Raw genomic sequence first — 72,089 nt, forward strand, 5'->3', positions numbered from 1 at the left:
GAAGTGTCACCAAAGAGAGAATTAGCGATGGGCCTTTAACGACCCTCACCAAAAGTGCAATTGAAAATGGTTTTGGTGACAAACCTTAAAGGATCATCACTATACACAGTTACAATAACCTTTTTTAAGGACCATCACCATATGTGACATTACTGATGAAGCTTAAAGGTCCGTCACAGGCATGACCCTCACCAATGACCTTTTTTGTTGTAGTGACACTTGTGTATCCTTCTTTAAAAAATTTAGATATACCTTCTTCTTGCATTGTTTATCTTGACCAATATCCTTCATTTAATCCATATGATATCCATGACCAATCTTATGAGCCTCATGTGATCAAGCTTGATAGTACACCTCTTGTATCTAATTTTACACTAGTACAAAATGGCCAATTAGTTAATAAAAAAATGACTAAAATTTGCATATAAACGACTATTTTTCGGTCGGTGACCAATAGTAGCTAATTTACAGTATCTTATAACGCGACCAACTTTTAGTCATTTTTAACTTAGTCATTAATTGGTTGTCTCAATTTTGTTGTCTAGTAGTATATTTGGTCATTAATTTAGTCATTGAGTTGGTCACTAATGTGGTGATTAATTTAGTTATTTATTTGGTCATTAATTGCCACAATTAATGACCAAATATACAACAAAATATATTACTAAATGATCACCCGATAAAACCAATTAATGACCAAAAAAATATGACCAAGATGTTGGTCATGTTATAAGATACTGTAAATTAGCTACTAATAGTCATATATATGCAAATTTTATTCATTGTTCGAAACCAATTAATGACCAAAAAAATATGGCTAAATTTAGGTTATGTTATAAGAGATTGTAAATTAGCTACTAATAGTCGTATATATGCAAAATTTAGTCATAATTTGTAATCACAAATTTATCATTTGCAGTAGTTTTTTTTTTTTTTGGTAGTTTCATACTCATTATATAAATGACTACTTTAGTAGTTTATATTCATTTCATTTACTTTCATTAACAATCGTTATAAGCAACTAATTTAGTCATATATCCATTTTATTTGTGTTCATCATTAATAAACATAAATTACCAATTTAGTACTTTTAGATTCATTTTATGTGTTTATTATTAATCAACATAAATTAATTAGTATGATTTTGCAACTAAATTAAAAAAAATGTCATACAATTTACATGTTCATCTAATATGAAAACGCAAAGTTACATATGTTAATTACAATACTAAGTAATATCAAATGCAACTATAAATAATTTCAACCACATAAATTATATTATATAAAATGTCAAGTATTACAATATGAGTTTCCAACTTAATATTGGTTGGAGTACAATTTACACATGAATATTGTTTCATCGCTTCAAAACATTATCATTATGTTGCCAAGGCATTGTAGGTGAGTTCACCAACTCTAAAGATTTGACCATCAGTCTCTACGTGTGTGTCTTATGTGAGATATTGTCTTTACAGGTACCACTAGACCAGCTCTCTTCTATGTCTATTTAATTTTCATTTTGTCGCTATAGTGTTATTGTTCTCCTCTTTCTTCAATCCCTGCTTCTTACCATTAATACTGAGTTCTTTTTCTGAAAGAAAAAAAGAAGATACAATTCAGAGTATAAGACATGAAAGTCGATGAACACTAGAATATAAACTAAAGTAGACTATAAAAGATTTATACGATATATACCTCAACATCAGTAATATTGTTAATGTCATTTCCTCCCATAAAATCAAGAAACTCAAACAAGTTTTTTTTAGTTGGGCAATAGTCGTCGCTATGTGGCCAGACGACTTGTATAAACAAAGCAAATAAAATGTCACCATAGAATAAATTTTGTACTTACTATGTTTTCAGTGTAGAACATTTGTTGATGAAATGTTATCTTCAACTAAAATAATAAATGAAAATAGACGAATGCATTTCTATCCCAATATTTCGAATTCCCATGCTTATGGTACACTGCATTTTTTATTTTATCCAACATAATCAAACATAGCAGAGCTAGCAATTTATACTAAGAATTTCTCATGCTCCACTTTTGTAGTTGTATTTTTTTCTATAGTTATCTTTAAGAAGTAGTAACACTCCAACCATAAAATTAGTCAACAGAAATCTAATGGGTGGAGCAAAGTATTGCTAGCACAAGATTACAATAAGAAACTAAAAAAAAATAAGACAAGACTTTGAAAATTGTGATACTAACCGGGAATATAGCTTCAATAGAGTAACTTTCAATTGTCAGCATACTATTCCAAGGTAAAAAGAATCCAATTTCCAAAAGCCAGCAAATTATGTATCCCCCTTGTTTTCCCTGTAAATAATTGAGCAAGATTACCACATGCAATTTCCATTTAGAATACCTGAAATGATTCTATAAATATTCAAAGCAAACTTAACCTGTATTTGGGTTGGAGAGTTATGTAATTCATCATGTCCAAAATCATTGCTTTTGTCATCACTCCTTTTTTTAATGATCAAACAACATGGCTATATTTGATCATAAAATTTTATAATTTAAAGCTAAATTCCTTCCACTTTATGACATTCAAACAAATTGAAATCTATTTCTTTTAACAAGTCATTGTTGTAATATACTACTAAAAAGAAAGCTATGCAATGAAGTTATTAGTGGTGGAATACTAATAAATCACAAATAAAGGCAAGAAATAACACCAATATGTCTTAGGCATGACAATTCTTTATCCTCTTGGTTGGAAATATTACTTCATGAAAACAACATATTTGACAAAGAGAACTTTTCTAAAACTAACCAATGCCTGTGTATCCAACAACATTGACATTTCTATTAGCATGCCCTCAAAACGTGTGGAAGTATCAAACAAGTGTAGTGCGCTTCCCTCTACACACTCCTATTTCTTCATGTGTCTTCATAGGAAGCCCTCAAATTCAATACTCCTACAAGTATTGCTACAAAGTTCTATCTCTAAAGGCACTCAGATTTCAAATAGATGAATGTATTGTATCTTGGTTCTAAATGATAGACACGGTGATGGAAGCATCAGCTAATCCTAAACTCAATTATATGTCTCTATGAAATAGCATTATGGAAATTGTTTCTATAAAGCTTTAGGTCCAACTCAACAAGGACAAAGAAACAAGGTTTGACTTAAAATCAAGCAAGACTTAAGAGTTAATTCAAGAAATTTGGTCGAAATAAAATAACTTGGACAAAACTTTTGTTTTTTAACTGTCAAGTTTTACCTGATTCTTGCCCAAGCCCAAGTCAAATCCTGAGAGAGTTCTACTCAAGTCTGAGTTAGACCTTGAATTATGTCCAAGTTAAGCTTGGACTCCATCTGATCTGCTCAGATTTAGATCCTAGATGATTCATACTAGCCAAGTTAACTCAACTGAATTTGGTAACTATGGCTACAAGTATCTTAACTAGCATTTGCACCAAATGTTGCAAAGGAAACGCCATAAGGCGTAAATTGAGGAACAATCACGACATGGGAATGGGAAAATCTAAATGAAATGTAGAGATGTAGCAGAAATGAAATTGATTTAGGGTGCCTCACGCAATTTTTTTATTAATTATTGAATTAATATTGCATATAAATCGCATAAAATTCAACCAACTTATAATTCAGGGCTCTGATATCTAAGTTTGACTTTGGGTCATTCTATATGTTGAAATCTGGATAAAATGATTATTGAAGCAAACTAATGACATTGACTGTGGAGGATCTTATTCATAATCCAGTTCGTCCTCTACCCGTAAGGGGCTTTTCCTTCATGGCATCATCTCTGTGTCAACTGTCATCAAGAAGAAGGGAATTGGGAGATGATGAGATTGAACTGCAGCATCAGAAGGATGAATTAGAGACCATTTATGTGTCCCAAACATGCTTGACATGGGAGGCACTGCATTGGAAATTCCATAAAATTCACTAACTGGCAGCCTCTAATTTAGAACCTTCTCCATGCTATGATAGCTCAGCAGAGCAATTTTTACTGTAGAGATTTATAGAGAACGGGCCCTATGGTCAGGAACTCAAAAGCCAAGTCTATGCCAGATGCCAGTACCAATTGCCTAAGTTGTTTTAAGTTCCTACTGTCAAGGGTAATTAGCATCAATCAAATATTTTATCCTATTATATTCTCAATACTTTGGGCACCCATATTCTTTCTTGCTATATCAGATCAAATCCTAATGTATAATATATGTTTAAGACAAAAAAATTCTAAAAAGGTTAAAAACTTAAACATTGTTAAATTCAATCTCTCAGAATTCTCTCTAGAATTGTAGGATGCCATTGATACATGTAAAAGAAAGAAAACTTTAAGATTCAAAACAGAACCCAAGAAGGTCCTTCAGAATTGAAAGAAACAATAGAATAGTATGATGAGTCACCAAAGGTAATTTTTTCCCTCTATAAACCGAACAATCATAAAATACATTTAAGATTATATGCCTAAGCCTGTCCCACTCAAATACAATATTTCACCCAGTCCTATTCAAATCAAATTGAAGTTTGATCAGGACACATTTACCAGTTCTTAACAGGAAATCTTTCCTATCAGCTCACTGCTTACTATAGGAATATCACCTACAATTTCAAGCTTGATAGTCTTTCCATCCTGCTCCACTGTTTAAATTTTCTGAAGAAAACATGAATTCATGAATGATACTTCATTCATGCCCACTCCACACTTAAAATGTTACCTTTAAGTAGATAGCCTACCAAATAAAGACTTTTTAAAACCAGGACTAACCACCTTGTACTGAATATTGTGACCAGAATTTTAAAACAAAAAATTCAAAATATTTGATACAACGGACAAGCCATCAAGATCACTTACAAAATCAACTCCTATCGTACTAATGTAGCTCTCCAGATATGAATTATCCTACGAGACAAAAAGAAAATTAATTATCATTTCCATATCAAGAGATATACCACTTCTCCTTAAAAAAGTGATCTTTAAGTAAATAGCTTCTGCCAAGAAAGTAAAATTTTAATGACCAGCTAGAAGAAGGCCCCCACATCGAGTCAAAAATATATAAGATAGTGTAATAAAACAATGTAATGGACAGCCATACAGTAGAGCTCATAAAACCAAATTCATTGTATTTGAAAAGAAAAATACTAAAACATATTTCAGTCCTAATAAATAAGAAGTAGTAACTTTATAAACACACAATTGGCTAAACCCAGAGCATTTGCATTATACCCAAGACTTTGCTCACATGGAAATAATATTTCAGAACTATATTCCAGGCAAAACCCATGAGACTTGGTTGGTCACTGACACCACTAAGCACGAGTTCTGAGAATAAACATGGAATGAACAACATACCTGTGTTGTGATTACTATGATCAATGCTGCAACAAAGCTTATATTTTTCTTATAGACAACTTTGATGACATTGATGGCCCCAACAGAGAATGCATCTCCACCACCAAAAGACACACCAGCATTGGCAGAGACTGTTATAAGAACGTGCTCTTTCATATTGAAAGGACCAGGGTTTAGAGAAGCAGCCCTATGATCAGGGACTCAGAAGCCAAGTCTATGCTAGATGTCGGTACCAATTGCCTAAGCTGCTTCAAGTTCCTATTGTCAAGGGAGTTCCTGTTATCAAGGATAATTAGCATCAATCAAGTATTTTATCCTATTATATTCTCAATACTTTTGGCTTATGCCCATATTCTTTCTTGCTATATCAGATCAAATCCTAAGAGCAGAAGAAGTTGCTATGGCCTAGATCAGCCGATTGTCCGGCGACAAGTCTGGCAACACTAACTAGTTGTCTTGCAGGCTTTGGGGTTCCTCAAAACCCTTGTCTCTTTAGAGAGCATGATCGGTTCCAGGAACTCAAACACACTTGCTTCATGGTTGAGCAATTGTAATTCCTTCATAATTACAAAAAGGGAAATGTTCTATCCCTATAAATAAAATATCCAAACTTTCCACCAGGAGAAACCTGAGAAGGGTGGCGAAGATCTGTTGTTGTCTTGTGTCTCTAGGCCAAACCAGGCCATATTCTACACAATCATGGAGGTTTACAAAGTAGAAGGATTGACGAAAATGCTTTTGGCTTAGTCATTTTTATGAGGAGTCCCTAGTCAAGAGCAGCATTCGACTAGGAATCTTCTTGGCGACATATTTTTTTTGCATATTAACAAATTTCGATGGCTAGTGTATTGTTGATACCATTTGAAGGAAACAAAATTATCATAATGCTTTTCCCTTACAAGCTCAATATTTTAACCTACAAAATTATAACAAAAATGGTAAATTTATTCGATCTGATCACTTCTTGAAACTCATAGGCACATACATGTCAAAGATGCGTCCATCTTACCTAAACAGAGAAATCTGTACTAGATTGGAAGTCCACCACATATATGTTGGTTGTACTAGATATTTGTGCAGCAGACCTGCCTAGCCATAACCTAAAACTTGCATGAATACTCTACCATCACTACCTTCAATTGACCCAAACTTAAGTCTGAAAACACTTGAAAACAAAAGAAGAAAGTATGATTAAAGTTTGTTGGTTGAAAGAATTGGATTGGTTATAACTACCTTACATGAGCTACACAAAAATAAGAACATTCATGACATGAGGATAAGGTCAAGAAACACTTTTCTATGTAGTTGTACCCACTTAACTGATAAGAAATTAGCTTCTGGAATATCAACTCCAGGCTAGTTAGAAGGATTGGATGTGAAAGGTCTTACTTTACTAAGGGCTTAGATAAGTTGTTCAAAGGTCTTTCTTGAGCTCAAATAAAGACTTAGGTGTAGTTACTTGAGCTCATGTAAAGTACAGTTTCAGGTTATATTGTTTTGAAAAGAAGCAGTACTCCAATCTTGCAAATAATGAGGTCATATTCAAAGGATCTTTCACACTCAAGGAAAAACTATGCCCAAATAATTGACTACAAATGATATCCACATTTTTTCTTTGTGTAAGTGAAATTCAAATCATTCTAGGCAAAACCCACGGGACTTGGTTGGTCATTGACACCACTGAGCACAAGCTCTGAGAATAAACAAGGAATGAACAACATACCTGTGTTGTGATTACTATGATCAATGTTGCAACAAAGTTGATATTTTTCTTATAGAAAGCTTTGATGAAATTGATGGCCCCAATAGAGAAGGCATCTCCACCACTAAAAGACACGCCAACGTTGGCGAAGACTGTTATGAGAACATGCTCTTTCATATTGAAAGGACCAGGGTTCAGAGAACGAGCCATATGATCAGGGCCTCAGAAGCCAAGTCTATGCCAGATGCCGGTACCAATTACCTAAGTTGCTTCATGTTCCTGCTGCCAAGGGAGTTCCTACTGAAAAAGACTAAAACATATTTTAGTCCTAATCTCACACTGATGTCATATTTGGTCAAGATTATGGTACCATAGACTATATGAATCTCACATTGATGTCATATTGAGAGAAGGTAAAACCAAACAATGTGTGTGCAATTTACTAAGTTGTAAAGATATCTATGCTAGGTTAGTGGAATGGGCAAAGGGAAAAAAAATGGGAAGTAGGAATGGAACAATAAATTGGCCTAGAGGGTTTGAGGGAATCAAAATGAAACCCCTTCTTGTCTCTCATCATATATTATACATATAAATTTGATTGGTAATGTACAATTTTGGTGTAGCAAGAAATGGGCTACCTTTTAGGTGATAAGAAAACTCTTTCAAAATATATTGTAGATACAAATCGATTACTAATCTACTAATAAAATGTCTAAAAGGAAATAGAACTAAGAACAAGAGCTAAACAAGAAGCAACTCTCCTGGTTAGGCTTCTGGTATCTAAACTACATAAATTTTACATTGATGTCATAGGAATACGTTATTGATGTCATAGGAATACGTTTATAAAGAGGGCCTCTACATATTCAAATGAAGTGCAATAAACATTTTCAAGTTAAGAAAGACAATATAGATTTTACTAGATTATTACCTCTGAGATGGGGCATTTCTCATATTTAACTAATATAATCCATGTCTCTAATAAATCCAAAAAAAACAATGAAAATCTAACTTACTGTATTGAGAAGTTGAATCATAGATGGTCTCCATTTTACGGTCACTCCTCATTCTGCCTAATGACATGAATTTTCCAGTTCAATATTTTAACCTACAAAACTATAACAAAAATGGTAAATTTATTCGATCTGATCACTTCTTGAAACTCATAGGCACATACATGTCAAAGATGAATCCATCTTACCTAAACAGAGAAACCTGTACTAGATTGGATGTCCACCACATATATGCTAGTTGTACTAGATATTTGCGCAATAGACCTACCCACCCATAACCTAAAACCTACATGAATACTCTACCATCACTGTCGTTAATTTACCCAAACTTAAGTTTGAAAACACTTGAAAACAAAGGAAGAAAGTATGATTAAAGTTTTGCTAGTTGAAAGAATTGGGTTGGTTATAACTACCTTACATGAGCTACGCACAAATAAGACCTTTCATGACCTGAGGATAAGGTCAAGAAACGCTTTTCTATATAGTTGTACCCACCTAACTACTCAGAAATTAGGTTCTGGAAGATCAACTCTGGGCTAGTTAGAAGGATTGGACGTGAAAGGTATTACTTTACTAACAAGTGCTTAGATAAGTTGTTCAAAGGTCTTTCTTGAGCTCAGATAAAGACTTAGGTGTAGTTACTTGAGCTCATGTAAAGTACAGTTTCAGGTTCTATTGTTTTGAAAAGAAGCAGTACTCCAATCTTGCAAATAATGAGGTCATATTCATAGGATCTTTCACACTGAAGGAAAAATTGTGCCCAAATAATTGACTGCATATGATATCCACATTTTTTCTTTGTGCAAGTGAAATTAAAATCATTCCAGGAAAAACCCACGAGACTTGGTTGGTCATTGACACCACTGAGAACAAGCTCTGAGAATAAACAGAGAATGAACAACATACCTGTGTTGTGATTACTATGATCAATAATGCAACAAAGCTGATAATTTTCTTATAGAAAGCTTTGATGAAATTTATGGCCCCGAAAGAGAAGGCATCTCCACCACCAAAAGGCACACCAACATTGGCGAAGACTGTTATGAGAACGTGCTCTTTCATATTGAAAGGACCAGGGTTCAGAGAATGAGCCCTATGATCAGGGACTCAGAAGCCAAGTCTATGCCAGATGCCAGTACCAATTTCCTAAGCTGCTTCAAGTTCTTGATGTCAAGGGAGTTCTTGCTGAAAAAAGACTAAAACATATTTCAGTCCTAATCTCACATTGATGTCATATTTGGTCAGGATTATGGTAGCATAGACTATATGAATCTCACATTGATGTCATATTGAGAGAAGGTAAAACAAAACAATGTGTGTGCAATTTACTAAGTTGTGAAGATATCTATGCTAGGTTAGTGGAATGGGAAAAGGGAAACAAAATGGGAAGTAGGAATGGAACAATAAATTGGCCTAGAGGGTTTGAGGGAATCAAAATGAAACCCCTTTTTGTCTCTCAGCATATATTATACATATAAATTTTATTGGTAATGTACAATTTTGGTGTAGCAAGAAATGGGCTACCTTTTAGGTGATAAGAAAACTCTTTCAAAATATATTATAGATACAAATCGATTACTAATCTACTAATAAAATGTCTAAAAGGAAATAGAACTGAGAACAAGAGCTAAACTAGAAGCAACTCTCCTGGTCAGGCTTTTGGTATCTAAACTACATAAATTTTACATTGATGTCACAGGAATATGTTATTGATGTCATAGGAATACGTTTATAAAGAAGGCCTCTGCATATTCAAATGAAGTGCAATAAACATTTTCAGGTTAAGAAAAACAATCTAGATTTTACTAGATTATTACCTCTGAGATGGGGCATTTCTCATATTTAACTAATATAATCCATGTCTCTAATAAATCCAAAAAAAATAATGAAAATCTAACTTACTGTATTGAGAAGTTGAATCATAGATGGTCTCCATTTTACGATCACTCCTCATACTGCCTAATGACATGAATTTTCCAGTTCAATATTTTAACCTACAGAACTATAACAAAAATGGTAAATTTATTCGATCTAATCACTTCTTGAAACTCATAGGCACATACATGTCAAAGATGTGTCCATCTTACCTAAACAGAGAAACTTGTACTAGATTGGATGTCCACCACATATATGCTGGTTGTACTAGATATTTGCGCAGTAGACCTACCCATCCATAACCTAAAACCTGCATGAATACTCTACCATCACTGTTGTCAATTGACCCAGACTTAAGTCTGAAAACACTTGAAAACAAAAGAAGAAAGTATGATTAAAGTTTGTTGGTTGAAAGAATTGGGTTGGTTATAACTACCTTACATGAGGTACACACAAATAAGACCTTTCATGACCTGAGGATAAGGTCAAGAAATGCTTTTCTATATAGCTGTACCCACCTAACTGCTCAGAAATTAGGTTCTGGAAGATCAACTCCGGGCTAGTTGGAAGGATTAGACGTGAAAGGTCTTACTTTACTAAGAAGGGCTTAGATAAGTTGTTCAAAGGTCTTTCTTGAGCTCAAATAAAGACTGAGGTGTAGTTACTTGAGCTCATGTAAAGTACAGTTTCAGGTTCTACTGTTTTGAAAAGAAGCAGTACACCAATCTTGCAAATAATGAGGTCATATTCAAAGGATCTTTCACACTAAAGGAAAAACTGTGCCCAAATAATTGACTGCAGATGATATCCACAATTTTTCTTTTTGCAAGTGCAATTCAAATCATTCCAAGCAAAACCCATGGGACTTGGTTGGCCACTGACACCATTGAGTGCAAGCTCTGAGAATAAACTGGGAATGAACAACATACCTGTGTTGTGATTGCTATGATGAATGTTGCAACAAATCTGATATTTTTCTTATAGAAAGCTTTGATGAAGTTGATGGCCCCGAAAGAGAAGGCATCTCCACCACCAAAAGACACACCAGCGTTGGCAAAGACTGTTATGAGAATGTGCTCTTTCATATTGAAAGGACTAGGGTTCAGAGAACGAGCCCTATGATCAAGGACTCAGAAGCCAAGTCTATGCCAGATGCGAGTACCAATTGCCCAAGCTACTTCAAGTTCCTACTGTCAAGGGAATTCCTGTTGAAAAAGGACTAAAACATATTTCAGTCCTAATAAACAAGAAAACCCAAAGCATTTGCATTATACCCAAAACTTTGCTCACATGCAAATAATATTTCAGAACTATATTCAAAGCTTGGATAATAAAATTAAACCTCACCACAAATCGCAGGAGGAGACATGATTTGCCAACTCTAGAATCTCCAAACAAGGGAATCTTGAACAAATAATCACTGGAGAAGAAGATTATGACAGCACTTGTCCAGACAAATAATATAAACAAAGTAAAGATTATAAACTTATATAACTCAACAATCTCACCATCGACAACGGCAAAGACAAATTAATTGAATAGTATTCAACTGTAAAAAGTGCAGCCTACACTTACAGTTCCCTTGTCCACAATCTGTACAGGCTACCACGGAGACGAATCCATTTTGGCCCACAGGAATCTCTCTTAGGCTAGGAAATTTTGATTCTGGAACTTGCATGACCCTGCATTAATACTCTGTTCCTCTTTGAATCGTTACCTTTTGGTTCTCCATTTACTGAAATAACCATATTATCAAATGGTCTAAATGCTCAAAAAGAAAGAAGAGCAGAAGAAGTTGTTATGGTCTGGATCAGCAGGCTGTCCAGCAACAAGTTTGACAACACTAACTGGTCTATCTTGTAGGCTTTGGGTTCCTCAAAACCCTTGTCTCTTCAGAGAGCATGATCGGTTCCAGGCACTCAAACATCTGTTGTTGTCTTGTGTCTTTGGGCCAAACCAGGGCATATTCTACAAAATCATGGAGGTTTACAAATTAGAAATATCGAAGCTCATTGGGTGGCCGCCTTAGATTCTTTTCTTCATATAGAAGCCAACCAGTTCCTCTTCCATTGGATGAAATCTGAAGCCCGGAAGATCCATTAACAAATCTCCCTACACAGTCCCGAATAGGGATAAAAGCTCATCAAGCTCCTACAGTGGGATGCTGAGAGACGCGATTTGCTTAGCAACATTTAACAGCAAGATTTGAAGCAAGAGGAAAAAATGTGCGGAAAGAACATAAGAAACTAACCTAAACTAATTATTATATCCAACGATCTTGAACTTTTCAATCGTCTAACATCTGATTGAATGGTTCAAACAAGTACACGTGGAAATTATGGGAGTTGATTTTAGAGGGGAACACCTTACGACGTAATTACCAGTTAATGTAACAATGGCCCAAATGTGATATGAAAAATAAATACAATGTGATGAATCGTTTCTTATGATTTTGGAATGATACGTTTCAGATGATGGAAATGATATGTTGTCATGTATGGATAGGGTTGACAAGGATATGGTGAAATGTTCAAAGGCTCCAGTCTGTCACAAATAATGGTACTGTAATTCAAGACCATAACATAACCATATCTTAAGTAAATAAGAACATAACAATATCACAAGTAATTATCAACATAAGAAAATATTTCTGCCTTTCCGATTTTCTAACAAAAAGAACAAGTTTTTATATCATGTCAAGCCCACTGGAATTGTCTTCATAAAAAGATCATTATGGTTGTGGTGAACATTTGTTTTATGGATCCCAGAATGATTGGGCACAAGATGGATCATAAACATCCCATCCCACCAATGGTATTTCTAGCCACAAGGCACTGTTCGTTGTTTGGTGGCAGACATTAGCTATTTGAAAAATATTGGGCCTCTACAAAGAGCTTCATTATCAAGAATCAGATTCGTATTAGACAGAAAAATGATAATTCCACCAATAAAGGGAATTTAAACAGATACACGTAGTACAAATTAAAAAAAAAAAAAAAAATTATATTAGCGTAGTTGTGTAATTTAATTGGTTTGGAGTCTAATAAAGTTATTTTCCCAAGGACAATCATAGTCGAGTGAACATACACTGACTAGCAAACCTTGAAGTGACTAAGAACAAAGACACCCTTCACAAGCCCATGGTGTTGCACAAGAATGGAAAATGCAATATGCTAAAATATTTTCTGAAGGTGTGCGTTGTAATAGTAAGATATTGAATGACATCAAATAAGATTTGATGTGTCGTGTAATAGTAATATATTGAATGACATCCAACAAGATTCTACAATGTTATTGTTGATGTCATTGATCTACAAAAGTTATCCATGTAGCCATAATGCATTTCTTAAGCGTTTGGCTAGTATGGAAGGCATACATACTTGTGTTTAAGCAAACAAAGTCAACATTCATTTGTAATTTCATGCTTATCAGGCACCCACATTCTCACCATGGCTTCGGAGATCCACCCATAAATATATCCTAATGGCAGCTAAAACTCAATGAAAAGTAACTATAGTGGTCAACAGGGTCTTGGTATGATGATAAAGAGGGTGTGTTTCATACCCTAACTGAGGTACGGAATCTCATAACCCTTTGCCTCATGGTCCATCTCGCCCATCCAAGAAAGTCATCATGCCTGTGTATGCAAGTCTGGGACTAGGTGCAAGCCCATGCAGTCTCGATCCACTATGATTCTCCCTATTTAAAACAAAAAGTAAGAATGGAACACTAAAATCTCACCATGGAGATTGTTGAAAGGACTGTGAAGAATGACCTTGGGAATAAAGAGAAGGAAGTTGAACTTTTGATTGACTAGGCTTCATGAAATTAGTCTAATGTTTATGGTTTAGTGTTTGAAACTATCGATGTTGAAGGAGTGTTGCAGATGGAGGTAGAGGTGGGCGAGTTTTCATAGAAGGTCATACATATTGTGTCATAGGAGACAGAGAAGAAAGTCTTTGTGGATTCATGCTTTGGCACTCATATTGGAGGTTATCCCCTTTGAAGTGGTTGTGAGAGCTTGCCCTCACTTGATTAGTGTGGATAATGGAAATCCGTTGATGTCCAATTGTGTGTTTCTTCTATCATTCTTATTATTATGCACTATCGATCTTAACAAGTAGTATCAAAGCAACAATTTGAGTCATGTTAAATCATTTTGTTTTGTTTTTTGTAGATTATCTTGCAGTAGAATTTATCCTTGCTTGGAAGCCATATTGTAGTCGCACCAAATGCCATCAGAAGTGTAGTTGTGTCACCATTTCCGAAATGGGTTATACTTGCAATTCTGAGCCATACTAAGGAAGTTACGACCATTTTAAGTTGCGGCCTCAAAACCATAGCCAACAAAATGAGATCAGTTGATTATTATATTGCGGCATGACTTTAGTCTTTCTTTTTGTTTAGGAGCCTGATTGCAATCACACCAATGTTATCCAAAGAAAAGTTTTGATGTCATTTTCATATTGGGGTCATAATAGCAATTTTAAGTAATATTGAGGAAGATATACCCTTAAAAAGTCAACTTTCCAGCTCTACAAGTTTTGGCTGTGAAAACTGGAAACTTTTCTCATGGGTTGATTTTCTCTCTACTTGTGAACCAAATTGAGGTAATTCCAATGCCACTTGAAGCAAGGCATTAATGTCATTTCTAATTTTGGTTCATCGTAGTTATTCTAAGCAATATTAAAAGAGTTCCAACCACTTTATGTTTTTCCATTCAACCACAAAATCCTAGTGGAAAAAGGAGATCCATTGAATATCAATATATTATTCCCCCTCATTGATGAATATTTGGATTTATGGGAAACCTACATGGAAGGAGTCCCTGAACAAAGCTTCTACAACCTATGAAGAGTGTAATCAAAAGTGCTTAATAGAACTTGAAGAAATGTTGAAGGAGAACCATGATCACTCAAGCATTGAAGTCATTCAAAATGAAAAACTACTTGTCATTCACCCCATTACACAAAGTACATAAAGCATGTATTCTAAATTTTAGTGATTGTGAGACAACAAATTTGAACTTTTTAAGTTAAGTTCAATAAAGGAATGGCATGAGAAAACACTACTTCCAATTCCACCTGTTATCATTTGAAGCTTTTGAAAAACAAAATTAGAGAACATCCTTGTTGACATGAGCCTGAAAACCACTTAACATGGTCAAAACCCACTTCACCAGCATTACGGTTACAATGGAAGCAATAAATGACCTTTATCAAGGAGCTCTCAAGCTAGGAGGCTAAATGCACTTTGAAAAATAAAGTTGTGTTTTACTTAGTGACTAAGTAATAGGACGCCTGCAAATAGGTCTCATATCTTGTATCCTAGTGCCGGACACCAACACGTGAGGATACATGTCTAACATGTTTGGCACATGTCCTCTTCATAGGACACCAACCAAACACATGTCTGACACATGCCCTAAACAAAAAGGAACAGAATGAAAAATATAATATAGACAGTCATGGGAAAGAAGGAAATCACTTCATATTCTTCGGTGAGATTCCTTATATTCCCAAGCAAGAAGCTCAGAGAGGTAGGAAGGTCAATAAAAACATACTCAAATATTATCAGCCTCAAGACTATCTTGGAGTCTCCCAAGTACCCTAGAATGACCAACCACTAGCTCAATTGATCAGCTAAAGACATAGAAGTAGGGTTGGTGCAATCTAACATCCCATAATGCAAATGAAAGCTTGGAAAATTGGAGGAAACTAATACAATGTTATCCAAGTCAATGGGGTACTTGAAGGAGAAGGCAAGGGAAGTAGAAATCGTGCAGAACATCAACCTCCATTCACAAGCTGAGTAGCAGAAAAATTGGATCACTGCAACAAAGGAGAAATTGAGCTATTGAGGAGTTGAACCAACCCCTGATATACCATATTAGCGAGATCAAAGAGGGTCATTATAAGCCCCCACATAATATAGAGAGCAGAGTGAGTAGCATATGGAAAAGCCGCCAACCAAGAAATCATGATTGCTAATCATCATACAAAGAAATGAACCAGTCATTTCTGACATCTAAGTTGTTTTCTATCTTAGCAAATGTTGGGATTTTGTATAAGGCTCTTCCTACAATTTGTCTATATCTTCATCTACAGGAATTATAGTCAAGTAGAAATGGGTTATGATTCCCATATTGTAGTTCACAGTAAGACCCACAGTAAGTTGCAGGCATGAGGAATATTTATTACAAAGCGAGATAGAAAACGGATTCATTTGGGAATTCAAGAAGGGGTTTTTCTATATAGAATTACCTTGGTATAATGAGAGTAGAACTCATAAATTGATGGTGTTGGTATCGCAGAGAAAAAGTTAATGAAAGGGATTAGGTGAGTATCATAACCATTTTGAATCAGTTGAAATCTTCATGTATATGAAATGGGCACAAGATCCTGAAGTGAAGACTTAATGTGGAGAAGAGCATGATTTCAAAGCTAGGAATTATGAGATGAAATACTAGCATACAAAAAGAGAAACCTCTATTTTAGAAGGATGAGAGGAAAAACTTTAAAGGATGCCTAGTGTTCCAATTAGGCATATGTGCCTTGGAAATGCGAGATGGACTCAGAGAGGATAGTCAATTTGTGATCTCTGAAATAAATTTTTAAGTATAGAACTTGAATGTCATGAATTATAATGTCCCTATGAGCTATGTTGGAGAAGTTGTGGTTCGAGACTTGATTAGCTTTTGCTTCTGATTTTTGTTGATCATAGCAATGTTTATGAAAAAACGATCATCCAATAGATGTGCGTTGGAGGGAAAATCGCCTTGTATATAATTTAATGCCACGAAGGAGATTGATGTTGAAAATGCATTGAATGGGTTGAAATCCATTGCAAAAATGTATAGGAATACATTGGAATTTTACAATTCCATTATTAAATTGATTTTTTGGTAAGTGTGGCATCTTGTGTTCTCGTTGGACATTTCACCTGATGATTTTGATAACTCCAATTGTTGTTTGAATTCTGAAATAAAAAATGTGTGCAAATACTTAGAACCTCATTATTTGTAAATTGTGCAAGGGTTGCGCTGAATTCCAAAGGAGAGGGCATAATTGCTTTTTGGAAATGGGTATGGTATGGGAATTACCTCTGGATATAAATATTTTTGAGGTAAGATGAATTAATATTTTATTGCCTTGGTTCAAACTAGAATACGTTTGTTTGTATGAAGACATGGACTTCACGATGTGCCCATAAGGTGGTCTTCTAGATAAAGACACCGCAGAAAAGGAACAAAATTGCGGCAGCATGGTTGCATTGGGAATGCATGAAAGAGAATATCTGTGTGAGATGTGAAAACACCCATTTTGAGTGTATTGGAGGGAACAAAGTGCAAAGTGGAATATCAAGGAAGGTAAATATGTATAAATGATTGAATGCTAGCAGTTTGAAAAGCTTGCCAGCATTTTGGGTGGCATCATGATGGCATCACTTCCTCTTATATTTGAGTTGCAAGCTCTCACGTTGGTGCCAAAACAAGTACTGTGTCCCATCTGAATGTTGTACAATGGCGTCGAAGATGAATAAATGCTGGTAAAAGATAACCTAATGTTTTCCCATAACGTATTTTTGGCAATGGCTACTATGTTCTGATTTTGCATAGCAATAGGCCTTGATTGTGCCTGTATTGGAGTGGGGGAGGAGAATCCTGCATTTTGTAACTCAAAAACCAAACATTTGAAACTATAATAGAAAGTTTGTATCACAAATTAGCCTGTATACTCTAAATGCAATCCCATCAATCATTCTACCCAAAAATCACAAAATTGAGCATATCAGTAACAAAGAAGAAGCATTTCCAATGCGCATGGTTTCTTGTTGAAGCAATTGTGACAAAAGCATTGGGATTATTCACAAAATATATGGATGGCCCAAAAACATTGGCAGTCATGAACCCGTCTTTTGACGTGAAATTCACCCTAAGACAATGATCCCCCCAACAAACTCGACCCAACTACATGAAGGCCAAGTAGGAGAGCAAGGAGCAATGATTCTGTTGTATAGCAGTGAAACCTACAACATATGCTCCTCTCTGGAGAAAATATCATACCTGCAACAAGTACAAGGGATAACAAACAAGTGATTTTGGCACTAAACACATCGTGGATTGTAACTTGTTATCCTAGTTAACAAGTAACTGGGATGTCAATCACATAAAAACATGGTTGCTAATAATAATTTCAGAAAGCAAGATAAATGATACTCAGCTATAGGAGAGAAGAGACACAAATAACCTACAAATTTCTCAAATACAATCAAAAGCATGAGAAAGTAGACAATCTTACCTCTCGAAGAATCTCTGATGGAAATCCAGTCTGGTTAATCTGTGATGGGACTTTGTATTGGGTTATACACAATCCACTATACCCAAAAAATATTCTAGACAGGGGAACACGATCCTAATTTCGATACGGATGAATGATTCGGGTATAAATTACTGTGAATCATGTGTATCATCCTCAAGAACCAAGTTCAGTCACCTCGCTCCTAAACAAGCGTTGGACAATATTATGTGCACGATCTTCACCATATGAAAGCAGAATACTGGCCACATAAAGAAGGTAAACAGAGAAATATGATCATACAAGTTGATCAAGGCCTCAGCATACAAACGTGTAGAAAAGACATTAGCCTTTCAGCTGTACATAATACTACAAAATTTTCGACTCTAAAAAGAAAGTCACACCATAAAATTTCTCAAGAATGACATTTCACAATGGTGATCCCTATCTTGTGTCAAAGTTAGCAAAATATGAACAGAAAATTTGTACAAACCCTTCTACTTTACAAAACTTCTAATGTTAGACAAACCCACTTTTGTTTCAATTTCATTTCTAATTCTGAAAACATGTATGAGCATTTGAAGTGATGCATTCTAAAGCTTCCTATGGAAGGAAATCCTATACTCATGAGTGAGGGATCTAAGGGATCTCTGGTCTTTAAGGTCAGCTTGGTCTGCAAGTCACATGTTGTTTCTTTTGTTGTTTTAGCTTTTGTTTCCATTTCCATTGTTGTCGTTCTTTTCGGTATTGCTGTTGTTGCTGCCACTGCTATTGCTATTTCTTGTTTACATAGGTCCTTCATCTCATTTTCTTCCATGGGGAATTGTGAGATAGGTTTTGATAATGTTGGCATGGGTAATTGTTTGAAGTTTTGTTCATTTTGAGATGGATTTGAATTTGTCTTCACTATTATCGTTTATAGACCCCCTATACATAACTTCCTTTCTCAACATCAGTTCTATTTTCTCAACAGTAGGAGTATATGAAATATCTTTTTTCGGTGTTTTATTGGGTGATGTTTGGAAAGAAATCACCCTTTTACAGTGTGGAATTGATGAACGCACTTGTCTGCTCTCGGGTGTATTGCACTCCGACAAGAACCGGTACTTGGCAATGGTGAACTCCTCAGAATATGCACCAATCACCTCATGTTCGGGCAATCCAATATCTTTAGGAGTATTACACTCTAAAAGGCATTGGGATTTATCAATAGTATACTGCTTATAATATTTTTCATTGGCCTTCTTGTCATTGCCCATGTGTGTCTTACCCTGAAAAGAGCATTGAGATTCATAAATGGTACTCTGCTTGGAATAAATTCCAGTCCTAATCTTATTTTTGGAGATTCCACCAACCTTGGGTGAATTTCTCTCTGAAAAGCATAGGAATTCATCAATACCACACCTCTTAGAATAAATTCTATTCATTTTCTTTTTGTTGGGCAGTGAGGAATGCGTAAGAACACTGTCATTAGATACATAGCTTTCTGAACCACAAGTTGATTGATCTATCTTGGGAAAAATCACAGTTTTGGCATTCCCTGATAATGGTTTTTTCCTTTCATTACTCAATTGCATTCTCTTTTTCATTATGCTTGGAGTTTTGAATTTTGCATCCACTGACTTACCTCAGATGCGACTACAGGCTGTGGCATTAATATATCTGGGCAAGCCCACGGACCCTTGTGCTACATTCCCTAATTCAATATTGTATGGCATCTATGTTTCTTGACTAGCTTGACTATCTGATGTTTCCTGGTACCCTAAGGATGGATCACTCTTTGCAAGATGTTTCTTCTTTTCTCTCAAAAGAAACTGAACGTTTTGAATATTGTTTCTTGCACTTTGGCAGTCATCTTCAAGGCATCTCATCTGCTGCATCAGTTCAACCATGTTTGCTTCTGTCTGAACTTTGACTTTCTGCATGGCACAATAAGAATAAGCATGGTAATCGTTCCCTCAAAAATTGGTATCAGTTCTATGATAAATTTCTATTACCAGGCATTCTATGACCACTAGACAAAGACAAAGAAAAGTGTTCATTGCATGTATGTAGGACACCCAAGACAAGGAAGAGCGAAATAGACAAAGACAAAGAAGAGTGCACATTGAATATATGTAACACACCCAAGACAAGAAAGAGATAACTTGACAAATGATTTTTATTCTAAAAGCAACATAAAGTTGTCTGCTGTATCACAAGTTCACTGATTGTACCTCACAAGAGTCAGATATAAACTAACACCACTCAAGAAAATATGCATGCAGCAATATCAAAGACAAGAAAGAGAGAACTAGACAAATACCAGTGTGAATTGCATATATGTAGCATAACCAAAGGCCAAGACAAGGAAGAGAGAACTAGACAACTGGATTTTATTTTAAAAGCTACATAAATATGGCCGCTATATTGTTGGCATTATGTTTCTGGTATGGCTATATGTTACAGATGTTGTACTTGATGGCAACTCCCGTGGCAAGGCTCTCAATATGTTGAAAATTAAGAAGTACGCAGGAAATCAGTTCAGAAGGTGCGTACCCGCAGGTACACCATGCAGGGACCGCGTCCAGATACGCAGGCCAGCCGTTCAGGAGGTGCGTACCCCCAGTGCACACATTTCAAGGCAGAGAAAAGCACACGTGGGGTTTCTTATGTTTTACTCTTGGTATTTAGCCGTCGGTATTTGTGTTATTACGGTTTTGGCTCGTGGTATTGTTCCATGATTTTAGGAGGAGATTGCCTATATAAAGAAAAGGAGATCACTTGGCTAAGCATCTTTTGCAATTGAATATCTTTAGATCTGAAATATTGGGTTATGGTCTTAAAAGCTTGATCTATATGAAAGGGAAGTTGAAGGCGAATCTGTGAAGGGTGATCTCTCGAGCGCATGATCAGATCTGAGCAACTGTGCCACTCTGGTGGACTGCCTATTCGGCCCTAATCAGAAGTACGCAGGTGTTTAACAGAAGAGCTGCGTGGGTACGCAGAGCAGAAACAGGAGATCTGCGTGGGTACGCAGAGCAGAAACAGGAGAGCTGCGTGGGTACGCAGAGCAGAAGAAGGAGAGCTGCGTGGGTACGCAGAGCGACTAAGGTTCAGGTGCGTACGCATAGTAAAAGTACACGACGCGATAGTATTTCTGGGTGCGTACCTGCAGTAACAGTACGCGGCGCGATAATGTCTCTGGGTGCGTACCTGCAGTAATAGTACACAGTGCGGTTGAAGGAACAGTGCGTGGGCACGCAGTGCGGCAGAAGGATCTCTGCGGGTATACGCAGGAAAGCAGAAGGTGAATTGCGTAGCGACGCAGGCCATAGAAGGGAAAACTGCGTATCTGTCTTAAGATGTTCTGTTGATTGAATTTTTCTGTTGATAAGGTGTTCTGGGTTAGTTCTGTTATTACTGATCTGATAACTGTAGTATATACTTGATGATCATTTGATGCTTTATGAAAAGAAGTAGGGGGTTTTAGCTCCCTTCCAGGAGAGACTGGAAAACAAGAAAGAGAGAGTTGTAGCTCTCTGCAGGTTGCAGCCTGCGTACTGGTAAAGGACTGCACCAGTACAAAACCATTGTAAAAGAAGTTTCTAATTTGAAAGAAGATAGAGACATATTGCAGCAGGTGGTTTTCACCCACATTGGGTTTCCACCTTACATCTTGTGTTCTTTGGTGTGACTATCTGTTTTTCTTTGTTCATGCTCATTATTTTATGGTACTGACATGCAAAAATAATTCAAAGAACAAATAAGGAAGATTTATTAAAAGAATTAGATAATACTGATTCACCCCCCCTCTCAGTATTATTTTCAACAATTGGTATCGGAGCAGGTCCTTCAGAGAAGCTTGATCGCTTGAAGGTAGATCGTTCATCATGAGCAACTACGAGAGAGAAGCATCAATCAGGCCACCGGTTTTTGATGGGACAAACTTCAATTATTGGAAGGTAAGAGTTACTGCCTATCTTCAATCTCTTGGTACAGAAGTTTGGGACATCGTAGAGACAGGCTATGCTTTTCCTTCAGCTACTCCTACAGATGCAGCCGAGAAAAAGAAGTATGAAACAAATGTGAAAGCAGTCAGTACTCTATTAGGATGTATATCTCAATCAGAATTCATGAAGGTAATGCACTATAAATCCGCAAAAGAGATATGGGACAAAATTGTCACGAGCTATGAAGGAGACGAACAGGTAAAGCGTGCTAAACTTCAAACTCTCAGAATTCAGTATGAGACTCTCAAAATGTATAATGATGAAAGTGTGGCTAACTATTTTCTTCGGGTAGATGAGGTTGTTAATTGTATGAAGAATTTGGGTGAAGAAATAAAAGAGGCTATTGTGGTTGAAAAGTTCCTAAGATCATTGTCCCCCAAGTTTGAATCTAAAGTATCTGCAATAGAAGAAAAGGAAAATCTTCGAATTCTTACTATGTCTCAGCTACATGGAATTCTAACTGCTTATGAAATGAGAAAGGGAGGTCCATCAGACAGAAGAGAAGCTGCTTTCAAAGCATCAGGCAAAGGAGATTATTATGAAGCAAGCCACGTCCCGGAAGAAGAGGAAGAAGAATCTAATTTTGTCAGAATTCTTCAAAGGGGTTCTGGAAGGTTTAGAGGTAAGTTACCTTTTAAATGCTTTGCTTGTGGAAGAGTAGGTCATTATGCTGCAAAATGTCCTTATAAGGATAAAGGAAAGGAACCTGCTAGATGGAACAAGAAACAGAACGCAAATAAGAAAAGCTACTACAATCATGAAGATAGTGATGGTCTATCAAACAGTGACGAAGATGAACAAGGTAATGAATATAAGTTGTTAATGGCATTTGAAGATGATGATTATATGGATGCTATAGATGTGGATAAACTTTATGATGAAATTACTAGACTCAAGAGATGTATAGAAGAAAAGAACATGATCATTGATACTCTACAATTTCAAATTGATGAAAAGGAAAAACATCTTGAAAAATTAGAAGGTGAAATTGTTGGTCTTAGAAAAGAGATTGAGAAAACAAAAGCTATTAATCTCAAGTTTGTCAAAGGATCTGAAACTTTGGATGAGATTATCAATGTGCAGCGGTCTCCACTAAACAAGACAGGTCTGGGCTATAATGGAGAAACTTCTCAAGCATCCACCTCAAAAAGTTATCTTGATGCAGTAAGAAGAAATGAGCAAAAGAACAATGAAGATCATCAGGTAAAGCAGGGACGAATTACAAACAGAAACTATCAGGGGCAATCCATCTTAAGGGTGAACAAAAGCTACAACCAACCACAGGTAAAATCTTCTCAATTTGGTTCAAGAATAGATGAAAATAGAAATTACAATCAGTTGGCTGGTAGATTCGATAACCGCAGAAGTTTCTTCAATGGACAATGCTTTTCTTGCCATAACTTTGGTCACAAAGCAGCTCAATGTGTTGCATATAAAACGATCATGACTAGGGAAGCTCAAAAACAAAGAAGTATGACAGGGATTACAAAAAGGACCTATAACAAATTTTCGGTTCTTGAAAATGAAGCTGAATGTTCTATTTGCAATAACTTTGGTCATGAAGACTCGGAATGCAGGAGCAGGTTTCAGCAGAAAAGGGAACAAGTCTCAAGCACCAAAACATGGAGAATAAAGGAACCTCAAACAAAAAGATGTGGGATAGCATTTTATGCAGAAGGACAGGAAAATGTATGGTACATTAATAGTGGATGTTCGAAGCATATGACAGGTGATAAAGAAAAACTTGAGTCTTATTCTGCTCTAGAAAAGGGAAAGAAAGTCTCTTTTGGAAATGATACTCCTGCAACTATAAAAGGAAAGGGCATTGCTCAGTTAAAAGAAAAGGTCAAGGCTGGAAATGTTTTGTATGTCGATGGATTGAAGCATAATCTTCTAAGTGTCAGCCAAATGTGTGATCAAAGAACCGAGGTTATATTAAGATCAAATGGATGTCTTGTTCGTGATCTTGATACAGGTAAAACAGTGATCAAAGGCAAAAGAACTCCAAATAATTTGTACATATTTGAAGAAGGACAACAACAATGCTATCTGAGCAAGGATGATGAGCACTGGCTATGGCATCGGAGGTTGGGGCATCTAAGCTTTTCACAAATAAGGAAAGCATGCAAATATTAGGCAGTTCGCGATCTTCCAGATATCAAAATTCCTGACAACACCATATGCAAATCATGTCAGTTTGGAAAACAAACCAGAACTAACTTTCCAGAGAAGGAAGGATCAGCTAGCATGCCTCTTGAGCTAGTACATACAGATACATGCGGTCCATTCAGGAAAAGAACACCTAGAGGAGAAGAATACTTGATATTATTCATTGACGATTTCTCCAGGTTTGTCTGGCTAGGACTTATGAAGCACAAAGATGAAGCATTCGAAAAAATCAAATCCTTCAAAGCTTTGGTTGAAAATGAATCAGGTCACAAAATTAAGTGCCTCAGATCCGACAGAGGTGGGGAGTTTACCTCAAATGAATTTTTCGATTTCTGTGAAGAACATGGGATAAGAAGAGAATTCTCTACAGCTAGAACTCCTTAGCAAAATGGAGTTGTGGAAAGAATGAACAGAACAGTCCAACAAATGGCTCGTGCTATGCTTGATGAATCAGGAACTCCCGCAACTTTCTGGGGTGAAGCTGCACATGCTACGGTTGTTATTCTCAACAAAACAAATGTCAGGGTGAACAACACTCAAACTCCTCATGAGCTCTGGAGTGGTAAGACTCCTTCGGTAAAGCACTTCAAAATCTTTGGGAGCAAATGCTATATCAAGAATACTGATGAGCAGCTTGGCAAACTTGAACCTAGAGCAGATGAAGGCATTCTTCTTGGTTACTCTCCACATAGCAAAGCATACAAATGCTACAATAAAAGACTTGGCAGAATTGTTGACAGCATTGATGTAGTGGTTGATGAGAAGGGATACATTCCTAGGCAAGTTCATCATGAAGACATCGGAGAAGATGAAGGCTACCCTCAAAGACAGAATGATGAAGAAGAAGAACCTCAAGAAGAACCAGAGGAGCAGACAAGAATAGAAGAGAAAACCCCATCCAGATATGTCCAGAAGAATCATCCAGAATCTCAGATTGTGGGGCAGAAAGAAGCAGGTGTACAAACAAGAAGAACAGTTGCAGAAGCCTCAATCTATTTGGCATTACTCTCCTCCACTGAACCACAAAATGTGAAAGAGGCATGCAAAGATGAATGTTGGGTGAAAGCAATGGATGAAGAACTTGAGCAAATCGAAAAGAACAACACTTGGGAGCTGGTTCCTAGACCAAATGATAAGAATGTTATCGGAACAAAATGGGTCTTCAAAAACAAATTGAATGAAAATGGAGAAGTAATTAGAAACAAGGCCAGACTTGTTTGTAAAGGGTATGCGCAGCAAGAAGGAATAGACTTTGAAGAAACCTTTGCTCCTGTTGCAAGACTTGAGGCCATCCGAATGTTCCTTGCTCTCTCAAGTTTTCAAAACTTCAAAGTATTTCAAATGGACGTGAAATCAGCTTTTCTAAATGGAGACTTGGAAGAAGAAGTATACATTGAACAGCCAGATGGGTTCATTCTTGGAAATGATCCAAATCTTGTATGCAGATTGAAAAAGGCTCTCTATGGTCTCAAACAAGCTCCAAGGGCTTGGTACTACCGTTTGGACAAATATCTTCATCAACAAGGTTTTTCAAAAGGATCAGCAGATAGCAATCTTTATATAAAAGTTGAAAATGACAAATTGCTAATACTTGTTGTGTATGTAGATGACATTATTTTTGGGAGCAATGAAGAAGCTATGAGTCAAAGCTTTGCCTTGGTCATGCAGAAAGAATTTGAAATGTCCTTGCTAGGAGAACTGACATATTTCCTTGGTTTGCAAATCCAACAAAAAGAAGGAGGAATCTTTTTATCTCAAACCAAGTATCTCAAACAGATTTTGAAGAAATATGGTATGGAAGATGCAAAACCAGTATGTACACCCATGGTCACAGGATGTAGCCTCAGTGCAAATGATGAATCTGCAGCAGTACATGAACCAACCTACAGATCTATGATTGGAAGTTTACTTTATTTGATAGGTACCCGACCGGACATCATGCATGCAGTTGGAATAGTTGGAAGATTTCAGGCAAATCCGAAGGAGACTCATCTTCAGGCAGTGAAGAGAATTTTCAAATATCTTCAAGGGACTCAAAATTATGGCTTATGGTATCCTAGAGATACAGATCTTACACTTCATGCTTATACAGATGCAGATTGGGCCGAAAGCGTGGATGACAGGAAAAGCACAAGTGGTGGTGCGTTCTTTATGGGTTCCAGACTGGTATCTTGGTTCAGCAAGAAACAGAGTTCAATTGCCTTGTCTACAGCTGAAGCGGAATATGTTGCTGCTGCATCTTGTTGCACCCAACTCCTTTGGATGATGCAGACTTTGCAGGATTTTCAAATCACTTGTACACCACCAATCCCCATCTTATGTGATAACACAAGTGCAATCAGCATCTCAAAGAATCCTGTTATGCATTCAAAAACCAAGCACATACCAATCAAGTATCATTTTCTCCGGGAACAAGTACTTGAACAGAAGGTCAAGTTGGAGTATGTTCCTTCTAAGGAACAAGTTGCTGATATTCTCACCAAACCATTGCCCAGGGACACTTTTGAATACCTCAGGCAAAAGCTAGGGGTTGTTGATGTATCATCTTATTGTTGAACCTTTTCTGATTGATGGTACAGGTTCAGGGGGAGCATATAATGCATTGTTGGCATTATGGAGGATGGTCAGAAGGAGATCTTGGAAATAGCTGCAATATGTCTCTATCTCTTTCATGGTGGATTATGGTTCTTTGTTGCAGATCTGGTTCATATTCGGGGGGAGCATGTTCTTAGGGGGAGCATACCCCTTTGCCCTTGATGTCAAAGGGGGAGAATGAAGTTGAAGATTGTGAGGTTGCCATCAAGTCCAAAGGGGGAGATTGTTGGCATTATGTTTCTGGTATGGCTATATGTTACAGATGTTGTACTTGATGGCAACTCCCGTGGCAAGGCTCTCAATATGTTGAAAATTAAGAAGTACGCAGGAAATCAGTTCAGAAGGTGCGTACCCGCAGGTACACCATGCAGGGACCGCGTCCAGATATGCAGGCCAGTCGTTCAGGAGGTGCGTACCCCCAGTGCACACATTTCAAGGCAGAGAAAAGCACACGTGGGGTTTCTTATGTTTTACTCTTGGTATTTAGCCGTCGGTATTTGTGTTATTACGGTTTTGGCTCGTGGTATTGTTCCATGATTTTAGGAGGAGCTTGCCTATATAAAGAAAAGGAGATCACTTGGCTAAGAATCTTTTGCAATTGAATATCTTTAGATCTGAAATATTGGGTTATGGTCTTAAAAGCTTGATCTAAATGAAAGGGAAGTTGAAGGCGAATCTGTGAAGGGTGATCTCTCGAGCGCATGATCAGATCTGAGCAACTGTGCCACTCTGGTGGACTGCCTATTCGGCCCTAATCAGAAGTACGCAGGTGTTTAACAGAAGAGCTGCGTGGGTACGCAGAGCAGAAACAGGAGATCTGCGTGGGTACGCAGAGCAGAAACAGGAGAGCTGCGTGGGTACGCAGAGCAGAAGAAGGAGAGCTGCGTGGGTACGCAGAGCAACTAAGGTTCAGGTGCGTACGCATAGTAAAAGTACGCGGCGCGATAGTATTTCTGGGTGCGTACCTGCAGTAAAAGTACGCGGCGCGATAATGTCTCTGGGTGCGTACCTGCAGTAATAGTACACAGTGCGGTTGAAGGAACAGTGCGTGGGCACGCAGTGCGGCAGAAGGATCTCTGCGGGTATACGCAAGAAAGCAGAAGGTGAACTGCGTAGCGACGCAGGCCATAGAAGGGAAAATTGCGTATCTGTCTTAAGATGTTCTGTTGATTGAATTTTTCTGTTGATAAGGTGTTCTGGGTTAGTTCTGTTATTACTGATCTGATAACTGTAGTATGTACTTGATGATCATTTGATGCTTTATGAAAAGAAGTAGGGGGTTGTAGCTCCCTTCCAGGAGAGACTGGAAAACGAGAAAGAGAGAGTTGTAGCTCTTTGCAGGTTGCAGCCTGCGTACTGGTAAAGGACTGCACCAGTACAAAACCATTGTAAAAGAAGTTTCTAATTTGAAAGAAGATAGAGACATATTGCAGCAGGTGGTTTTCACCCACATTGGGTTTCCACCTTACATCTTGTGTTCTTTGGTGTGACTATCTGTTTTTCTTTGTTCATGCTCATTATTTTATGGTACTGACATGCAAAAATAATTCAAAGAACAACTAAGGAAGATTTATTAAAAGAATTAGATAATACTGATTCACCCCCCCTCTCAGTATTATTTTCAACATATCACAGGTCCATTGATTGTACCTCACAAGATTCATATATAAACTAGCACCACTCAAGAAAATATGCATGAGAGAGCAGAGTGAGTAGCATATGGAAAAGCCGCCAACCAAGAAATCATGATTGCTAATCATCATACAAAGAAATAAGCCAATCATTTCTGACATCTAAGTTGTTTTCTATCTTAGCAAATGTTGGGATTTTGTATAAGGCTCTTCCTTCAATTTGTCTATATCTTCATCTATAGGAATGATAGTCAAGTAGAAATGGGTTATGATTCCCATATTGTAGTTCACAGTAAGAACCATAGTAAGTTGCAGGCATGAGGAATATTTATTACAAACCGAGATAGAAGACGGATTCATTTGGGAATTCAAGAAGGGGTTTTTCTATATAGAATTACCTTGGTATAATGAGAGTAGAACTCATAAATTGATGGTGTTGGTATCGCAGAGAAAAAGGTAATGAAAGGGATTAGGTGAGTATCATAACCATTTTGAATCAGTTGAAATCTTCATGTATATGAAATGGGCACAAGAGCCTGAAGCGAAGACTTAATGTGGAGAAGAGCATGATTTCAAAGCTAGGAATTATGAGATGAAATACTAGCATACAAAAAGAGAAACCTCTATTTTAGAAGGATGAGAGGAAAAACTTTAAAGGATGCCGAGTTTTCCAATTAGGCATATGTGCCTTGGAAATGTGAGATGGACTCAGAGAGGATAGTCGATTTGTGATCTCTGAAATAAATTTTTAAGTATAGAACTTGAATGTCATGAATTATAATGTCCCTATGAGCTATGTTGGAGAAGTTGTGGTTCGAGACTTGATTAGCTTTTACTTCTGATGTTTGTTGATCATAGCAATGTTTATGAAAAAACGATCATCCAATAGATGTGTGTTGGAGGGAAAATCGCCTTGTATATAATTTAATGCCACGAAGGAGATTGATGTTGAAAATGCATTGAATGGGTTGAAATCCATTGCAAAATATGTATAGGAATACATTGGCATTTTACAATTCCATTATTAAATTGATTTTTTGGAAAGTGTGGCATCTTGTGCTCTTGCTGGACATTTCACCTGATGATTTTGATAACTCCAATTGTTGTTGGAATTCTGAAATAAAAAATTTGTGCAAATACTTAGAACCTCATTATTTGTAAATTGTGCAAGGGTTGCGCTGAATTCCAAAGGAGAGGGCATAATTGCTTTTTGGAAATGGGTATGGTATGGTCTGGATATAAAGATTTCTGAGGTAAGATGAATTAATATTTTATTGCCTTGGTTCAAACTGGAATACGTTTGTTTGTATGAAGACATGGACTTCACGATGTGCCCATAAGGTGGTCTTCTAGATAAAGACACCGCAGTTGCATTGGGAATGCATGAAAGAGAATATCTGTGTGAGATGTGAAAACACCCATTTTGAGTGTATTGGAGGGAACAAAGTGCAAAGTGGAATATCAAGGAAGGTAAATATGTATAAATGATTGAATGCCAGCAGTTTGAAAGCTTGCCGGCATTTTGGGTGGCATCATGATGGCATCACTTCCTCTTATATTTGGGTTGCAAGCTCTCACGTTGGTGCCAAAACAAGTACTGTGTCCCATCTGAGTGTTGTACAATGGCGTCGAAGATGAATAAATGCTGGTAAAAGATAACCTAATGTTTTCCCATAACGTATTTTGACAATGGCTACTATGTTCTGATTTTGAATAGCAATAGGCCTTGATTGTGCCTGTATTGGAGTGGGGGAGGAGAATCCTGCATTTTGTAATTCAAAAACCCAACATTTGAAACAATAATAGAAAGTTTGTATCACAAATTAGCATGTATACTCTAAATGGAATCCCATCAATCATTCTATCCAAAAACATCACAAAATTGAACATATCAGTAACAAAGAAGAAGCATTTCCAATGCGCATGGTTTCTTGTTGAAGCAACTGTGACAAAAGCATTGGGATTATTTACAAAATATATGGATGGCCCAAAAACGTTGGGAGTCATGAACCCGTCTTGTGACGTGAAATCCACCCTAAGACAATGATCCCCCAACAAACACGACCCAACTACATGAAGGCCAAGTAGGAGAGAAAGGAGCAATGCTTCTGTTGTATAGCAGTGAAACCTACAACATATGCTCCTCTCTGGAGAAAATATCATACCTGCAACAAGTACAAGGGATAACAAACAAGTGATTTTGGCACTAAACACATCATGGATTGTAACTTGTTATCCTAGTTAACAAGTCACTGGGATGTCAATCACATAAAAACAGAGTTGCTAATAATAATTTAGAAAGAAAGATAAATGATACTCAACTATAGGAGAGAAGAGACACAAATAACCTACAAATTTCTCAAATACAATCAAAAGCATGAGAAAGTAGACGATCTTACCTCTCGAAGAATCTCTGATGGAAATCCAGTCTGGTTAATCTGTGATGGGACTCTGTATTGGGTTATACACAATCCACTATACCCAAAAAATATTCTAGACAGGGGAACACGATCCTAATTTCGATACGGATGAATGATCCGGGTATAAAATACTGTGAATCATGTGTATCAGCTTCTTCAGAGCAGCAGTCCAAAGAAAAAGTCATTCTCAAGAACCAAGTTCAGTCACCCCGCTCCTAAACAAGCGCCGAACAATATTATGTGCGTGATCTTCACCATATGAACGCAGAATCCTGGCCACATAAAGAAGGTAAACAAAGAAATATGATCATACAAGTTGATCAGGGCCTCAACATACAAACGTGTAGAAAAGACATTAGCCTTTTAGCTGTACATAATACTACAAAATTTTCGACCCTAAAAAGAAAGTCACACCATAAAATTTCTCAAGAATGACATTTCACAATGGCGATCCCTATCTTGTGTCAGAGTTAGCAAAATATGAACAGAAAATTTGTACAAACCCTTCTACTTACAACACTTCTAATGTTAGACAAACCCACTTTTGTTTCAATTTCATTTCTAATTCTGAAAACATGTATGAGCATTTGAAATGATGCATTCTAAAGCTTCCTATGGAAGGAAATCCTATACTCATGAGTGACGGATCTGAGGGATCTCTGGTCTTTAAGGTCAGCTTGGTCTGCAAGTCACCTGTTGTTTCTTTTGTTTTTGTTTTAGCTTTTGTTTCCATTTCCATTGTTGTCGTTCTTTTCGATATTGCTGTTGTTGTTGCCACTGCAATTGCTATTTCTTGTTTACATAGGTCCTTCATCTCATTTTCTTCCATGGGGGATTGTGAGATAGGTTTTGATAATGTTGGCATGGGTAATTGTTTGTAGTTTTGTTCATTTTGAGATGGATTTGAATCGTCTTCATTGTTATCGTTTATAGGCCCCCTATACATAACTTTCTCAACATCAGTTCTGTTTTCTCAACAGCAGGAGTATATGAAATATCTTTGTTCAGTGTTTTATTGGGTGATGTTTAGAAATAAATCACCCTTTTACAGTGTGGAATTGATGAACACACTTGTCTTCTCTCGGGTGTATTGCACTCCGACAAGAACCGGTACTCGGCAATGGTGAACTCCTCAGAATATGCACCAATTACCTCATGTTCGGGCAAGCCAGTATCTTTAGGAGTATTACACTCTAAAAGGCATTGGGATTGATCAATAGTATACTGCTTATAATATTTTTCATTGGCCTTCTTGTCATTGCCCATGGGTGTCTTACCCTCAAAAGAGAATTGAGATTCATAAATGGTACTTTGCTTGGAATAAATTCCAGTCCTAATCTTATTTTTGGAGATTCCACCAACCTTCAGTGAATTTCTCTCGGAAAAGCATAGGAATTCATTAATACCACACGTCTTAGAATAAATGTTATTCATTTTCTTTCCATGGCCTTTTTTCACCAATACCAATAGGAAGCACAATTACTGGATTACTGGGCGGAGTAAGCAACAACCCTCTTGCTGGGCAGTCAGGAATGCGTAAGAACACTTTCATTAGATACATAGCTTTCTGAACCACAAGTTGATTGATCTATCTCGGGAAAAATCACAGTTTTGGCATTCCCTGATAATGGTTTTTTCCTTTCATTACTCAATTGCATTCTCTTTTTCGTTATGCTTGGAGTTTTGAATTCTACATCCACTAACTTACCTCAGATGCAACTACAGGCTGTGGCATTAATATATCTGGGCAAGCCCACAGACCCTTGTGCTACATTCCCTAATTCAATATTGTATGGCATCTATGTTTCCTGACTAGCTTGACTATCTGATGTTTCCTGGTACCCTAAGGATGGATCACTCTTTGCAAGATGTTTCTTCTTTTCTCTCAAAGAAACTCAACGGTTTGAATATTGTTTCTTGCACTTTGGCAGTCATCTTCAAGGCATCTCATCTGCTGCATCAGTTCAACCATGTTTGCTTTTGTCTTAACTTTGACTTTCTGCATGGCACAATAAGAATAAGCATGATACTCGTTCCCTCAAAAATTGGAATCAGTTCTATGATAAATTTCTATTACCAGGCATTCTATGACCACTAGACAAAGACACAGAAAAGTGTTCATTGCATGTATGTAGCACACCCAAGACAAGGAAGAGCGAAATAGACAAAGACAAAGAAGAGTACACATTGAATATATGTAACAAACCCAAGACAAGAAAGAGACAACTTGACAAATGGTTTTTATTCTAAAAGCAACGTAAAGTTGTCTGTTGTATCACAAGTTCACTGATTGTACCTCACAAGAGTCAGATATAAACTAACACCACTCAAGAAAATATGCATGCAGCAATATCAAAGACAAGAAAGAGAGAACTAGACAAATACCAGTGTGAATTGCATATATGTAGCATAACCAAAGGCCAAGACAAGGAAGAGAGAACTAGACAAGGAAGAGAGAACTAGACAACTAGATTTTATTTTAAAAGCAACGTAAATATGGCTGCTATATCACAGGTCCATTGATTGTACCTCACAAGATTCATATATAAACTAGCACCACTCAAGAAAATATGCATGAGGCACTGGTTGTATACAACACTCTTCCGATAATAAACCTTTTCATAGAACATGCCTGTTAAATACCTAAATAGAATGAACAAGAGGCTTCCTTATTTTTTCCCTTTACAGGAGACCTAGACAAGGTTCGGGCATAAGGATTTACATAATATAGTTCTCGTCCAAGGTGAACCCCCCTTGCTCTAGTCGCAAAACTCAAAGAACAAATCATCTCACTTAAATCATCTGCTTTAGGACTAATATGGACAAGCATCAATGTTTTTGAGTCTTCTCCTGCATTTTTTCAAAAGAATGTGTTTTAGAATCTCAAATTAATGAAATAAGACACCATAAGTCCATCTGCAGAAGAACCAAGAAAACAAACCTTCACGGCATACAAAGAGAACAAATGGACAAAAAAAGCGAATTCGTTACCTATTTAGTCTCTTAGGATTTGCGTAAGTTTTCTGTTCCTGCACATGTAGAACTTTATATAAATAATCACTCTGTAAAATTAGATTGCAAAATGTATCAGATGTAGCGAACAAACATGAAACCAAGTACTTCTTTTCAGCTTGCAATCAACAAATCAAGATGTTGTTTGTTTTTTTACACTATAAAGACCACTAGATTTTCTTTCCTCAGCAATGCAGAATACCATTACAATACAAAATTCTCGAGTATGAATGCAGATCTCCATAGGAATTTTATCCATGCATCCCTCCCAACACGAGTAAATATATTAAATTAAATTACTATTTCAAAATAGACAGAAAAGTGCTGATTAATATTAGGAAATATGAAATTACAATCCACAATCAAGGAAGCTTTCTACAAGCTCCAAACCCTAAATCTGGTAGCACAAGCCAGCTACCAAACCCTAAATATGGTGGCACAAGCAAGCTACCAAACTCAACCCAACAATAATTCACCAAATGTATCACCACCTCCTCAGTTGGAGTATGCCTTACAATGGAATCCTTTTTAACCACTGAAAGAGGCACATAACAAACTGTGACTAACTAATTCTAATTCAATAATACATTTTTGTGTGCAAAAATGTGTGGGGCGGGTGGGTAGGTCTAAACTAGCCTAATCACTAACATTCCAAGTATTGTGGTTTTTAATACTGACTAAACTAAACAGTGCTGCCAGTAACTACAACATTTCCATAATTTCAGTGAAATGCCTATTCACCTAACCGAACTAAACACTGCACTTTCACGGCAGTACTTTTAGCAAACTTTCCTTAATCTCAACAAAACTGGATTGTTATAGACAAAAAATAAATGAGTACACTCTATAAACCTCAAGGAATTATTATACATGTTGCCCTCTTCCTCAAGTGCCAAAAAATTAGCTCTATATTTTCCATTTCATGGGCTCTTTGTAGCCTTTATATGTAGCATGCCTTCTTTTTACAGATCTCATAGGAACGTATTGACCGAAAAGGATCCACATCTTATAATATGAAAAACGTAAAATCCCGAGTCCCTGACCGATGTGACAAACATACTTTGGAAGCTTCGCATGAAACTAGTTGCACCAAGAGGTGCATTCTACAGCCCAAGTGGAGAGATGTGCAATGTCTCTGTGTAACACTTACGCTGTTGACCTTTTCTATATTGAAGGAAAACAAAAAATTTAATCCTTTAATGTTCATTTATGGTATAATAATAATATATCGAGAGAGGAGAGTGTTTTAAACTAGCCGAAATATGTCCTAACCATATATCTAACAAACACCAAGAGAGATCAAAGACCTCCAGGTGGAAACCTTTCCTCAAGTATTTGCACTCTAAAAAAGTTTGGCACCTCAAGGGATTTTATCCATCTCAGCACTTGATAGATCCAAGATAAAGATGCACCTAGGCTGGTTACAGATTCAAGAGTATTTACCTATAAGGAATGTGAGCTTAATTATTCTGTAATGCACTAATCACATCACCAAGAGCTGAGAGGGACATATTTATCGCCTTCCCTTCCTCCATAGTCTGACCTGTGGCCTGTGTCTTTTGCAAACGTTCACTTCCACCGAGATCTACCATCCAAAGCTTGCTAGTACCTCTATATCTTTGTGTAGCACTCGAGAAATTGATAGCAATCTTGATTAAACTGCAGACAGTAGAAGAATTACGGAGATGAATGAATGCGACTAAATCCCATCTTTATTGCAGGTGTAGATGATAACAACAATTAGCTCCACCCTTGACTTTGTGGGGGGACTTATCTTCTTTGGTCCACCCTTTTGCTAGCTATGCTTTAGGGTTACTAATTTAGATTTAGATTTAGGACTCATTTCCATTTTACTATTTTTTTTGCTCTTACATGCATTATGCACTCCCTTTGTAGCTGATAATGTATTTAGTAGTCTCCACTCCCATTGACCCATTTTTGGTCATTCATGGACATTAATAGAACTTCAAATTCAATTTATAATTATATTCACTGTACCAATCCAGTATTGTTAGTCAAAATAGGTGCGTACCAATGTGATCTACTAGATGGCTCATTGGCATTGGTCCAAGCTATAGATTGAGCTCTGCTACCTTTGCTATACAATTTTCTTGCTTGGCTGAAATTGGTCATGATCACTTCCCTTAGGTTCTCAATCTCAACTCTACCCTTTGCATCCATTTGGATAGAAAGACTGAATAGCAAGAAGAAAAACAATCTGATTGCATTACAACTCCATACACATTTAACTTTTGAAGAAGGATACCATGATGTGAGTGTAAAATATCATTTTGGAGAAAAGGTGTACTAACTTTGTTGATTGAGAGGTAAGTAAATCCCTAAAGTGTCCCATGTATAGTTCTAGCATGCTAAATGAGAATGTGAAGCTAACAGTCGTGTCCAGAGAGGCCTGATGAAATAGTTCTTGCATCATATGGGGAACAATCCCAGGACAATCTGGCGTGCCTTCCTGCAAAATTTGATAAGAATCAAATAGATAATAGCCTAACTGTATCCACCAAGTGGTTAAGAAACAATACCATCGTTATATATGGCTCAATGAGAAGTCCAAAATAGAAAATACAAACCATAGTAAAAGTTTTGCCAGTCCCTATCTATCCATAGGAAAAAATGCATACATTGTGTCCATCCAAAGCTGATTTGATACTTGGCTCCACTTCTGTAAAAATTTCATCTGTAGAATTGCAAGACACATTTTTTTATATAATGTACTGCTAGATATATTGATGACAAAAATGTGAAGCTTTTGTTGAACAATAACCTACAGTCTAACTGCAAAATATAGTGTTTTTTGTGCACCTTGTGAAGCACCAAGAAGGAAAACCTTGTCAAAGTTGTATTCTTTAGTTTTTCCTCCAGCAAATCTTATGACTACTTTGTCTAGATCAGGAACTACAAGAGGCCCAGGTATTGCCTGCTTCTCACTAAAGAGGAAAGGCCTCACTGGACAAAAAACATGGATGTTTCCTGCATAATTCAAAATGTGTGATTTCAAGCATGAAAATAATGGATCAACTTTGAAACCATCTATGCCATCAAGAGCATCTTGCTAAGTATATTAATTTCACAGGGCTAATTGAAGGTCTAAAGGACTTTTAATGGCTTTCATAAGGTGGATGAAAAAAAATTCAAAAGGGCATATGACTGGTATGGTTCTCAGCTCAAGTCAAGCAGGATGAATGGGTCAAATGTGCATAAATAAAGTTACATGGGTTGTGTTTCAAAAGTGACTTTGTAGAAGCACCTGCAGAGTTTTCATGGCATACAAAACTTGTAATTGGAGGCAGTTTGATGCCATAGCAGAATTAAAACAAAGACTTTCTGAATGTGGTCACAAATGTTCTGTGTGCTTGGATAGTTTGTTCCGAAGTAGAGAATGATAATGTCCATATCAAACCAAAAATGAAAGGTCTACATGATACACTTATATTACAGAAAAAAATAATTCTTCAGCACACAAGTCAAAGTCTGACAGAAAAGCCCAAAGGAATAAAAAAACATCAGATTGGAAATGGTGTATATAGAGGCAAGTGACCTATCAAGCACTTGAAAAGAAATAAGGTGTAAACACCTAAAATTTCACTTGAATCAATATAAAGGGATGCTATTAATGTGTTCTGGGCTACTTTCAGCCACAACACGGAAAGACTACTCTCTTGAAGCCTAAATTTTGGTGTGATATGTTGTAATGAAGCAGGAAATTGCGGCAAAGCCTTTCCACAATGAAGAATGCTTGGATCAGATGCAAACTCAAGCCTCCTCGGGGATATCAAAAGTCTATCTAAACTATGAATCCAGTGCTCTGTACCTATTTCAAATTTTGTGGGAGCAAGGTCAGACACTTCTATTTGTATTCTTCAAAAGGGCTGCTTAGGTTTTATATATATATACTTGTGCAGCAACCACTTAAAGGAGTAAGGGCTGACCTGTTTGAGCCAACCTACAAGCTGTATTGAAACATATTTCATGGAGGACCAATTTATAATGTGTTTTGAATCAGTTTTTCTATATGGAGCCCACCCACGTTATTGCAACAATTAGGTGTTGATCTCTGTTTTGGGTGAGTTATAGATATGAGAAGTAGAGATAAAGCCTGTTTGGGAGTATTGTTGGCAGATTTGTATGTTGAGCATTCACCTTAGAAGATTTTTCCCACATTGGTGGACACTTGGAGGTCTCATGTACATGATAAGAAGAGTTGTCCCACCTCTTGAAAGTTAGATGTGTCCACTCTGAAGCCCCTGTGCTCATTTTTTAGGAGGGTTTGGGATCATTCTTGATAGGATTGGAGGAGAAGACCCACCACTAAGGGTGGATAGTTTACTTTGGAGCCCAATCTTTTACTTTGGATGACACCTAGGGAGTTTACTGGCTGATTTGTAGAGGAGAAGCACCTTTGAAGGGCCTTTGGAGGTTGGATGCTGCACCAAAACCATTTTTCCCCTCATTTGTTGGAGATGGGTCACTTTTTTGGGCCTACTACCTCTCGTGTAAGCATGGGTACATATGATCACTTCGCAATATTTATTAGCATTATTGCAAGCCCAAGGTCATGTTACCCCTCTTTCAGTAGGGGTACTCCAAAAATTTTTGGACACACCATATAAGCCCAAAGAATGTGCCTTATAGCCTTGTAAAGTCATGTGGGTGTGTGTTATTTTGTGAAAGTGACTCTAAGATCCCCATTGGTGTGGATGTTCATGGCTACTTTCAGTTTTGTTTTATTCATGGTATGTCTAGATTTATGGCACTGTTGACTTCCCCTTGGTGGGAAGTAACTCCTGACCTTGATGGGTATCATTGCAATATTTATTTTCAAATTTATTTTAATTTCCCAAAAATTATTCTATGAAATTTCTTCAGGAAAAGCACATAATAATTCTTGCAAGAATTTGAGTGATTTAAATTTTAAAATCAATAATTGCAAAGTTTGTAGACAAATTCTATTGTAAAAATCAACTCCTGGTTTGAAGCAACACCATCACTACAAACACATAAACATGTTCAACTTTCAGAGGCCCCAAATGAAAATGATCAGATTTTCTATAGATACAACCTATCTTATTCAAAACTAATTACCTATGACCTTTGGGGTGGCTTGTTATGAGATGGAGTTTCTGATGGTATTATTGGAATTTTGGTTGTTCCTCTTGTCTGCTTGTCTTCCCATGCTTTGTTAAATATAGGGTTGCTTTAACTCAAGGCTCCAACACTGGGGATAGGTGCACCTCTGCCAAGCTGCAACATGTTGAATAACCTTTACATCAATGAAATATAGAGTTGTTCCTTGGAGAGAGTTATTGCTTTATGAAATCTTATGTTAATGCCATGAACCTTGTAACAAATATTCATAGTGCTCAATCAATTTGCTTCAGCCAAGAATCTGCCTAACCAAATGCTAATGGATTCCTCTCACCTGTCAGATAATACGCAACAATATTTTAATGTTTTCCTAGAAGTATAGGTATAATAAATATCCATATTACAGATTATGATGCAAAATTAGGCCCTACTAGTACCTAACTTAAGAAGGCTTCACAAAGACTCGTATTGTCTCACAGAAGGTGCAAAATAATTGGAATTTTTAGAATAATGAGTTTGAACAATAGATGGTGAGAAATGTCCTTAGTCAACCTAAAATCTTTAATTTCAAATGTTATAGATGGAATGGCCTTTATTTTAATCAACCTATGCCATTAATAATTTCTCAAATCAGCTGTGTGTAGACTTGGTTCATAAGTACCTAAGCTTTGTATTCATGGCTTGCAGGACACTGACAAATTTTGCATGCCCATTCTCCACAAAGCATGTAATTTCATGGCTTGATTTCTAAAATCTGCATGAAAGTAAAAGCATACCTTAGTCCTAGACACACAGATTGGGAGTAATATTTATAAAAGAATTAAATATAATAAATTATTCTGTTTAGATAGGATATCTATCAATCCAAGATCATGGCTATTCAAACCATAAGCAAAAAATAATGCCCTTTTCCAGTGTTATTGACCACTTTATCTAGTGACTAATTAGAAAACTTCCAAAAATTTGGCTTATTTCTACATTTGGAACTATTACCTTAACAGGTATTCTAACATTATAAATTATGGTTTAAATTTGAATTATGTCAGTTTTTACTGAAAGCAATTTACAAGAAGGAAAAACTATGAAATACTTACAGTTTCATTGGTTTGTATGTTTCCACCCTATGACTCTTGCCCAGTTGTTGAAGGTGGTAACATGCACTCTGCTCCAGGTTTGTTCCCAAATCTTTGGCATATGATACCCTCATCTTCCTTGTTAGACTGTTCTTCATGGCCAGGCTTTGCACCTCTAACAACATGGGCACCCTCAAAATAAGATGTGTAACTAGTATCTTGTTTAGTATTCTAGTTCCCAAACTTCAGAACATGTGTTGGCCGCTGTTGTAAACAAATACAAGAAAAACACCCTAAAAATGTCAATTTATAAAAACACATACAAGAAAACATCCATAGATATCAAAGTTCACAAAAGAGAGGGGAACTCTAAAATCCCTTGCCTTCACCGTTTGGGGTACCATTGTTGTTTGCTTGTTGTAATCCTTCATGTTCCATGATGTACTTATTTGATCTATGAAGTATATATGCAACATTTCTCAACAAAAAATAAGAGAGGGAGACCTCCTATGTGACAAAATAATACTTCAAACTATGTCAATGGGACTAGGAGGACAACATTTAACAACAACAATAAAATAAAAAAGGAAGGGAACCCAAAAGAGTATCCCTAGAAAGTGGAATTGATAATAGATAATACTTGAGAGAGAAAATCCTCCAAGTCATGACTAGTCCTCTCGAAAGCAAAGATTATGGAGGTGAGGAAGAGAAGCATCCTTACTAGCATTTGAAACAAAGAGGAGCCATCACCATCCACCACCATAAATGTGTCAATGTTGACACGGTTACCCCTTGGTTTGTGCAAGAAATCACAGGGCTAATTGAAGGTCTAAAGGCCTTTTAATGACTTTCATAAGGCGAATGAAAAAAATATGCAAAAGGGCATATGACTGTTATGGTTCTCAATTCAAGTCAAGCAGCATGAAATATGCATAAAGAAAGTTACATGGTCTGTGTTTCGAAAGTGACTTTGCAACAATTCTTGCAGAGTTTTCATGGCAGACAAAACTTATGATTAGAGGAAGCTTGAAACTTTGATGCCATAGCAAAATTCAAACAAAGACTTTCTGAATGTGGTCACAAATGTTCTGTGTGCTTGGATCATTTGTTCTAAGGTAGAGAATGACAATTTCCATATCAAACCAAAAATGAAAGGTCTACAGGATACTCTTATATTACAGAAAAAAGCATTCTTCAACACACAAGTCAAAGTTTGATAGAAAAGCCCAAAGGAATTAAAAAACATTAGATCGGAAATGGTGTATATAAAGGCAAGTGACCTATCAAGCACCTAAAAATAAATAATGAGTAAACACCTGAAATTTCACTTGAACCAGTATAAACTTGATGGAGAAGGACATCTACAAATGTTATCCCAGTAATTAGGAAACAAAAGCTGGGAAGTGCGGTCCCTATGGGGCCTTGGTAAAGACTATATCTGCCATTCTTCAAAAATAAGGAACAACACAGGGAATTTACTAGAATGGAATATGGATGATTGCAAGAGCCCTAGCTTATGTACAACCTTGGTATGAAAATTTTGATTGAGCATTCACATCTAGATTCTACACATAAATATCCTCTCAAGCATATTTCTGAGATAGAACTCATTGATCAAAGGATAAGAAAAGTTCCATCCTATGAATATGTTTGTGGATTTTCTCCAAAAGGCTTATAGCATGAAAAATATTTATTTGTCAGCAGGTATCCTTTTTATCTATCCTTGTATTATTTCAATGTGGCTTCAGGGTGGTCCAACACCTTCAAGAGCTTTATAGAGAAAATGGGCATCAAAGCTTGCAGTGCATGCAAGTCTAGTTAAAGCTGTATGGAGCTCCTTCACAGTGTTTAGAAGAACTAGAACTATGGTTGTCAAAATAGGACAAACCTCTCCAAACATTGATCCACTCTTAGTTGTTAAAGCAGAATTGTCCCTAGCAAGTCTAAGGTTTGATGAAGCTGCATGAATGAAGCTTAGGTTTTAGTTTTTGAATTGAATGAAATATATCACATCTCTCATTATAGATTCATAGAATGGATTTCGATGGTTGTGTTGTAGGAAACATCAGATCTTCCTCACAGTCACCAAATGTGCAGGATAATGAAGTTTTGAGCAGCATTTGTGAGATGTTCTTGGTCTTCCGCTTGGTGATGCATCTATGAAAATCCAAGCTGCCATTATGTATAATTTGCTTTGTGAATGAAGATGAGGGAATGGTGAAGGAACTAGTACGATTTGCAGATCTACATGAACTCTGTTCATAAGAAAAGGTTGTTTAGGAATCAATACAGGAAGACTGGTTTTGTTGGCTTCTTTCTTCTAGCCATGCCATGTTTCTTGATCCCTTATGTTCTTATTTCTTTGATATTTTTATTTCTGTCAGTGATGTTTGATGATCGATGTTTGTCACTGTCCTATGTTTTTTCATGGGTTCTTAGTCAACAAAATTGGCTTGCTATGAGGGAAACCTTATCAACATGAAAGAATAATTGAGCCTCCTTCGACATGCAAAAAGAAAAACATCTTTCACTGCACCTTTGATACAAATTCTGGTTTTGTCCATCAGACTCTTCATATGTGAATTTATCAACCTTCTCTACATAGAAAAGGATCATCTCTGAGCAGGTAAACAAAATGCTTACACAATTATTCCTCTGATACCATAGATGATATTTTATGTACCTTAATGGTGCTTCTTTGTTTGCTGCCAGGGGTTCCTTTAATGAGGGAAATTATGCCCCCTATTTAACTAGCTGTCATTTTGACATATATTTATGCCCTTCAAATCTGGAGCTGCGGATTGTATGCCTTGAAACTCTGCTCATAAAAAATGCAATCCAAAACTTTGGTAGCTTTAACAGTAAGAATTAGAGCCTCTTTGTCTCCAGGGCGAAGTCCACTCAGAACACCATCCATATTCATCTGTTCCAAATATGGGAGGAATTAGGGGACTTGGATTCTGAACTATTTCCTTGTAGTCACCTTGAATGCGAGTGAACTTGTCCATAACGATCTTCTGCTTGGTCACATCTTGGGCGACAAAGGAAACTCCCACAACATTCTCCTTCAGGTCCCTGCTCGAGCAAGCATTAATGAGTAAAACTACTGGACCTTTTTCCTCCTCTAAGCCATGTCTTTTTAGCTCAATTTGAACATTTTTCTTTTCAACTCCTTGCAAAGCCAAATGTAGCATAGGTTTCCTCGACGAGATTGATTGAGGCTCCCCCAAGACCTCTTCCACTGACAAACCTCTAAGTTAGGTAGCTTTTCTATTCCATCCATTTACTACTCCATAAGCATCGACTACCAAGATTGGAGTTGTTGTTGTTTCAATCAATCTCACCATCTCATTTGCCACTGCATTCAATTCATCCATTTCCTAAAGTTTCAAATCAGTGAGTTGCCTATTTATCAAGATATTTATGCTACTGTCATCAGTTTCTTTGCAGGAACCTCACAATATTAATTGCAATGAATGGATGGCATCCATCTCAACATCCTCCCAAGGAAAACTCCTCATTATTACCATTTCAAGGAATGCATCAAATGAAGATCGTGGATGCATTTTATTACCATCATCTCTCTCCTACAAGTCATGTTTGGCATCTCCCCATTTGATTTCTTTTTTAGTATGGGATCTTAACCAAAACAAAGTTCTTTTGAATTAATTCTCACGATGCCAATTCCACAAACTGCATTCCCTAATGATCCTGCTCCAAGATAGCCTGCATAAAAAAGACTATCTGTGTTCAAACCTATGGAATCCATGTGATGCTCAGACAACCATGCAACAATATCTTGGATCTGAGCCTCAGTAGGACTTACCCCCATAAGCCAAAAGTTTTCTTCATAGTAAAGGGCAACACCATCACATCTGATAAGATCCATGATTTTGGGCTTCCGAGTGACAATTACCAAGGGTGTATTGCTCACAGAGCAATGTTGAGTGCATAAAATTCACTTTTCTCTCATCTGAGTAGCCAATTCAACTTCCTTGTTTAACTGAATTCCAAAAACTTGCATTAAGAACTCACAGGCATACCTCAAAGGAAATGGAACATAATGTGGACTAGTGCGATGACAAACCACCAGTCCCTAAAGCCTTCTTCCTTTCTGCTGCATCTGCCCCTCGCTACCTCTGTCCAATTCCTTCTCATCGATTACTACAACCATTACTAGAGATGCTATAGAACCCATGCTGGCCATGTATTGAGGATGGCAACCATGAGGTGCTATCAATGTAGATCCACAGAAACTTAGGTCTCTAGGAAATCCCTTATCGTGAATCATTGTTACAGGTTGTGCATAGCAATCAAGAATCATTCTTACTTCGTTCCTCATAAACAAGAATCTTGAAACCTGAAGGACATCAGCTGGAGGGTAGTGAAGACCCAAATAAGGTTCTAAATCATATCTTCTAATCTCGGATATCACCTCACCATGATCATCATCATGAAATTTATACACCACAACACAGACATAACCTATAAGGTCACACACCTATTGTACAATCATGTCACACAGTAGCCCAATATTTCCACTAGAGATTGATTTGCAACCATGATATTTCCTTTTGCAGCAAGCTTATAGGATTGTAATGCTGTCATTGCAGAGGTGGAAACATCCGAAGTCCCAATAGGCTCAAAATCTATCACCAATGCCACATCAATTCTATGGAGTATAGCATAGAAGGGCTTACCAAAACTCCTGGAATGGACCAAAACAGGATTCAGAAGATTGAGTTCTTCAAACTTGGCAGCCTTCTACAATGACATGGTGCTCGAAGGAGTGAACAAGGTCCTTGCATCACTGCCAATACAAAGAATTTTTTGGTCCTCCACGCTGGGAACTGCATGAGTTGACACTTGAAACATATCTAGGGGATTTCATTGTAAGAAATCACTTCAAAAGTCTTCTCATTCACTGCAACCATGCACCCAAATGGCTGAAGCAGCTTGCTCATTTGTATTTGCTGCAGATATGCACTAACTACAACTGATGGAACAATCTCTAAATCCTTGTTATCTGTTCTGGAGTCACAACTTTCAACACCTTGAATTTTAGGCCAGGCATCCCAATTTTAAGAAATTTAAGAACTTGTCTCAATCCCATATCTCCCACATCTGCATCATCATTTTCCTTTGTGTCAAGATCCGAGTCTTCAGTAGCTTTAAGTGATACTAAAAAGGAAGCATTTGCAGATTGTCCATTCCGCTGCAAGTAGACCACCTGCTCCTTGTATTTCTGATTTTTGTTAAGAAAATTTCAAACATAGGAATGTCGGGAGCTCCTGCAGCCTTAAACACCAAAAAAATTTGCCCATATAAATAATTTTTAACAAAAGAATTTATGTGATAACACGACCAGATGTGTGAAAGAGAAGGTGCCAAGGGCTGGCCTTAGTCCGAGACTAGCAGAGTAAAAAAGCAAGGCTTTGGGTTCACAGTGCTAGCCTTCTTCCCCACATATACCCTTTGACGCTAGACAGACATGAACAAAAGGACTATGGAGCCCCCCCAAGAATAGATCTCAAATCTAGCGGGCATGCTACGCTGAAAGTGGCATGGACCCTCATCCTTCCAAATGTGCCTTTTCCTTCTCCTTCTTCCCCATGGACAAACATTTGGAAATAAACTATTTTGATATTTGACAAACCTTTGTAATGGAGGGAAATAAACCATTTTAATGTTTGAAAGAAACAAATCCATGAAACCTTAATGAAATTTAAATGAAATGTTCTTCTTTATCAAGGCAATTAAATTCCATTAAATATTATTTTTTTAATAGGAGGTATTTTTTATTATAAATAATTATTAATTTATGAAAATATTTAGGTTTTTGTGTGAGTAAATATTAATTGAGGGGGTTTTGGTTGATTTATCACAAGTGAATTATGCTGATATCAAAATAAGTTTTGTGTGGTTAAAAAGTGAGGAAAAGTACTAATGTCATGGTAATGATCAATCATCATTTCCAATTAAATGTTTGGTTTAATAAGGATAATTAATTTATAGAGATTTTTTATGGTGTTTAATAGAGGGAGTCAACATGGGAAAGGTAATACTTTGGCTCTCACATGTTTTAGAAAATTGATATCTCTTTGTCCATAAACATTAGGGGTGGAAAAATAGCATAGCTTCTAGAGCTAAGTTTGTTCCAACTTAGTTATATCTTGAATCACAAATTGGTGTTGACCTCATGGAATATATGATAGAAATTTGGCGGCTTGTAGGGTAGTATTGTCATAAAATAAGAAGCATAGACATCAAAATAAGCTTTGTGTGGTAAAAAAGTATAGTGAAGTAGTAATGTCATAGGATTAATGATCATTTCCAATGAAATGTTTGTTTTAGTAAGGATAACTAATCTATTGAGATTTTCAATGATGTTCAATAGGGGGAGTCAACATGGGAAAGGTGATAGTTTGGCTCCCACATGCTTTAGAAATTGATCTGTTTGTCTATAAACATTAGAGGGAGAAAAAAAATCCTAAGCTTTAGAGCTAAGTTTGTTCCAAATTAGCTATATCTTGAACCACAAATTATTGTTGACCTCATAGATATGATAGAAATTCGGTGGCTTGTAGGGTAGTCTCGTCATGAAATAATGTTGTCACATATTATCCAGTCATATATTTTAATCCTAGACTAAATTAGTCATTTAAGTTAGTCACTTTTAGTTTAGTCACTTATTAGCTAGTCGTATATTTTATCCCTAGACTAAATTAGTCGTTTAAGTTAGTCACTTAAAATTGCTCAAATTTAGTAGTAATTTACTTGAAATAATTGCGGTGACTAAGTTTTTTAGTCACCTAGTCATTAATTTCATCATTTTATACTAGTGTTATACCTTCCAAGATTCAAGAGAGATATAGACCTTTAAAATTGTCACATGTCATTCACGATTTTCCTCCGAACCATTATAAATACCTTCCCAAGTTTGATGGAGAAAATGACAACTTTATAGCTGAAAAACACATTCAGGCCTTCAAACATTGTATAGAGATTTTCGATGTTGAGCATGATGATGTTTACTTCAGAACTTTTTCTTATTCATTGCAAGGGGATGCTAAGAAGCGGTTTAGGAATTTGGATCTTAAATCAGTCAATTCACAGGAGGAACAGATTGATCTCTTTCTGAAATTTTGGGGCGGGGGGAAATCCAGGGATCAACATCTTTCAAAGTTTCTTGTCATAGAAAATCATAGGGATGAAACTCTCTCTATGTTTAACAGGAAAATTTTCAATTTTTATGACAAGATGCCTAAAGACATTTAGCCTCCTCAAGTTGCTACCATGTTTTGTTATGCAACGACCTTTGATTCATATTTTTCTTACCTTTTCATGAATAGAAGGTCTATAACCTTACAACTAATGTTCGTTGCTACTTAGGAAATAGATGGAAATCTTAAAGCATATGATAAATTCCCAAAATAGTTTCTGGATGAAGTTACAGATGCAAATGAACAAGAGAATGAGCATACTCAAGAGAGTCTTGGTTTCAATCCAAATCCTTTTCATTTTGAGCAGAGGATTGACAATGGCATGCATTTTATTGAAAGTATCAATGATGATGTTTCTGCGAAGAGTAATAATCAAATTATTGAGGATCAATCTGTTGTCTCAAATTTTATTGTTGATGATATTCAAGTGGTTTTTGGTTTTCCCATATTTGATGAGCATGATTATCATTATGAGGTTGATTTTAAAGAACAAGAAACAATGTCTTCTCAATCAGAAAGTAATCATTTTCAGCAGTATCATAAAAGAACTCAACTCTTTGATGGCAGACATGACATAGAACATGAGGAAAGTTGTGAGTCAGCTGAAGGTAATTCCTTTCCTTTATGCTTTTCTTCATTCAAAATTTTGAAAGGGAATTTTAAAATCATTAATAAAACAAAAGAAATTGAGCTTATGCAAAATCACATAGGTTTTTTGGAGAAACAACATAACAACATTGTAAATCAACAACAATATTTCTCTGATTTTTGTGATCTTGTAGCTTTTTATATGGAGGATTTTATCAGTCAAAAATTTCAGCCACTGAGCATTTGTGAGTTTGGAAATGAAGAGGATGATGAGTTGGTGTCAAAGCCAATCAGATCTTAATTTCCCTAAGTTGTTCCATTGCAACAATTTCATGAATATTTTCAGTGTTTTTATGATAGCCAATAGTTGAAATTTCATGAAAGAAAGAGAGCAGTTGAGGGTTTCATACAAAGTCACATTTGATTATTTTGAAGATCCTTTTGCAGCATGTCTGAAGACAATAAGAAAGACCAATTTTTCAGATTTTATCAACATTGAATTTTTTTCCAAGTTTTTATTTGAGTTGTCATTAAGTAAGCCTTTCATTTTTCCTTTGATCAAAGACATGCAAGGAGTTCAACCAGTGAAAGAGATGCTTGATTGGTTGCAATGGGTTTCTTACTTCACTTGATTAAATAATTCATGACTTAATTCAATACGTAGGTGTGACAAATAAGCACAACTTTTTCAGCATCCTTTCAGCAATTTTCAATTTTTGATTTTCAGCAATAAGTTTATCAACGTTCAATTTTTAGTTTTGATTTGGTTCAGTTGCAGAATGAGTTGATTGCAAATCAGGTCACAAGTTTCATATTTGGAAAATGAATTGATTTTCAGAGTTGGAAGCAACTCAATGGTCCATGCACCTGGTCTATGGAGGGTCCTTTGTTGCCTCTGAAATTGACAGCATCCCCATTGGAGCCAGATGTTAACACTATTTTTTTCATTTGCAAAAGTTAAAAACTTATTGGAAAGAAGTGATGCCTTAAGCCTTGTTAAGTTACTTCTGAGCATGTGGAGGTTATTTGAAGAGAGCCTTAGGGTGGAAAAGATAGTTTGAGTCACAATTTCTATCCAATCATCATGAGGTTCCATTTCTATGAATTTATTTTAACACATAATATATTTTTGTGGATTAAAATATAAAACGTGCAACATCAAACTGTCAGAGTACATGGCTTTTGGTGTCCAATTGGAAGCCAATGCAAGTTTTCAATGTAACTCAAAAGTCAAAGGAAAATGATTGCATAGTGATGTATAAAACTAATGTTATGAAATGTTTTTGCTGCACTAAAAGGGGTGCTACAAAATGTTTTTGTCGCGCTAATAACACTTTGTTATTTCCCTTTTTTAGTCATCGTCTGCACAAGCAGTTTCTGAACAGTTGGAAATTAATTTTTTAAAACAAAATGAGTTTTTTTCTGGTAACAGACTCATTAACTAAAACCTTTCTCAGTTTTTACATAAGTGTCATTGTTTGCAATATACTAAGGAACCTTTTGCTGGCCATTTTTCCATACTTAAATATTAAAAGATTTCTTGTTTTAGCCATTAACTTTGGGTGTTGTTCTCGAGGAGCTGAAAATGATTTTTTCAAATATGAAAGAGGATTTTTTTTGGAATGGGGTTATTTACCAAAACCTCTTTAAATGTTTATACATATATCATAGTTTAGGAGATATGAAGGAATATTTGGAGCCTATTTTTCATAAATTCGTAAGAATTAATTTTTTCTACTTTTAGAAAAACGCCCAATCATCTTTCAGTTGGAAAACCACCTTATCAATTAAACTTTAAGATCAAATATTATCTCCTCCTTGATTTTTTATTTAGTAAGCTTAAAATAGACGAAAAGGTTTGATTTCCATTATCCTTGGATCTTCATGAGAATGTAATTTTCCATAAATCCCCTAACTAGATTTCTAACACGTGACGGTTAGATGCCCCTAATTGGATGCACACCATTATCGTCGGATATGGTTTCCCCTCGTTAGGTTTCCAACCACATTTTGTTGGATGTCCCCTTTAAAATTTTCCACGTGTGTCGAATCCAAGATGCCCCAATCATCGGAGAGGTCTCAACGAAATTTTGTACTCTCTGATGGGTTTTCATCAACCTGAATATTGTCTATGTGATGCCTATCCCATCGCATTTCATTGCAACTCCCGCTATACATATTATCTAATTACATCGCATACCGACAATATGGCGTCGTATATCCCACAGATTAATTATTTTCAGTTTGCCAGTTATCCGGAAAAAACGGTGTCAGAAATTTGATCGAACTTTCATCCCCGTTTGTCGTTACACCAATGAGTGACCTATGTCAGATAGTCAATGGGCATGTTTACCTGTCAGATCATTCGATTGGGCAAGGGCTAACCAGCCATATATTGTGTCTTAAATGCTGGCCCATCTATGTATGTGGTGCACGTCAGTGGGATGGCATACATAACTCCGGCGGGCGACCACGGAGACCTTTCCGGCAGCCGGTGCGGGACCCTCCATGCCAACCCATGCGTACAACTCACCTGATTTGCAATCAATTCTTCCCTGATCTCCGCGGGCTAATTTGAATTTTAAATTTGCTGCCTCGGCGCTTCGAGTTGAATCGACTGCATGTACGAGCTCCAAATGCATTAATGATTGTTCATTTGAATTTTGAAAACTCGCCCCGCCTAAACAACTGAAATTTGGATTTCAAATTTTGGGGATGGCTAAATCAGTTTCATTCCTTCAAGGCGTAAGGAGCTGCGTTCCCTTATCAAGATGTGCTCAAGCGAAGATTGAAGAATATAGTTCCCATCCCACAGGAAGAAGTCGCGTCCTAGCTCTTCTGGAGCCAAAGCTGGGCCAAGCTAGAGCAGTTTCCTAGCTCTGCAGGAATCTATCAGCTCAAATTGTTGCGTTGCGTTGTGACTATAATCTGGTGACTGATTTTACACAGCGATAACCGTTGGGTATACTTCCTATGAACGAATTGTCTCGTAGTTGCATGTATTGGACGTTGGTAATATTGTCGAGTTCAGGTGGAAGGGAGCTTGTGAGGAAATTGGATCTTATCACAAAATCATTAACATTCGATATCTGGGGATTGTGCCGGTCAGAGAGTTACGGTAAAGGGTGAACACTTTGAGTTTCTTAATGTTCCCAAGAACGCTAAGAAACATTGTAAGTCTGTTGAAATTGTAATTGTCATGGACAAGAACGCGAGGGCTAATTTGAATTTTAAATTTGCTGCCTCGGCGCTTCGAGTTGAATCGACTGCATGTACGAGCTCCAAATGCATTAATGATTGTTCATTTGAATTTTGAAAACTCGCCCCGCCTAAACACTGAAATTTGGATTTCAAATTTTGGGGATGGCTAAATCAATTTCATTCCTTCAAGGCGTAAGGAGCTGCGTTCCCTTATCAAGATGTGCTCAAGCGGAGATTGAAGAATATAGTTCCCATCCCACAGGAAGAAGTCGCGTCCTAGCTCTTCTGGAGCCAAAGCTGGGCCAAGCTAGAGCAGTTTCCTAGCTCTGCAAGAATCTATCAGCTCAAATTGTTGCGTTGCGTTGTGACTATAATCTGGTGACTGATTTTATACAGCGATAACCGTTGGGTATACTTCCTATGAGCGAATTGTCTCGTAGTTGCATGTATTGGACGTTGGTAATATTGTCGAGTTCAGGTGGAAGGGAGCTTGTGAGGAAATTGGATCTTATCACAAAATCATTAACATTGGATATCTGGGGATTGTGCCGGTCAGAGAGTTACGGTAAAGGGTGAACACTTTGAGTTTCTTAATGTTCCCAAGAACGCTAAGAAACATTGTCTGTCGAAATTGTAATTGTCATGGACAAGAACGCGATGAGTGATGATGTGTCGTGATTGCTCTAAGAGGTGGTGGAGGAGGCAACTTGTGCGTCCTAATTGCCTGGAAAATAAAACTGGTGAGCATTCCCCCAATTCTCACGGCCTTTCAATTCTCAAGAATCAGGCGAGACGTGGTGACAAAAACCATCCACCGATGGCAATACAACATGCCTTTCGTGGAAGAGGATCTGTTCATGCGTGTTCAGTTCTTTTGCATTAACGTGGAAGGAGGGACGAAAAAGGATATGAATGCATTGTTCCAAGGAAGTAAGGAGAAGTTCTTGAAGATTATGAACGCAACCTTCCTAGGGTTGAAGATGGCGGACAACGTGTAGTGAAATGAGCTGGATCGAGTCCACGCCCTTCATCGGAGGGACTGCTAACGTGAGTAAATTGACAGAAAGATAATATTCCAACAAAGTCCACTTCAGAATAAAGTCAGATATGGCAGTAACCCCACTGGCCATATCAGGCCTCCCAGGATTGTTCAACATACTGGAGGAGTATGTACACATTTTTTTCTCCTCCGGGAGGGATAATGAATAGGGTTCCTTTGCGATGCCCTTCCCTCACAGAGCTGGAAAAATCTTTGACATACAAGACAAAGTGGTTTGGAAGAACAACATCAACCATGAGCACTACCTTAATTATATGCAAAATATTTATGTATACATGGCTTATGTTAATTATTTGGATCTCAAACCGGGAAGTGCAGTCAATGGAACTGCTACAGTCCAAGAAGCTGACAATTTAGACAGACTTGTGAAGGAATTTCGACACGTAATTGTAAGTTTCTTTGATTGCTAAGAGGAGTTGAGCATCGCGTGGAACGTTTGTGCACTTTGCTTTCATTACACATATACACACTGAAATCATTCTCAATGCCAAACACAAGAGTGGAGCATTCATATTCCTTTGGAAAGTCATAATGAATAGAGTCATTCATATGCCAAACACAAATTTTATGAACAAATTTATATGCAGACAATATCAAATAGAGATGAACATTTTTGCTGCAACTGTCGAACGAAAGATCAACATTAATGGTGAATGGCATAAGCAAAGAAAATGAGTAATTTGGTTAAAGAGATTAGGAAGTTGATTAGGTTAAACAAATTAGGTTATATTGGATTTTGTTTTGTAAATCAATTTCAATGTAATAATCCTTATTACAATGGATTAATATTAATAATCTTCCATAATATATTTTTCTTTATTTTGAATTTATGACTTAAAAGAGATTAGGTTATTCATTCTCTATTCTTTATTTTGATTTTAAATCTATAATTAAGAAAAATATTTTATTAGTGTAATTTAATTTTTTCATGTATATTTTAAATTTGATATTAATTTTTTAATAATTAAAATATGTTTTTAATCCAATTTAAATTCAATATTTAAAACAACCTTTAAAGCAATAAAAAAATACACATTCCCCAATTGAAATATGTGATTTCACTAAATTATATTAATTTTTGTTGGGAAAAATTCAACATAATAAGATTATGCACATTTCACAATTTAAAAATTAGATTCCAACCAATTATATTAAGAAATGGATGTAAGTCATAATTATTTTTTTGGGACATATCAAACACAATAACCATTGTTCCCATCAATAACACTATTGAAAAGTAAGTTAAATATTTAATTTTCATATGCATATATATGTTTTGTTAGTTTCACTTATAGGGATATAAACATTGAATCTTATAGTTTACACAATATTCATAATGAAAGGATGGTCAATTGGACATTTTTCATGGTAAATATTATTAAAAGCCAAATTCACATTATTAAAAAAAAAGGAATATTTTTTTAAGATAATGTTTAATGAAAAAGATATGTAATAATATTGGTTTTTATAATAAATATTTTTTAGCTCAGTGATATGAATTAAATGGTTAATAAATTTTGATAGACATTGATGCATAGTTTGCATTACCAAAAAAAAATCATAAAAATTAATTAAATTAGAATTTTATTTCAAATTATTATTATTAATTATAAAAAAAATTAATATATATATATATATATATATATATATATATATATATATATATATATATATATATATATATATAAACATGAAACAAGAAAATATAATAAAAACAACCGTAAGTAATAAGAAGTGAACAATGTCATAAATTAAAATGAAATGAAAATTGACTTTCTCACATTCATATTCTTGAATATAATAACAATAATATTTTTTTAAAATTAAATTGAAAAAAAAAATATATCTATTTTTAAAATAAATTATAACTCTTTGTTGATGAATATTTTGTGGAAATTAAATCCTATCATTTACTAATAATTATTAATTATTAAATTAAAATTCTAGAACCTCTAAGATTAATAATTATATTCTTATCAAAAATAAATTATAATGACAACAACACCACAGTGTTAAATGTAATGATCTATTATAAAGTTTGCATTTTAAAATGAATATGATAAGGCTTTATTAAGTTTGCATTTTAAAATGAATATGATAAGGTTTTATTGAATAGTTTATCTATATAAATGATTTTTTTAATCTTCATTTTCAAATTGTTATCTATTTTATTTAATTTATGTATATAGAATTAGATTCTTTTTCTTTCTTTTTTAAACTATAGTTAGGAAGTTTGTATTAGCATAAATCTTCATCCAAGGCACAAAAAAGTACAACAATTGTATCAAAATTACCCATTGACTTTGTGTATCTAGAAGAAATAAAATTCCATATATTATATAGTTGCAGCAAGGAAAAATCTTAAGGGTTGCATATGTGAAGTGCGCAATTTAGGAATGCTAGATGAGGCTAGGTTGCTAGGAATCCTAGGAATTTGGCTAAGTGTGGGATCAATGGAATTGACGTGAACAGTGATAGAACTTGACTATGACCACACACTTGGGCACTTAGTGATACAACATAGATCATCTAGAACATATGAAAACATATTTTTCTTAATGCAAAAACCTTTGTGGCAACTTACGATAAGGGCGAGTCCGACAATAAACTTTGTGAGGATAATGAAGACACTTGTGTAATAGTGCGTGAAAATTTGAAAATGAGTGTGAAACATGTCTATATTATGAGAACAACTCATTTTCACAAACGTTTCCGCTTGAAGTAAATAAGAACTTCCCTTTGCACGATATGCGATAATTCCCATGCCCGAAGACGACACTTGCTATATAAAGATAAAAGTGTGAACGACTGCCTGAGATCCAAGAAGGGAGCTTGAAATCATCAACTAACCAATAAGTGACTAAGGAACGACTGATCACAGGATCCACAGTAGGCTCCAAAATTTGAATGTAGTCCAAAATTTTGGAGTGTGTTGCAGTCGCTACAACACTTGGCGACACACTAGAAGAATCCAACTTCTCTATTATGGTTAACTCCTTCAGTGCAGGGCCTTGGTTCTTTAGGGAGTATTGATTCATCGTGTAGATTACCTTGGCCTTCCCGCATACCCCACAAACAAACATGGTCCCCTCTATATCTTCCTAGTAGAACACAACATAAGATTTAGGATAATCACATTGTTTCAAGTTAGGAAAGGTAGTGTAGCTCGTGAGCTTAACATTTCCAAAGTATAATTTTCATCTCTAGTGTTGCTCCACTGCCAGCAGGCTTGAACAGTACCCCGGCGGAGTCATGCAAGAACACAAACATTGCTCCGCTATCAATGAGCCTAGAAAATACCCTCGTGTACTTGTTTGCTTCACCTCTCTACGCAGGAAACCTTTCTCTTCTTTCACCTTTATTTATTTATTTAAAGAGAATTGTGCATTAGCACTTATTTATTTTCGGGTGAAAGAGGGATCCCAACTTATTGAGAGGAGAAGAGGTTATTCCTTCATAGAAGCATATAGAGACCTCTGATTTAAGTTTTCTCATTTATATTTTCCCCTTCATCGTTTCTACTAGTTGGATAAGCTTGAGAAAACCAAAGCAGAGAAAATCAAGTATAGGCATGAGGTTTTCAAACTAGAAGTGGGTTCATGGTTGGACCAAAACTCTCCTTACAGATGGATCGTATTTTCCGTCGGAACTTCATTTTCCAAAAGATGTAACCAACACAAGGAAGACGTACATAAGGCTAGCCAAATGTTAAAGTGTCACAAGACTCTTTATAGTTCGGCCACACATATTAAGAAGCCAAAATAGGTCCAAGCACAAGACTTATTCGTATGATGAAAAAAAGGAAGAACTCAACAAGAAAGAAAAACAACACGAAAAGAAAGAAAACACACAACAAGGAAAAATAACCAGAAGACGAGAAAAAAACGGCTAAAGAAAACATGATATAGAATCAAAATAAGAAAACGAGGACATACAACAGAGAACGAGTGCATAATGAGTGCAAGAAAGGGAAACTAGGATGTAGCTAATCCTACTCCTAACCTAACAGCTAGAAGGTCGGGGTCACGTATAATTAAATTTCTAGTGAATCCATCGTAGTCATTCCCAACCTACACCACAAAGATATGAACAATTAAAACAGATAAAAATTGATGTGCAACAAAAAATATAAAAACTTGAAACAAAAATTGCACAAGAAAAAGAAGGTCTCGCGTGTGGGAAGAAAGGTGTGTCACATCCACTACTTTCATCCAATCCACATGTTTACCTTTTCGATGAATACCATTTTTCAACAAACCTTGGAATCTTCTTGTGGATGTGTGATCCATAATTATGCAGGAGCGTAATAAAATACAGATATACACATAAACACATACATGCAGCAGAAACAAAATTTCATTACATTAATATCAAAGAAATGAAATATGCTTACATACATAAATGGAAATAAGCTAGCTCAAACGATGGTAGCTCATCTCTGAGAAGAGACGTGGCGAGTACATGCCTATGAACTATGTTACAATGAGGCTCAAAGGCCTATTTATTATTGAGAAACAATGGAAAACCCTAAACATCCAGAAACATAACCCTAGGAGATGAAGCGCCAAAATTGTGGGCCCAGTTTGGGTAAATCGGTACATCAACTTCTTGGGGTCATAACTTTGGCATACGATCTCCATTTGACTATCATAATACCTCGTTTCGAAGATGTTAAAGAAGAGACTGAAAAAAAAAAAGAAGAAGCTAAAAAGGCTTGAGACTTTTGATTTCTTCGTTTTCCCTAAAAACGTCTTTTAGTCCCTCAAAATAGCTTCAGAAGTTTAGGACCCGAAAAACTGCCATAAATAGTAAGTGTGTTACAATTAAGGAAATTGAAAGGAAACAATGGTGGGGGTCCAAGTGGAATAGGCAGGTGGCCACCAATATCCACTTGGACCAGTCCTCCCCCCTTAGGAAGAAATGGTCCCCATTGCGTTCAGTGCCTCCATGAGATGGGGAAACTTCTGCTGAACTTGGTCCCTAGTGAGCCACTTGCCTTGGTGCAAGAATTGGTAATCTTTGATGACTTGATATAGTTGGATCTTCTGCTGGCGGGTGTTCTTGATCTGTGTGTCCATGATCCGATCATTTGTGGCCTGTTCTATGTAGTCTGGTTTTATCTCTGTTGGTATGATTTGCTCCGCAATGTATGATTTGTCCAGTAATGGTGGAAAGTATGGTCAAAGGCAGTCCACATTGAACACTAGGTGCAGGCCATGGAATGGTGGAATGTTGGGCTCGAAAGCATTGTCCCCTACAACCTTAGTGATGGTGTAAGGCCCATATCGGAGTGGGCGAAGCTTACGGTGGGACCCAACAAGGTACTCCTTCTTCAAATGTAACTAAAATTTGTCTCCCATTTGGAACTTGTGTGGCACCCGATGCTGATCATGAAATTGCTTGTATTTAGCATTGGCTTTGTCCAATATGTCATGGACCTACTGGCGAATGCACTGAATGCACCCAATGAAGTCGTTATCCCTGTCAGCTTCGGACTGGACATGAGCCGAATCTGCTTGAGTAGCTGCAAATGGTATGGCCACATTAATGGGACATAGTGACTGGAATCCCAACCTCGCCTCAAAGGGGTTGTGGCCAATTGAGCTATGGAGAGGTCTGTTGTAGCAGTGTTGGACACAGGGGAGCCTTTCATCCCATGTGCGTGGATTCTTTGAATTGTAAATATGCAGAATGTGTACAATCATCCTATTGATGACTTCTGTTTGGCGATCAGTTTGTTGGTGGAAAGTGGTGGACTTAGTGAGCTTGGTATACAACACCAACCATAGAATTGACCAAAATGTACTTAGTAAAATGTTTTCCCGATCTGAGATAATGGACTGTGGGATCCAAAATGTACCCACACATTCAAAGAAGAGCTTCACAGTGGATTCTGCTGTGATACTCTTCTTGTAGGCTGCCAGAATGGCCATCTTAGAGAATTTGTCGATGACCACGAAAACGCAGTCATTTCCATGCTTAGCAAAAAGAAGGCTTGGCATGTAATCCATGGAGATGGATTCCTAAGGTCAATTAGGAGTAGGCAGAGGAGTATATAGGCCTTGCTTCTTGATGGTCGATTTGCAGGCAGTGTAGGATTTGATGTGCCCTATCTATGTTTTAATTTTGAATTGGGAATTCTTCTTGGAAGCTACAAAGTGGATCTCATCCATATTGAGCATTTTCCTTATGTACTCTAGAGAAAAAATCCTCATTGGGAGGAATTTAGGCAGCTTGTAAGTTGCAAGCTCACACCCAAATATTCTCAATTTTGTATAATTGTGATAGAGGTACTAATCTCCTGTCTGGACTTGGTCTGATATCTGCAAAAACTTTCTAATTTCCTCAATGATCCTTAGCTCTATCTTGTTGCCTAAGAGACTGATTACTGGATGCACAAACATCTCTATGAAATGTTTGTAAGCGTATTCTTTTTGTTCCTTCATCACTAGTGTAGTCGAGAAGATGAATGACTGTTGATTTCCTTCTTCATCCATCTTTTGTAAAGCAAGCTTGATCTCCCTAAAAATATAAGAACATATAAACTAACACAGAAGCATACTTGAATACATCCTCAATATGGAATTTGATAAACTACTCATGAATAGAATATGCAAGAAATTGTCTAAAGTTAAACATGATGGAGGGTTTGGAATCAACAAAGAAAATGGAAATAAATCCTATGATGGCCTCATCTACCCACTGATCTGAGTAATATCCAAGGAGGTAAGAGATGACTGTGATAATTTTCTTGGCTCTCTCAGGGAAAATAGAGGAGGGATAGAGAGGAGTTTTCTTTGGCAATGGGGCATCTTATGTCAAGAAAATCTCAACGGTTTTGGCCCTCTTAGCAAAGTCCAATTTATGATACAATTCAACAACGGCTTCATGGGAAAAAGGAGTGGAATTCTCTACTGTAGGAGCCTGCATCATCTGGTCTATAGCTTGAGTGATAGTGAAAAAAATTTCTCCAGTGGGGGAAATGATGGCTCTTTGGCTTGGCAAATAACATGCATGACACTTCCTAACAAATTCTGGGGTGTTGTGGGTACGGGGAAAAATATAGTGGGGAAAATTGGATTCCCACAGTTGAATGTCATCGGATTTATCTATATATTTGTCCTTGATCCAACAATACATCTCAAAAAGGTCAAATTCGTAGAGAGTTTTATGGATCTTATAGTCTCTGTCTGTCAAAGGGATGTGGTGAAAATCAATGGGAGGGTGGATCAGAGGACTGACAGGTTCTTTTGGTCCCTTGTCTTTTGGAGGCATGATTGTATAAGTTGGGGATAGTGGTGAAAAAATGGATAACATGCTTACAGTACATAGAGAGGACTTAGGATTGGCAGACAAAAACATAGGTAATAGCTTGGAACTGAGTGAGCGGGCAATGTTCCCATATTTGAAGGACAAATAGATGCAGATGTCATAGATAGATGGTTATATCCATTGGAAGGATATTTTTAAATTCATGACTTTTCCAATCTAGAAAATATTACTTTTTCACTCCTCAAAGTCGCCCCACATGTCAAGGACTAGTGGGAAAGCTACTGTGAACAAAAGGATGAGAGGGAATCGTCACTCCTTTCAGTCAAACCCACTTGCAATTCTTTCTGAGATGCCATCAAGGAACAATATTACCCTGTCGGGAGCTATGAAGATAAATACATGAAGTGGACCACTCTACGACAGGGAAGAGACCAAGATGTGTCGGAGTTTACAAATGTTTTCCATAACCTTCGCACGAAACTGGGTATCAAGGATTCTAAGCAAAATTTGGTACTCAAGTACCGCGAATGTCTACACAAGTATATCCAGGATGAGATGGAGTTCCTAGAAATATCCTTGATTGGTGCCGCCTATCAATATGCTGTCAACATCAAGCATAAATTTAAACGGAAGAAGCGAGACTTTGGATCTGCAAATCTGAAGCAAGGGAAAGGCATCCCTAAACCGCAAAACAAAGGAAAAATCCAAGGTGGGGTGACCCAAGACAACCCACCGAAGCTGCAAAAAAAGAACAACATGACGAAGACAATGAAGGACACAGGGAAATGGTGTGAGTTCCATAAGAGCCCCACTCACAACACAAGTGAGTGTCGAGCCAAGCAGTTACTGGTAGCCGAGTTGAAGGCTTCCGAATCAGATGCATGTTCTGAATCTGAGTCAGAAATCGAGAAGGGGAATGACAAAAAGAAGCAGATTATCGATGCAGAGCCTAGTGCCACCCTTGCCACCACCAAGATCCAGAAGGATGAGCTCGAACATCCAGAGGAAGGGGAGTGACTCTTCCACTCACAAATGTGGGTGAAGGGTTCTCTGTTGTAGTTCATTGTTGATAACGGGAGCCAAAAGAACCTCATTTCAACAGAGGTCATGAAGCGGTTGGGCCTACTGACCACACCACACCAGCAGTCATACACCATTCGGTGGCTTCATCAAGGGAGAGATCTTTGCATCAACCAACAGTGCCACTTTCCATACAACATCAAGCCCTTCATAGATGAGGTGTTGTGTGATGTTGCCCCTCTTGAAGTTTGTGATGTTTTATATGTCCAACCATACTTGTGGAAGTGCCATGTTATGTATGAGTATATGCCTTGCATTGTTATTATTACTTTGGGCAATAAACTGTACATGATACCAGAGGTAGCACCGCCTATCATTGTTTCTTTGATCACTGCGAAGCAATGTAGTAAGATTATTTCCCAAACCAGGATTTTTTTCCTTATGATTCGCCCTCAAGGAAAGAAGAAGATTATGGCCATGAACTCTAGACAGGGCTCCTCTGCATGACAACAACAGATGGAAAAGGTTGTAGACGAGTACAGGGACATCTTCACCTCACTCGTAGGGGTACCTCTACATTGTCAGGTCAAGCACTCCATCGATCTAACCCCAAGTGTGGCACTACCCAATGGACCTATCTATCGACACTTTGTTTTGGAGAACGAAGAAATCAAGAGGCAGATTCAAGAGTTGTTGCAAAAAGGGCACATCAGGCCAAGTTCATGACCCTGTGGGAGCTTGATCATGTGGGTACAAAAGAAAGAAGGGACCTGGAGACTTTGTATTGATTATCAGATGCTGAACAAGATCACTGTTTGGAATAGGTATCCAATCCCATAGATTGATGACCTTATGGAATAACTTAAGGGGTTCAAATATTTCAGCAAGATTGACTTGAAGCCTGTTTATCACTAGGTACTATCGAACCCTCCGATGTGTAGAAGACTGACTTCAAATCCAAGGAGGTCTTTTTCAAATGGTTGGTCATGCATTTCGGGTTGACAAATTCTCCCGCAACCTCCATGAGGATGATGGACGACATCTTGAGACCCTTCACCAACTCATTCATGGTGTTGTATTTGGATGACATTTTGATATTTAGCCAGATTTGGGAAGAACACCTACACCATATTCTATAGGTCCTCCAAACCCCATGGCAACACAAGTTGTGTGCCAATTTGGAGAAATGCACTTTTGGTATGACCTAGGTTCAATATTTTGGGTACATCATTTATGAGCGGGGTGTGCATATGGTCCCAGCCAAAATACAAGTCATTCGGTATTAGCCAGCCCCAACCACTCTAACAGAGCTCCATAGATTTCAAGGTCTTGCCAACGTCTACCATAGGTTCATGTTTGGGTTCTCTCATATAACTTAGACTTTGAGTCAAGTCACCAAGGTAGGAGCGAAAGAAAAATTATTTTGGTTTGAATCCGAATAGAAGGTGTTTGTCGAATTGAAGCATCGCCTCTGCTCTGCACTAGTGCTCACATTACCAGACCTGTAACAACCTTCTGAGATCGAGACAAATGCCTATGACTATGCTATTGGTGCAGCTCTTACCCAGCAGGGGCATCTAGTGGCATATCACAGTGAGACACTTTTAGACACATTTCGAAAGTATCCCACCTATTACAAAGAGATTTATTCCATTGTGTAGGCCTGTCGATAATGAAGAAATTACATTCTGGGGAAGGAAAAAATCATCAACACAGACCACCGACCCGTGCAATTCATATAGACACTGACCACCGGTCATGGTGCTGACCACTATGCTTGACTCTTATGGGAACGAAGTTGTGAGGTGGCCACATCTTTACAAGAGCGATCCAAAATTCAGAAATGCATACCAGATGCTCCTGGAAGGAAAGAAAGTTCCAAATTTTCACCTCCAGGATGCGCAGTTATGCCACCTGGGACACCTCTATGTTCCTTCAACATAGTGTGCTAAGATTATTTGGGAGGTGCACTATAGTCGGGTCACTAGACATTTCAGGGTAGAGAAAATAGTGGCAGTGCTACAAAAATATTTTTGTTGGCCAAACCTTCGACAGGATATTGTGAAGTACATCAAATCTTGCACTGCCTGCGCCATTGCAAAACCAACCATCAAGAAGCAAGGCCTATATACTCCTCTGCCTACTCCTAGTCGACCTTGGGAATCCATCTCCATGGATTACATGTCAGGCCTTCCTTTTACTAAGCATGGAAATGACTGCACTTTCGTGGTCGTCAACAAATTCTCTAAGATGGCCATTCTGGCAGCCTGCAAGAAGAGTATCACAGTAGAATCCACTGCGAAGCTCTTCTTTGAATGAGTGTGGGTACATTTTGGATCCCACAATCCATTATCTCAGATCGGGACAACATTTTCCTAAGTACATTTTGGTCAAGTCTGTGGTTGATGTTGTATACCAAGCTCACTAAGTCCACGACTTTCCACCACCAAACTGATTGCCAAACAAAAGTCGTCAACAGGATGATTATACACATTCTGCGTATTTACAACTCAAAGAATCCATGCACATGGGATGAAAGGCTCCCCTGTGTCGAACACTGCTACAACAGAGCTCTCCATAGTTCGACTAGCCACACCCCCTTTCAGGTGGGGTTGGGATTCCAGTCACTATGTCCCATTGATGTGGCCACACCATTTGCGGCTACTCAAGAAAATTCGGCTCATGTCCAGTCCGAAGCTGATAGGGCTAACGACTTCATTGGGTGCATTCAGCACATCCTCCAGTAGGTCCATGACATATTGGACAAAGCCAATGATAAATACAAGTAATTTCATGATCGACATCGGGTGCCACACAAGTTCCATATGGGCAACAAATTTTTAGTTATATTTGTAGAAGGAGTGCCTTGTTGAGCCCCACCGCAAGCTTCGCCCACTCCGATATGGGCCTTACGCCATCACTAAGGTTGTAGGGAATAATGCTTTCGAGCCCAACATTCCAACATTCCTTGGCCTGCACCTAGTGTTCAATGTGGACTTCCTTTAACCATACTTTCCACCATTACTAGACAAATCAGACATTGCGGAGCAAATCACACCAATAGAGATAAAACTAGAATACATGGAAAAGACCACAAATGATTGGATCATGGACACACAGATCAAGAACACCCACCGGCAGAAGATCCAACTATATCAGGTTATCAAAGCTGACCAATTCCTGCACCAAGGCAAGTGGCTCACTAGCGACCAAGTTTAGCAGAAATTTCTCCATCTCATTGAGGCACTGAACACAATGGGGACCATTTCTTCCTAAGGGGGGAGGACTGGTCCAGGTGGATATTGGTGGCCACCTGCCTATTCCATTTGGACCCCCACTATTGTTTCCTTTCAATTTCCTTAATTGTAACACACTTACTATTTCTGGCAGTTTTTCGGGTCCTAAACTTCCGAAGCCGTTTTGAGGGACTAAAAGATGTTTTTAGGGAAACTGAAGAGATGGAAGAAGTATAATACCATTCTAGCTTCTTTTTTTTTTCAACCTCCTCTTCAACATCTTCGAAATGAGGTATTATGATAGTCAAATGGAGATCGTATGCCAAAGTTACGACCTCGGGACGTTGATGATGTACCGATTTACCCAAACGGGGCCCACAATTTTGACGCTTCATCTCCTAGGGTTAGGTTTCTAGATGTTTAGGGTTTTCCATTGTTTCTCAATAATAAATAGGCATTTGAGCCTCATTGTAACATATTTCAGAGGCATGTACCCACCACATCTCTTCTTAGAGATAAGCTACCATCGTTCGAGCTAGTTTATTTCCATTTCTGTATGTAAGCATATTTCATTTCTTTGATATTAATGAAATGAAGTTTTGTTTTTGCTGCATGTATGTGTTTATGTGTATATCTGTATTTTATTGTGCTCCTGCATAATTCTGGATCACACATCCACAAGAAGATTCCAAGGTTGATTGAAAAATGGTATTCATCAAAAAGGTAAACATGTAGATTGGATGAAAGTAGTGGTTGTGACACACCTTCTTCCCACAAGAGAGACCTTCGTTTTCTTGTGCAATTTTTTTTCTTCAGGTTTTTATATTTTTTGTTGCACATCAGTTTTTATTTGTTTTAATTGTTCATATCTTTGTGGTTGCAAGTCGGGAATGACTATGGTGGCTTCACTAGAAATTTCATTATACGTGACCCCGACCTTCTAGCTGTTAGGTTAGGAGTAGGATTAGTTTCATCCTAGTTTCCCTTTCTTGCACCCATTATGCACTCATTCCCTATTGTTTGTCCTCGTTTTCTTATTTTGATTCTATATCATTTTTTGCTTTAGCCATTTTTTTCTCTTGTCTTCCGGTTATGTTTCCTTGTTGTGTGTTTTCTTTCTTTTCGTGTTGTTTTTATTTCTTGTTGAGTTCTTCCTTTTTTTCATCATGTGAATAAGTATTGTTCTTGGACCTATTTTGGCTTCTTAATATGTCTGTGGCCGAACTATAAAGAGTCTTGTGACACTTCAACATTTGGCTAGCCTTATGTCCATCTTCCTTGTGTTGGCTACATCTTTTGGTGAATGAATTTCTGACGGAAAATACGATCAATCTGTAAGGAGAGTTTTGGTTTAACCATGAACCCACTTCTAGTTTGGAAACCTCATGCCTATACTTGGTTTTTTCGACTTTGGTTTTCTCAAGCTTATCCAAATAGTAGAAACGGTGAAGGGGAAAATCTAAACGAGAAAACTTAAATCAGAGGTCTATATATGCTTCTCTGAAGGAATAACCCCTTCTCCTCTCAATAAGTTTGGATCCCTATTCCAACCCAAAATAAATAAGTGCCAATGAACAATTCTCTCTAAATAAATCAATAAAGGTGGAAGAAGAGAAAGGCTTCCTGCATAGAGAGGTGAAGCAAACAACTCCACCGAGGTAGTTTGTAGGCTTGTTGATAGCAGAACAATGTTTGTGTTCTTGCATGACTTCGCCGAGGTACTATACAGGCCTTCTAGTAGTAGAGCAACATTAGAGATGAAAATTATACTTTGAAAATGTTAAGCTCACAAGCTACACTACCCTTCCTAACTCGAAACATTGTGATTATGCCGAATCTTATGTTGTGTTCAACTAAGAAGGTATAGAGGGGACCATGTTTGTTTGTGGGGTAAGTGGGAAGGCCATGGTAATCCGTACAATGAATCAATACTCCCTAAATAACCAAGGTCCTGCACAGAAGGAGTTAACCAAAATAGAGAAGTTGGATTCTATTAGTGCGTCGCCAAATGTTGTAGCGACTACAACGCACTCCAAAATTTTGGCCTACATTCAAATTTTGGAGCCTATTGTGGATCCTGTGATTAGTCGTTCCTTAGTCACTTATTGGTTAGTTGATGATTTGAAGCTCCCTTCTTGGATCTCAAGCAATCGTTCACACTTTTATCTTTATATAGCAAGTGTCGTCTTCGGGCATGGGAATTATTGCATATCATGCAAAGGGGAGTTCTGATTTACTTCAAGGGGCAACCTTTGTGAAAATGAGTTATTCTCATCATATAGACATGTTTCACACTCATTTCCAAATTTTCATGCACTATTACACAAGTGTCGTCATTATCCTCACAAAGTTTGTTGTCGGACTCGCACTTATCGTAAGTTGCCACAATGGGTAATTTTGATACAATTGTAGTACCTTTTTGTGCCTTGGATAAAGATTTATGCTAATACAAACTTCCTAACTATAGTTTAAAAAAGAAAGAAAAAGAATCTAATTCTGTATACATAAATTAAATAAAATAGATAACAAATTGAAAATGAAGATTTAAAAAAATGATCTATATAGATAAACTATTCAATAAAACCTTATCATATTCATTTTAAGATGCAAACTTTATAATAGATCATTAAATTTAACACTATGGTGTTGTTGTGATTATAATTTATTTTTGATAAGAATATAATTATTAATCTTATTAAACTTAGAGGTTCTAGAATTTTAATTTAATAATTAATAATTATTAGTAAATGATAGGATTTAATTTCCACAAAATATTCATCAACAAAGTGTTATAATTTATTTCAAAAGTAGATATACATTTTTTTTCAATTTAATTTTAAAAAAAATATTATTATTATATTTAAGAATTTGAATGTGAGAAAGTCAATTTTCATTTCATTTTAATTTGTGACATTGTTCACTTCTAGTTACTTACGGTTGTTTTTACTATATTTTCTAGTTTCATGTATATATATATATATATATATATATATATATATATATATAATAATAATAATAATTTGAAATAAAATTCTAATTTAATTAATTTTTATGATTTTTGTTTTTGGCAATGCAAAGTATGCATCAATGTCTATAAAAAATTATTAACCATTTAATTCATATCACTGAGCTAAAAAATATTATTATAAAGACCAATATTATTACATATCTTTTTCATTAAACATTATCATGAAAAAATATTTTTTTTAATAATGTGAATTTGGCTTTTAATAATATTTACCATGAAAATTGTCCAATTGACCATCCTTTCATTATGAATATTGTGTAAACTATCAGATTCAAAGTTTATATCCCTATAAGTGAAACTAACAAAACATATATATACATATGAAATTAAATATTTAATTTACTTTTCAATAGTGTTATTGATTGGAATAATGGTTAATGTGTTTGATATGTTCCAAAAAAATAATTATGACTTACATCCGTTTCTTAATATAATTGGTTGGAATCTCATATTTAAATTGTGAAATGTGCATAATCTTAATATGTTTTCCCAACAAAAATTAATATAATTTAGTGAAATCGCATATATTGCTTTAAAGATTTTGTCAAAATATTGAACTTAAATTTGATTAAAAACATATTTTAAATATTAAATTTTTTTTATCAAATTTAAAATATACATGAAAAAATTAAATTACACTAATAAAATAATTTTCTTAATTATAGATTTAAAATCAAAATAAAGAATAGAGAATGAATAACCTAATCTCTTTAAATCATAAATTCAAAAAAAAAAAATAGATTATGGAAGATTATTAATATTAATCCATTGTAATAAGGATTATTACACTGAAATTGATTTACAAAACAAAATCCAATATAACCTAATCAACTTCCTAATCTCTTTAACCAAATTACTCATTTTCCCATTCACCATTAATGTTGATCTTTTGCTCCTATGTAACTCATTCGACAATTGCAGCAAAAATGTTCATCTCCATTGGATATTGTCTGCATATATATTTGTTCATAAAATTTATGTTTGGCATATGAATGACTCTATTCATTATGACTTTCCAACGGAATATGAATGCCCCCACTGTTGTGTTTGGCATTTAGAATGATTTCAGTGTGATATGTGTAATGAAAGCAAAGTGCACATACGTTCCACGCGATGCTCAACTCCTCTTAGCAATCAAAGAAACTTACAATTACGCGTCGAAATTCCTTCACAAGTCTGTCCAAATTGTCAGCTTCTTGGACTGTAGCAGTTCCATTGACTGCACTTCCTGGATCAAGATCCAAATAATTAACATAAACCATGTATACATTAAGGTAGTGCTCATGGTTGATGTTGTTTTTCCAAACCACTTTGTCTTGTATGTCAAAGATTTTTCCATCTCTGTGAGGGAAGGGCATCGCATAGGAAGGAATCCTATTCATTATCCCTCCCAGAGGAGAAATAAATGTGTACGTACTCCTTCGAGGATGTCGAACAATCCTTGGAGGCCTGATATGGGCAGTGGTGTTACTGCCATATCTGACTTTATTTTGAAGTGGACTTTGTTGGAATAGTATCTTTCTGTCAATTTACTCACGTTAGCAGTCCCTCCAATGAAGGACGTGGACTCGATCCAGTTCATTTTACTACACGTTCTCCGCCTTGTTCAACTATAGGAAGGTTGTGTTCATAATCTTCAAGAACTTCTCCTTACATCCTAGATACATTCAGATACATTCCTTGGAACAATGCATTCATATCCTTTTTCGTCCCTCCTTCCACGTTAATGCAAAGGAACTGAACACGCATGAACAGATCCTCTTCCACGAAAGGCATGTTGTATTGCCATCGGTGGATGGTTTTTGTCACCAGTTTTATTTTGCAGGCAATCACGACGCACAAGTTGCCTCCTCCACCGCCTCTTACAGCACTCACGGCACATCATCACTCATCGTGTTCTTGTCCATGACAATTACAATTTCCATAGACTTACAATGTTTCTTAGCGTTGTTGGGAACATTACGAAACTCAAAGTGTTCGCCCTTTACCGTAACTCTCTGACCGGCACAATCCAATTTCCTCACAATCTCCCTTCCACCTGAACTCAACAATATACGAGACAATTCGCTCATAAGAAGTATACCCAACGATTATGGCTGTATAAAATCAGTCACCAGATTATAGTCACAACGCAACGCAACAATTTGAGCTGATAGGTTCCTGCAGAGCTAGGAAACTGCTCTAGCTTGGCGCAGCTTTGGCTCCACGGAAATCAGCTCAGTGGACCTATACCAGAAGAGCTAGGACGCGACTTCTTCCTGTGGGATGGGAACTATATTCTTCAATCTCCGCTTGAGCACATCTTGATAAGGGAACGCAGCTCCTTACGCCTTGAAGGAATGAAACTGATTTAGCCATCCCCAAAATTTGAAATCCAAATTTCAGTGTTTAGGCGGGGCGAGTTTTCAAAATTCAAATGAACAATCATCAATGCATTTGGAGCTCGTACATGCAGTCGATTCAACTCGAAGCGCCGAGGCAGCAAATTTAAAATTCAAATTAGCCCGCGGAGATCAGGGAAGAATTGATTGCAAATCAGGTGAGTTGTACGGATGGGTTGGCATGGAGGGTCCCGCACCGGCTGCCGGAAAGGTCTCCGTGGTCGCCTGCCGGAGTTATGTATGCCATCCCACTGACGTGCACCACATACATAGATGGGCCAGCATTTAAGACACAATATATGGCTGGTTAGCCATTGCCATTCGATTGAGTCTCACTGACGATCCTAGAAAACAATGTCTATCAAAGTGACAATAGAAGTCTGTCAAATAACATAGTAAAAGTCGTTGGATTTTAGTGCACTATGCAGTAGTGTCTGTTCTATGTCGGATGAAAGAGGAATACACTGCTCATTTATTTATTCATTGTCTTTTAAAAAAAAATGGAAGGTGATTTTCTCTTGTTTTAACTTTGATTCTTGGTGGAATGGAATCTCGGTTGAAAAGAATCAAAGATTTATTTCCTCTTCTTTTAAAATTCTTTCTAATCTTTGTTTTCTAGGGAATTTGGCTAGGGCGAAATTGTTGTTTGTTTCAAAAATTTGTGGTTTTTTGTGAAGTCATTACACATAATGCAAGATTTTTATATTGAGAAAGTGAAACCGTTGAAAGGGAAGAAGGCCAGAGCTTATCACTAATGTGGAGCTACTGATTGGTATAGTGTGGAGATTCTTTGATGGATCTTGAGGTGCCGGTATAGTTATTTTCTTCTCTCCAATATAGATGATTAAATGCAAACTAGATATCGGCCAAGTTACATATTTTACTGCTAGACTCCTTGATGTGTAGTGTACGTTAAAGTATTCAAATTGTATGGGATTCAAAAGTCCTTGTGGACTGGTTCAATGGAATAGTTGCCTTAAGGGTTCGTCATTTAGAATTGTGACAAAGCAAAATCCACTAAGCAATATGATGATGTGCAAGTTTTTCATACATATAGGAAAAATAATGCCATGACAAATATCTTATCCAAAAAAGCTATGCTATTAGATACATTGGGTTAGTTTCCATCTCCCAATTGTGTAATGGTAATATATGGTCTATTTTTCCCTTTGATCCTATTCAAATAAGATTTAGTTAAATTTCAATATATGATAAAAGTCCAAAGCATATCTAGGATTTTATTCAAATCTATGGGCAGCGGAATCCATAGGTAATTTGGATTGAAGAATCATTTGTTTAACCACAAGATATTGTTTTGTTATAGAATATTGTGCGATTATATTGTTTTGTTATTAGAATAATGTGAGGGTCTCTTGATTTTAGATGTTTATTGTTATTAGAATAATGTAAGGTTCTGCTGATTTATATCTTAATTCATATATTTTCTGAGATGATGTTATTAAAATGGTATGATGTTCAATTGAGTTAAGAGGTTTTTGGAATATTTTATTTTCACAAATAACTTTTACTTTAAATTCTACGATAAAATTTAAAATTAATATTTATAATTTGATAGGAATGAATCTCCATAAACCACTATGATAGGTAAAATGTGTAATAGTTATATTAATCATTAAGTAACTTTAGTTATCAATTAAATTTGACATATTAATATGGCAACCGGTTAAGATTTTGGTGATTTGTAGGTTTAGAGCTGAAAACAATGTTGCAGGTAGGATATTTCCAGTGGTTTATAAGACTGGATGTAAAGAACATTGTTAAATGTTGATTAGCATGAACATATTACTGAAGAATGAAAATCAAACTATTGGTTGGTTAGTTTTGTTCAGAATCTTACAATGTACGTTCTTAAGATGGGTTACCGCAAGGATTCTTGAGATCTCCTCCTTGCAGCGTTAGTGTCTTTTTACCCCCACTATTGAAAACTGAAATAGGAAGAGTTTTTGTGTCCATATCAATTCAAAAGAGGCTTGAGAGTTACTGCAAGTATTCTTGAGATCTCCTCGCAGCGTTAGTGTCTTCTTAACCCCCAACTATTGCAAACTGAAATAGGAAGAGTTCTTGTGTCAATATCAAAACAAAAGAGGCTTGAGATCAACTTAATAGTGTCCATCAACTTAATCATCTTAGTTTGTGGGCAACCATGAAATTTTTCGGACAAAGCAACAGGTGCAGACTGTTTGTGGGAGGAACTAAGATGAAGGATCGTAGGGAAAAAATTGATAAATATGTTCAGGAGCAGGTTCATTGGTTAACCTCGATCACGACAACTTAAAGTTGTCATGCCTGTAGCCATAGGAATGAAGAATTGAGACTTCTCCCTATTCCCATAATATAACTAAACTTAAGTAGATTAACTATATTGTCGATCTAGAATATTTTCAAATCAAATAGAAATTATAAAAAATGAAATAACTCTTTTCAATTTAATTTCAAAATATTTTTGTAAGCATGAGGTAGCTCAAATAGCTATAGTAGTGGAATTAAATCTTATGGAACTGGAGATCTTTCAAATCTTAAAGCTTTTATGAGGCTTCTCACTTCTCCTTACTAAGATAGCACAAATCTTCATAATTAATTAATATGTTAATTTCTGTAACTGAAATAAATTAACATATGTAAGCTCATTTTTGCACAATCATATTAGCCAAATATTTCAGAATTTGATGAAAAAGATAAAGTTAAAACAATTATGATCACTTTTGTGTTTGTCAGATTTTCTCAAATATAAAAAAACTCAAAACAATGTTTCTCAGATTTTCTCAAATATAAAAAAAAAAAACTCAAAATAATTGACTTGACCTTTATCTTTTTAAGATATTTCAAAATTAACTTTGCTCATTCGC

General features: G+C 36.6%; 2 pseudogenes; both read right to left on the reverse strand.

Moving 5' to 3' along the window:
- Positions 1-19,936: 19,936 nt before the first annotated feature.
- Positions 19,937-37,356, reverse strand: LOC149158054 (kinesin-like protein KIN-14U; annotated as a pseudogene).
- Positions 37,357-43,068: 5,712 nt separating this feature from the next.
- LOC149158055 (phytochrome pseudogene) lies at positions 43,069-45,192 on the reverse strand (annotated as a pseudogene).
- Between the last annotated feature and the right edge of the window lie 26,897 nt (positions 45,193-72,089).

This window comes from Pinus tabuliformis, chromosome 5_2 (genome assembly GCF_031772625.1).
Source record: "Pinus tabuliformis cultivar Carrire ecotype Pingquan chromosome 5_2, CPIR1, whole genome shotgun sequence".
Taxonomy (NCBI): domain Eukaryota; kingdom Viridiplantae; phylum Streptophyta; class Pinopsida; order Pinales; family Pinaceae; genus Pinus; species Pinus tabuliformis.